At 35.8% G+C, this 60,948-nt stretch overlaps 4 protein-coding genes, 1 long non-coding RNA gene and 1 pseudogene across 9 annotated transcripts; 3 read left to right on the forward strand and 3 right to left on the reverse strand.

Moving 5' to 3' along the window:
- Positions 1 to 9,881: 9,881 nt before the first annotated feature.
- On the reverse strand, positions 9,882 to 16,848 carry LOC147477829 (uncharacterized). The gene is made up of 8 exons (XM_086586096.1): positions 16,695 to 16,848; positions 14,503 to 14,565; positions 14,279 to 14,404; positions 14,061 to 14,207; positions 12,905 to 13,984; positions 12,504 to 12,752; positions 11,423 to 11,719; positions 9,882 to 10,837 (listed from the first exon to the last, which is right to left on the reverse strand). The coding sequence occupies exons 1-8, from the start codon at positions 16,846 to 16,848 to the stop codon at positions 9,882 to 9,884; spliced, it is 3,072 nt and encodes a 1,023-aa protein (XP_086442222.1).
- Positions 16,849 to 25,177: 8,329 nt separating this feature from the next.
- On the reverse strand, positions 25,178 to 25,786 carry LOC147477830 (uncharacterized). The gene is made up of 3 exons (XR_015208449.1): positions 25,693 to 25,786; positions 25,476 to 25,618; positions 25,178 to 25,235 (listed from the first exon to the last, which is right to left on the reverse strand). It is a non-coding gene; the product is annotated as an uncharacterized LOC147477830 (long non-coding RNA).
- A 1,749-nt stretch (positions 25,787 to 27,535) lies between these two features.
- On the forward strand, positions 27,536 to 31,422 carry LOC147477831 (glucose-6-phosphate/phosphate translocator 1, chloroplastic-like). 3 transcript variants are annotated; one of them, XM_086584451.1, is made up of 6 exons: positions 27,549 to 28,474; positions 28,570 to 28,795; positions 29,063 to 29,285; positions 30,138 to 30,351; positions 31,234 to 31,264; positions 31,397 to 31,422. In XM_086584451.1, exons 1-5 carry the CDS (start codon positions 27,962 to 27,964, stop codon positions 31,243 to 31,245), a joined length of 1,188 nt encoding a protein of 395 aa, XP_086440577.1. In that variant the 5' UTR covers positions 27,549 to 27,961; the 3' UTR covers positions 31,246 to 31,264; positions 31,397 to 31,422. The 3 variants fall into 3 exon arrangements, 2 of the variants coding, with proteins under 2 accessions (XP_086440576.1, XP_086440577.1); XM_086584450.1 differs by having other exon boundaries at positions 27,536 to 28,474; positions 31,234 to 31,416; XR_015209067.1 differs by having other exon boundaries at positions 29,909 to 30,351; positions 31,234 to 31,416.
- Positions 31,423 to 32,313: 891 nt separating this feature from the next.
- Positions 32,314 to 35,564, reverse strand: LOC147477832 (tryptophan synthase beta chain 1). Its single transcript, XM_086584447.1, has 5 exons — positions 35,039 to 35,564; positions 34,399 to 34,755; positions 33,852 to 34,294; positions 33,654 to 33,748; positions 32,314 to 32,713 (listed from the first exon to the last, which is right to left on the reverse strand). The coding sequence occupies exons 1-5, from the start codon at positions 35,342 to 35,344 to the stop codon at positions 32,532 to 32,534; spliced, it is 1,383 nt and encodes a 460-aa protein (XP_086440573.1). The 5' UTR covers positions 35,345 to 35,564; the 3' UTR covers positions 32,314 to 32,531.
- Positions 35,565 to 36,833: 1,269 nt separating this feature from the next.
- On the forward strand, positions 36,834 to 45,279 carry DDL (SMAD/FHA domain-containing protein). Of its 3 annotated transcripts, none has more exons than XR_015209066.1 (11): positions 36,834 to 36,956; positions 37,312 to 37,845; positions 38,873 to 38,901; positions 40,226 to 40,289; positions 40,550 to 40,607; positions 40,979 to 41,071; positions 41,636 to 41,750; positions 41,827 to 41,869; positions 41,973 to 42,018; positions 42,136 to 42,206; positions 44,959 to 45,279. XR_015209066.1 is itself a non-coding variant. In XM_086584449.1 (11 exons), the coding sequence occupies exons 2-11, from the start codon at positions 37,312 to 37,314 to the stop codon at positions 44,993 to 44,995; spliced, it is 1,095 nt and encodes a 364-aa protein (XP_086440575.1). In that variant the 5' UTR covers positions 36,834 to 36,956; the 3' UTR covers positions 44,996 to 45,279. The 3 variants fall into 3 exon arrangements, 2 of the variants coding, with proteins under 2 accessions (XP_086440575.1, XP_086440574.1); XM_086584449.1 differs by having other exon boundaries at positions 41,827 to 41,874; XM_086584448.1 differs by lacking the exons at positions 41,973 to 42,018; positions 42,136 to 42,206.
- A 13,350-nt stretch (positions 45,280 to 58,629) lies between these two features.
- Positions 58,630 to 60,593, forward strand: LOC147477834 (D-glycerate 3-kinase, chloroplastic-like; annotated as a pseudogene).
- The last annotated feature ends 355 nt before the right edge of the window (positions 60,594 to 60,948 follow it).

The following is a 60,948-nucleotide window of genomic DNA, read 5'->3' on the forward strand; positions in this document are numbered from 1 at the left end:
GAACCACTCCGTGCATAACTACTTTGAGCGAGATGCCGCACACCAGGTAACCCTCACACGAAAGCCATTATGTAAGTACTGCCATTATTCGGCATAAAATATCGCGCATCTCGTTCGAATTTTGCGAACGGAATAATCAAGCCACCATTCGGCTACGCCAGAAGGGCCATTCAGATTCACTGAAACGCCAGAAGGGCCAATCACATTACTTACGCCCGAAGGGCCATTTAGATTCACTGAAACACCGAAAAGGCCAATCATATCACATGAGTTGTGGTAGCTAGGTTCTAGGATTTTCGTTACTTAATTTATTCAAGTGTCATACATTTATGACTCATAATAATTCCACTATATCACGTGCAAGTCAAATACCTTATTGCACTAAGCCACAATATTTAGAAATATCTCAATTATATCTCATAACTACTTTCATTCTTTCACATGCCAATATATTATTGCAATACGCCACACTCCTGTGGGAAATATTCACAAATACTCTACTACCTCCTAGTAGCATCTCACAGATAAAATAATAGAGCGTTTATACATTTATTTCTCCAAAACTATTGCATTTAATATATATATCCAAACATATTATATAATGTCACAATTGCTTCAAACGTATCGCATACATTTTTATAGCGTTTTAGGAAAATATTATATCTCCTAAAGTTTCTATCTTGTCATGTATCAAAATATACACACTATCAACATCAAATCTTTCCTAGATAATGACAACCAAATTTATACAAGCTCCGACAATATTTTATTACTACATTTGTCCATATTCTTAAATATGTGAAAAACTGGAAAAAGTCAACATTCCATAGTCAACGGTCAAAGGTCAAAGTCAACGGTCAATGGTCAAAGTCAAAGGTCAAAGTCAACGCATCATTGTCCAAGTCAAACTGTCATTTCCATGTTCAACAAGTTTATGGTCATAGCCATGGTTCATGGCTAAGGTCAAAGGTGCATGGCTCATGGGCTCAGGGCTAAGGTCATGGTTCGGACCCAACTAGCCAAGCCTATGACTCAACCAAATATTTAAATAATGTTAGCCTGATCCAACATCAAAGCCAAACCAGAGACCGACCCAACAATAGATTTAGCCCAACTAGAAATGTCTAAAGGGAACAGATCCACTTAAAACTGATAAATCATAAAATGAATAGTTTAACTACGAAATGAACGATTAAACTCAAAACGTAAGTAAACTAAAACTAGATTATGTGCCTATATTTTATCAAAGATTTCTACTCTCAATCCTATGAGATATATTGGAGTAGAGTGATTCGTTCCACTCCTAGTCCTTCCGCATGCTGTGTTCTCTACATATAAGTATTCTTAACTCTAAAGTCTAATAAGAGATTTACGAAGTGGCAACTAGACTACGATGCAACTACCCACAAGATGCAACTAGTCGACTATTAGAACAACTATGGGAATGCTACGTTAATTCTATGATAATGAGTTAGAGGGGGATTGATTCCACCTTAACTCGACTTAATCCTACTATCGATTTAATCGTCAGATCCGAATTGAATCGCTTCTTGATAACAATATGGTTACTCCTAATCCCTAATTACACATGACATTTCTACCAATTCATAACTAGTATGTGAACGATTAAACCCATTCTCATGGTGAACTAATCGCTTCTAGAGTGGAAAGGAAATTACAACGACTCTACGATAATCGGAATCAAGCTTTCATCAAGGCTTCTCAACCCCCTTAATGGAGGTTAGCCGAGAATCATCACGCTATCATTCCCAATGGAATTCAAACAAGGCATGATATAAAGATTGAAACTTTGCTTGTTTAAACCCAATTCAAAACTACTAATGCAATAATTGAATTAAACTAATAATGACAATTAATTGAATCTAAGAATTTAAATTAAACAATTAATGGAAATGAAACTAACTTATGGATAAGACTATTTTATTAATCTAATGAATAATAAAACAATGATTCAATGCTAAATTAATAATCTAACTAATCTAAGTCTAGCTATCTACGTAATAAGGGAATTTAGATCTACACAATTGTAAATGACAAGAATCGAAATTGACAAACTAGCTATTTTATTAATCAAACTAATTAAGAATAATGATTCTAAGAGTTTAATCTAAAACAAGAACTGAATTTAAAACTAAACTTAATTTTATTACATGAAAACTAGATCTATAATTATTTATAGTTTTAGGTCTAACTAGCTACCATTAACTATCTACCATTAACAAAGAGTGAAGCTTTGGTTTTTATACATTCAGATCCAAAAATCGTGTATGGGCTTGGAGCCATGTTTTGGGCCAGAGAATCAGGCCCAAAACCCAATTCTTTCATTCCAAAAAGGCCTCTTCAGCTGCAGTTGGCTTCAACAGACTTTTCATCCACTTCTACTCTTCTGATTGGGTCAAGACTTAGACCATTGGAAAGATCTTTCCGAACTGGTCGTTTTGACATAAGGTAGGCCCAATTCCGAGGTCTGAGTCCAAAGATACAGCCTTTGGAAGTTCTGCTGACTTTGTGTGCTATTTCTGCCCGCGTCGACTTTTCAGCTTTTGACCGGGCTTTAGAAAGGCTTTGTCTTCTTCAATCTTGGCCTATAATCACAGAACTCCTTAACAACCGACCTTTGCTTCTTTATCTCGCTAAAGTGGCACATTTCTACACATAATGGACTTTGAAGCCTGAAATGCATAAAAACATGTAATCAGTGTTAACTCTTAATTATTACTCACATAATTGGTCTAAAAGTATGACTGTTACAGGGTTAAAACTACAGTTTTGGGCTCTTATCAAAAACCAAAACGACCCAGCCCACAAAATAAAAGAAAACCGGCCCATGTATACCAAAAACTAGAACTGGCCCCATCCAAAACAAACTAAGGTCCGGCCCCAACACAACTAATTGGAAAAGGCCCAAACAAAACAAATAAAACTGGCCCATATAACTAAAACTAAAACTGGTCCAAAACTTAATTAAACTGGTCCGGCCCAACAACTAATATCAAAACCGGCCCAAAACTAAAATCAACATGGCCTAAACCAACTAAAATAGAATTCGGCCCAGCAACCATCTAAGGCCCAAGCCCCAAGCCCAAACCGATCATCTCCTTCCTCCAGCAGCCTCCACCACCGGATCGACCACCGTCGACCTCCACTCGACCACCCAATTCAACCAAGCGGTTTCCCTCCTCATGAAAACCCCTTAAACTTTAACAAAAGCAAAAAAACAGAAAATCATTAAATCAAAACTCTTCCTCAATCTAGATCTGAAATTCGCGACCGCCATTAATGCTCCTCTCCGAGCTTTGATAGCCCCCATCAACCCTCCACAACCAATAACCAACCAATAACCAAAATAGTTCAAACAATTCAATAAGATTTCGTTCCCTTTTTTTTTTCTCTCTGGGCGACGCCATTAGCGCCTGTTCAAAGCTTGAACAGAGCTTCCACAGCCCCACCCAAATCCGGCATTCAATCACCCATCACTAATCCAAAACGTAATTCACACATCAAGATTTAAAATATATAAATTACTAATCCTAACTGCGATCTCGCCGCCATTAATAGCTGTTCAAGCTTTTACCAAGCTTCAACAGCCCACCCAACTCTCCAATACACCAACACCTACCAACCAAAATGAATCAAATCACCTGCACCTAAAACAATAAACCTAACAATTTTTTTGTTGTTGTTATGATGGCTCGCGCCGTCATAACAGTCACTTTAGAGAGCTAGCAGTTCTAAAATTTGGAGTTTCAATAATCCATCACTCCACCATTTGTAACTATTCGACCCAGGACGCAGAATAAACTAGACAAATACTGAGCTTAAAAATATTGAACAGTAAAGCTTTTTCTTATACACGCGAAATAGAAAAAAAAATGTAACTACTCACCTGTATTAAAACTCGACAAATCCCTCATCGTCCGAATCGTCGTGCTCCAATGCTCGAGCAAACAAGTCGCTTCCATTTTTATTATTTTATTTTCTAAGAACCCTATTCTCCATAACAATACGAATATATACTTGGGTTTGAAATCTAAGCCCAACACAAACTCGGGCCCAGAAACCAGGCCCACATATCCCAGATCCAATCCAATCAAATTTTTAAATAAATAAATTAATAAATAGATAAATACGTATTTTAAATACGGGCATTACACTTCTTTTGTCTAGATTTTTGTCTGTATAAGCACAGGCTGGTCTTCTTGTTAAGCTTAAAGTCGGTCCTGTTCTTGTTATGTTTTTGGCAAGTCAAATCAAAATTCTATGAAGAATCCATTTTTATTTTTCTGATCCTGCAATGCTTCCTAATCTGCAATCTTGAACTCTCCATCTAGAACTTTTTCATTTGGTGACCAAAAGTGTTTCTAAATTCCATTGTTTGATGTGTCATTTTTATCATATTTGTAACTACCTCTGTTATGTAGGGTAATAACTACTCAACATAAGAATCTGAACCACCAATGAAGCAAGATAAGGTTGTCTCTTAACACTGATGTGAAAAGGCAGGATATAGCCTACACAAAGGTATGTATTCATAGAAAGGTATGTGAGTTGAGACAAACTTTATATTTTTATAGCATTTGTACCTGTGAAAGTCATATTGATGCTTAATATTTATGCAGACATATATCTTTAAGAATGAATTTAAAGTGGGCCAACTTAAAGAAATTGGTTAAAATAAATTACATATTATTAAATCCCAAAAAAATGAAATTTTCTTCAGAGTAGAGTATGTGACTAGAGAAGATTTTGTAAATGAAATTGGTCTTGTGGTGATTAAAGACTGAAAAGTCATACAATATATTAGAATAATTTAAACGAAAATCAAAAGTGGGAACTAAAAAAAAAAGGTGGACATTAAAAAGGGACTACCATAAAAAAGCAAAATGGATAACTTAATCACTTTTCCATAAACTTTGGAAGTGCTTATGTGAAGGTATATGTCATGCTTATGCATCACGTCATGTGGGATTGTCAGTCATTGGAGCATAGTTGACTTCATCAGTCACCAGGTGGAACGCAATCCTATCCGGATGATTGGAATTTAACGCAGTTGAGTTAACAACTACTGAAGTAGCATGAATGTTGTCAGAGAAAACACATAAATTACATCTCACATAAACTACTAAAAATCAAAAGTACAATAACAGGAAAGAATAACTATTAGGTCCACCCTGAACTCCGGAGGCCAAACAGTGAAATTAGTATTACCAACTTACATTCATCTCCTAAACATTGGTTAAATAACACAACCCCACCACCAGCAAAAATAGCCTCATCAAATTCTTAACCAAGCTTCTAGGCCTTGACAACCTTTTGGAATTGCATTTTGCCTAGGATCTCAAGTCATTCCTGGTTCACGCAACAACAGAAATATCAGTTTTCTTGCTAGGGGTGAGCCGAGGCTCTAGGTTTCCTAAGTTGTGTCTTGGGCCGCATTGGCACCGCCTCGTCACACGCTTTTAAAACAGCCTACAACTTTTTTACTAAAAACTGCCATCTCGTTTGCTACCGAGGTGGTCCCCCTTGGTACCGTGTTTGAACAGCCTAGACTATCACTCCCATGATAATTCTACTCAAACTTGAAAATTAGCAATTCTAACTTCAAAATATCTTGAAGAAAGAGCAATCATAATCACTAAATACCTGTCAGATCTCAATCTATATAAGTAACTCCCTCTTCGTTTTAATTTAAAGGTCATCCAATAAGCATTTGCAGTTTGCCAAGTCCACATGAATCTCGCTTCTTCAAATTGGTAAGGTTATGTAATGCTTTATTATGACCCTGCAATGTTGCTATCCGCAAAACAACAAAGGTTAATTTAGAAATGCATTCAAAGAGACGTTGACATATGGTTAATGGATCAAAGCAAGGGAAACATACCCCTCTCCCTCCCTAGCAAGCTGGACCTCGCCCTCTGATGGTGGAGGAATGAGTTTCAATTGGCAGCATTTCTCATTCTTTTAAGCAGCATAAGCCTTCAAAAAGTGGCGTATACCCTAGATTGAGCAAGCATGGATGCATTCTTCTCATTTTCTTGATCCCAAGGTTACTGCAGAAATATTTCTGTAAATCAGATAAGACAACATTTTTTTTTTCTTTCAAGCCTAAAATGTAAAAGGGACAAAACGTAAGATCCATTCACTAATTCAACTTAACCTTCTGCCTCATCTTTTCCAGTTCTTTGGTGGGCATAGAGATAGCCAGTAAAGATTTTTAATACGATTGTCTTCAGTGAGTTTCCTCTAAATATTTGAGTTTTTGAACCATTCCACCGTCAGCCTGACACCAAGGCAGTATAGGCTTTTCGGGACTTCTTCAGCTGCTATCAGCAGTTTGCAAAATCAAGAAAGATACATGAAAGTGATTAATCGGGGAAACGTTGCATCGCCAGATGCAATGTCCATGAAGGAAGTAGGTCTAGCTTGGAGAGGCAGGGGAAGAGGAAATATAGAAGCAATTTACTGTACTCACAACAGGTCTCATAGAGGAATTGGAGCAGCGAATAATATATTGGAAATTGGTAAGTGGGGGAGAGGTAGAGGAAAGACTCTGGAATCACAATGGAACAGAACTCCCGACTTGCGTAGGAAGATTTAGTCTCTACATGGTTCTCCTGCAGCAAGTGGATATGGCAGAGGAAATGGAGCAGCAAACAATATGAGACCTACAACATCATATAGCTCCTCATTTGAAATAGGAAAGTGGGGCAGAGGTGGAGGGATGGATGATATCCAATCATCATGGAATCAAACTTCTGATTCTTGTAGGTGAGTTAACCCGTCTTTGGCACATGCGAAAGATATAGGATCATCATGGAACAGGATTTCTGATTCCAAGCAGATGCATGCCTTATCTGGTTCACTTGTTGCCAGTAGGAACAATGTCCCAGTCAGAGGCAAGGAGCATATAGTGTTATGGAGAGATCAAACTCCTGAGTCTAATATGATAGTACACACACCAAAGGTCACTTCACCATCAGCACGGGGAGGGGCTGGTGCAGGAGTCAATCAAGGCCTTAGAAGAGGTAGGGGTGTTCCTGAAGGAACATGGTTGGCAAAGAATAGTTCCTGGGCGTCAAGAAATGCCACAAAAAATGATATTAATTTTGCCTGGCAGCGTGATTAATTACATCTGGTTCAACAAATGGGCGTATATAGTGTTCCACTTATGGTTTAGCGGAATATATTTGGACTCACCACAGTGGTGACAAGAGGAAGATGCAAGCTACAATCAGACGACTCTGCCCTTTTTGTTGACACGTCAATGGGTTCCTCATTCTTGTGTTGATCCTATTTTTGGTGCAAGCGTCAGGAAAATGCTGCAAGCGTCAAGAAAATGATGCAAGCGTCTTGTACTTGTTATATGGCGACTGTAAATACAATGTGGTAAAACTGTAAAAGCGTATTTCTGGTGTGACAACAAGTACTTGTTATATGAACTGTAAGTAGAAGGGCGATCGTATTTTGGGGTGAGTGTGGTCTGTAAGTTGAATGCAGTAAGCTTCTTGTATGTTCTGGACTTTTGGGTAGTGGATGTAAGTAGGATACGGAGTTTAGCAATTGTCAACATAATGAGGAGAAAATAAAAACAGAAATGATATATATCTTTTCAACCAATAAAACTTAATAAATTGATAATATCCAATTTTTTATAATCTATTGATATGATGCAAACAGTTACATCAATTAGCTAGAAGCTAATAGTCTAAAGACCAAACTCCAGAACACCCCACTCCCATCTAAGAGAACCCCAAACAGAAAATACAGATCAAACCAAGAAACAGATAGCTATGAAGGCAACAAAACCAAAACAGAATAACATATAGCAACACAGAAAGTGCCACTCAGAAAGCACCACCATCTACCACGGCAACATTCTCCAGCATATGATGTTCCTACGGTTAAATGTATATATGGTTCAGTACTCCTATGAAAATACTCCTCCCACCAAAAGAGGTATAATCATAACGCTTTCTTATCTCATCTCATATGATATTTCGAATCGGTTGCTGAAACTGGGAATACTGAATATAGTCTCTAGTTATATCAGAACTCTATAGCTGCTGTTATTTCTGCTACCCATTTTCCCTAGGGGCTTTGTCTTACTCCACTATATCTTCTCCTACTTTCTCCACCACCGCAACTAACAACAGCAGCAATTCCTTCTCCGTCTCCTGCATTGTAAGTAGTGGTTTCTTCTTTTGGAGTTGCTACTTGAGTTTCAGCCTGTGGTAGTTATTGTAGTTGATGTAATGCTTCCACCTTTTTGTTTTACTGTAGAGAGATAGGAAATAAAGTCAAAACAAACACCTAATTGCCTCAAATGAGGTGGCCTAATTTTTACTTGGAAGTGAATATATATATTAGAAGAAAGAATACTGTTCGATAAAGATGAAATAATATTAGTTCACCACCAGAGGTGTAAAAGTATGTTAAAGAAATGTGTTATAGGAGCATTCGAAATGACTCAATACAAAATTTAAAATAAAGCAGATATTTGAAAATGAGACAGGAATAATAAAAAGGACACTATTATAACTATAGACTACTGGCGGTTTGATTAAGGGAATCAGGGAAACCTACCTATCCACATTAATTGAAAATTTGGAGTGTCAGAAACCATAGCTATTGTCGAGAAGTTGAGAGGAGAGGAATTAACGGAGAAAATGTGAACAGCTACAAGTGGTGAAAGGAGTTTCCAAAAAATAATATGCAACAAATGAGAAACAGTAACAACATAATAGAGAAAGGTAAATAAGAAAAAATTTACAATGACAGTGAGGAGTAGAGAATGTCAAGGAAGATTGTTGAAGACTTCTTGGAAGACAATATTTTTGGTATGCTGATACAATTTGTCTTCTCTGTCGTTTAATAAAATCTTCAAGCCAGAGCGTGAAGTCACACGTGACACTGCAACATATAACTGCCCATGTGAGAATACTGAATTTTTGAGATATACTCCAATGCTGCTTAGAGTTTGGCCTTGGCTTTTGTTTATTGTCATACAATAACAAAGCTTTATTGGATACTGCATTCGGCATAAGACAAAAGGCCAATTTTTATTTTCTGACTTCATCACAATCCGAGGAATGGTGTGTTCATCTCCACTTCGTACTCCAGTAATGATTTCTGCTTTTAGGACATAATCTGTTATTTTTGTCACTATCATCCGAGTACCATTGCAAAGTCCCTTACTCTGGTTTATGTTTCTAATAAGCATGATAAGAGCTCCCTCTTTTAGTTGAATTTGATGATTTGCAATCCCCGATATTTGAAGAGTGTTAAGGAACTCGTGGGATACAAAATGTCTTGATCTCGTGATTTTATCGGATCGCGACTTAATGTGTCCAGACTCAAGTATTCATGTATTTCACCGAATTAATGAGAGAACGTATTTGTTTAACTCATCTGCAGAAGAATTCGTAGGTGTCAGAATGCATCGACTTCTCAAGTATTCTACATCTTTGTAGTTCCTTGAAAGTTCTGTATAAACCGTATTTACAATCTCTTCTATCCCATCTCCTTCGGAACAAATAATTAGATATTCAAGTATTTCAATCCATGACAGTTCTTCCCCTTCGCATAATGATTGACTGGGCAGTTTTCCTTCACCAATAGCTAATATCCAATTGTTAAATTCTACATCGGATTGGGTACTTGGTGATGTAGAATCTATTCTACTCAAACGCATGTTTATGGAAAGACGAAAAACCTTGAAGTGACACCATAAGTAGGATCTGTTTATCGAAGTTGACACAATAGCTTCTCTTGAGCCTTTTTCTATAACTAGAAGCGTCTGCCTGAAGTCACCTCCCAAAACAACTGTTTTCCCGCCAAATGGTTTATCTTTCAAGCTTTTATCAATCACAGACATTGTCTCTAAATGTCTTGTCAACAGACCCAAAGTCATTTTTCTTACTCATTGGTGCTTCATCCCATATGACCAAATTTGTTTTCTGAATGAGTTTTGCCAAGTGCATCTTTAGTGTGACATTGCAAGTTGTAGATTCATCTGATCGAATGGGAATTTTGAACCTCGAGTGGGCAGTTCGACCACCTAGTAATAAAAGAGATGCTATGCCTGATGATGCTACAGGTAGAACTATTTTTCTTTCAGAGTGCACCTTTGAAATTATTGTATTCCATAGATAAGTTTTTCCTTTTCCTCCACTTCCATATACAAAGAAGAGACTTCCAGCATTACTTTCAACAGCACTAATAACAGCATCAAAAACAGTTTTTTGTTCGTCATTCAATCCACCATGAAGCTGTAAGTACTGTGAGGAAAGTAAATTGCAATTATAATTTAGTTCCTCTTGTATCATTATCTTCTCAGCTTCATCTGCTTCTGGGATATCAAACTTATAATCTTTTAGACTCCACCCATTCTCGTTCATTAGAATTTCAACTTCAAGAAGTGTTTTCCTTTCTAGTTTCGATTCAGATAAATTTGGATTAGCCCTTAAGATATCATCAGATAGTAACTCCCAATGGCAGTTCCACATATCAATAGCATTGGATAACTCACAAAACACTAAGAGTGTTACAAATAACTGGCGTAATGACGGACTAGAAGACCATTCAGCTACTTCTTTAATGGCAAGATGCCATTCATTGTCATCTTGTAAAAGACCAAGCGCACGGCAAGCTGACTTGTAATCATCATAGAGAGTACCATTAACAGTTTTGATTTCTTCAAAATTTCTAGCTCCCTTTACAATGTTTAGAAGCATACGCATATAGTATCTTTCGCCTTGTGTTGGCTGAGCATAGAATATTCTTCCAATCTTCAATCCTTGGCTTCTTCTTTTCCATTCTTGAAAAAATTAACAAACATGTATGTTATGAATAAATATAAATTTTATATGTAATTTCAAATATAAATTTTTGTTTGGAAATTGTAATGTATTAAGACCTTTGCATTTCTGTCCCACACAAATTGTAAAGGGAAGTCAACATATGTAAGATGTCTTCCACTCGGGTCTTTTTCATTAATACGCATCCACTCAGTGAACATAGTTTTTTTTATTTTTTCACTTGCAACAATTTCAATTAGATCCCCATTTGCACGAAAAACAATATTCTGTTGATTTTCAAGATGGAAACTTATTCTTTCAATAGAAAGATCTCTGTACTGGATGTCAAATTCATAAATCCTCCAACTTGCTTCTGATGCAGATACATATCTGAAGTCTAGATAGTGCTTAATCTCATCAACTTGATGCGCTTCTGGTTATCTTTGTCATAGACATTATTTTCTTCAACAATACCTATAGCTCGATCTTGCCCTTTTGAAATGTACTTGAATAAGTACTTAATCATCCATGAACGGTTACAATGTTCAACATTGATGTGACACTGAAATTCTTTGGTAAGTTCAGGGTTGTAAGGAACAACCCACCGATTGTCAATTCAACCGGATTTTGACGGCCCACCATTGCAGTTCTTTTATTATCTCGCCTTCGATAAACTGCAAAACCTTTCTCATCAAATGTCGTTTCACTACAAAAATCCTTTGGAAATTTCCTTATACATTTGTTCTTCTTAGTGTCCATACATGGAGAACCCTTTTTCTTCTCACCACACGGACCATGAATCATTGTTTGGACTACAATATCATACAGTAGAGGTTCACTGGCTTTGTCTGGCAATTCAGCTGATATCATCTTGTCTATATCTGAAGCACTTTTAGCTTTATCTTTTGGATGTAAAAACAATAAAATGTGAGCATGTGGCAGTCCTCATTTTTGAAATTCAATAATGTACAATACTTCACACAAAAAAGAAAAATTTATTTAGTAGCAGTCTTTAAATAATTATAAAGGTATATGATCTTATCAATAAGTAAGAAATATATCTTCCTATTAAGAAGTGAAATAGATGGATCACTCAAAAAATGAGACAAACCGTAAGCATCAATCTTAACAAACTGAATTTAAAAGGGTACTAAAGTACATTAACAAAGTAAATGACACCTGGACACAACACAAAACTGGGTAGTTTTCTATTAATATTGGGGGTGGGAGAGAAAACTGCTTTGACTTTTTCAATAATTCCACAAAACACCTCCTTTTTTCCTCCCATCTCCTCTTCATTACGTCTCTGGTTTCTAACATCACGGCCCCTGGTTTTCTTCTTCAACTTTGACTATATATTATTTTAGCCACAATGCACTGTTTTCCATCAAAAACACATATCTCAACTGCTTCTAAATAGAGAAAAATTTGAGTGCAAATCTGTTGGACCATATATAGAAGAAAATCTGTAAGTGTTCTCCCCTGTTTAAATATAGGATGTTTAAACACATAAATTTACATTTTATAGTTAATAGCAAACATGAATTCCACATTTATGAATAAATTATTAACTATTGTTTCACATTTTGCAGGTTTTTGCTCTACGTCAATTTATAGTCTTACTGGACATTATCTATTCTATTAAAAAAAAAAAAAAAAAAAAAAAAAAAGGTATGTGATTATAACCTGCAATGACTCTGCCGAAATGATTTCCATAATGCAATCTTTTCATGATGCACTCCAACTTCATTTTGAATACTCGACACACAACATCAGGAACATCATTAGGCAATAGTCCAGGATCTTTTTGTAGAAAACTAAGAATTTCATTCCAATTTGGATTGCAAGTCACAGTAATAAAAAGATCAGGTGGTCCTGCCCATCTACATATGGCAATAGCATCTTGGTAGGTCTGTATCATGTATTTAGGGCCTCCTATAAATGTTGATGGAAGGATCAAGCGTTTACCAATTGATCTTCTTTGTAGTATATCACGTGTTTATTTTAAAACGGGTTATTGATAGATTAAAACAAATCATAAACTAATGGAAATAAAATTTAAAAATTAAATAATATTACTTATATACCTGCGACCACAGCATCCATCACATTGCTGTATAAATCAGCCCTAATTTCTTCTTGGTGTGTCCGATACCAAGACATTCTTTGATCTTCTATACATGTATAACCATCAACAATGACTGTTTGACATAAACGTTCACCTATCCAGAGTAATCGACTTTCTAGTGTCCTTCTTTGTAGTCGTAAAGCCCAATATTGTCTCATACTAACCGTATCTCTTTTATGATCATCTATATTAAAAACTCTTTCATTTTCCTCACTATTAGGAAATTTTCTATAAGGAATCCCAGGTCTATATCCATCTTCACCACGGGGAAACATTAAAGGATATTGCAAAGCTATGAATTTAGGATGCAATTCATTTATTCTCTCCAAACCTCCTCTAGTTTCAACAATTATGTCCCTAAAATCATTAATATTAAATATATCCCCTTCAATTAAAGCTGCAACTTCATTGCCAGTTGGCAGATTATATTGTCTTCCATCACTCTGCCGAGAATTAATAAGTCTTAGGCAGGCATCAATCATTTCATCTTCTTTAAATCTGTCTCTAGCCATCCTAAAAGACTGTACAACTTTATTGTGTTGATCAAACATTTTGATCAATCCATCAACAATTGTAGGATCAAGAAGTTCATTATATTCATTGAATATTTGTATCCTATTCTTCAATTCATTTTGAGTGTCGTATACATATAACTGGCCAAATTGAGGAGGCTTATTTTCGAATGGAAGAAGAGACCCAATTTTATGATGATTTTGCCCACTTATTCTGAAAACGCAAGGACCTCCTCCATCATTGATAGTCTTATCTATCTTCCCTCCTGCAGAAGTAAATTGAAACATGGAGTTGTATGTCCGTATATATTTTCTAAATTTAGTAGATCTTATTCCTCCTTTCAAGTCTAAGAGTTTATTAAGAAACTCAGGGGCAGCCTCAAATAGTGGAAGTTGAACTTTTCCTTCTCCACAACATATAGAGAACATTGGAACAGATGATTTTCCTTTGTTGTTTCTTTCTTCTTCCCAAAGAATTGATCCACAGTACATACACTCTTCAGTTGGTGGTCCAAAGTCATGAACTCCTAAAATATAAAAATTATTAGTGAATTGGGAAAACATTCTAAATAAAATATCAAAATTGAAGAAGAAAACACATACCATCACTGTTAGTATACTTTCTTAGATCAAGATGAATTTTTTTTTGCTTTTGCAAATGTTTATTCCTTTCACTGATATTTGTGATTTGAGATATTAAAGTCATTATACGACGCATAGCATCTGTAAGATTCAAAGTACCTGTTTGGCCTGTGTAATAAAAAATATCAAATTTCAAAAACTTTAATTAATCCTCAACTGAATATAGAATACAATTTTACCTTTATTTGAACGCAAGTTGTGTTCCTTGGATGCTAACAAACGATTGCGTTTCTTTAAAGCCAACAAACGACTTCGATTAAGGCGAGCTATTTTAGCAGTCTGTTCCTTTGTAGATTCAACATTGACTGTTTGATAATTATACCAAAAAAGGTTCAACTTTAGCCATTTCTTGTGTAAAGGATATTAGAATTGTTGTGTCATTATAAAATCAGTAAGTTCATACCAGTACTATTGGTTAAATGATTGCTCTGTTGCTCATTTAATTCCTGTGTGTGTATCAATTTCTCTGTAATAAAGGCATAAAGAAAAATATAGATATCAGTTACTTACATCTATACAATATCTTAAAATCAAATGAGAGTATAAAACGGTATTTTTTTATTTCGCAAGTTACATAACAGTGTGACTTTGACATTCCATTTGTTGTGGATGTTTTCTTCTATGCTCTTTTAGCACTTTTTCTCTATGGATGCTCTTTATGTTTGCAGACATCATAATTCTTCTATGACGCATAAGGTTAGAACCTTCAATATATTCGCATAAGGTTAGACCCTTCAATATATTATTTTGTTAGAATATTTATCAAGTGTGTAAAATAAAAATTAACACTTCGTACCATTATTCTTTTTCGCAAGAAATACATCGCCTATCAGACCGAGCAATTCTGGAGGTATATATTTTTTCGTCATCCATAAGGTAAACCTGAACAACTCTTCCTCTCTTTGCCTAAAGCTTTAACTCCTCTTATAGCTACTGTTATTATTCACTGCAGTTGATAATGATTTAGAAATTGTCTTCTTGAACAGCACTTACTTGATTGTATCAGCAACCTTTGGGGCGTATAGGGATTGCATTTGCAGCGGAGTTGGGAACAATGCAATTTTCAGAGTAGATTGATACATTGAGAGTTCTTGGTACTGACCCAGTGGATTACCTTGTGATGCCGAGAGTGATTGCTTGTTGTGTTGCTTTGCCGATTTTGACGCTGATTTGTTTCACGTTTGGGTTGGCTTCCAGTGCCCTTCTTGCTGATGGTGTTTATGGTGTTAGTATAAATATTATACTAGAAGCCTTAGGATATAATCAGTGCTATGATCAAGTTGCAGGTCAAACTGCCGAATTATTTCTATTGTCAGCTATGCTTGGGGTGTTACAACTCTTGGAAGTGCTAAGGGCGTTGGGGAGTTTACTACTTCGGCAATTTGCTTATCGTAAGATATGTGACACTGAAGAGGATCTTGAGCGACAGAAAAAACAATTTGCTTACAACTTTTGTTGAGAGATTTTGTTTGGATAGAGTTCTAAGACTGTTAATGTCAGAAGACTTCTAAGACTGTTAGTGTTACCTTTAGACTTTTAATTGTATAAGATTTGTAATTGTGTAAAAACTGAGCTAGCTTTAGAGTTTTAATTGTATAAGACGTCTTAAATTTATCCTTGGACATTTGAGTTGAATTTCTATGCAAGTAAGATAACGTTATTTAATTTGTGTGTTTTGTATAGTAAAAAAGGTTATCTAAATAAGATCGTTTCCAATTTAATCTTAACATTTGTACTAATTTATTGGGTTATCTACTTATTTGAATAAAGAGTGGGAAACAAAATCAAATTCCTAGTTTCGTTAAAATAAAACATGAATATTAACATAAATAGATCCTATATATTGATGGTTGCTGGGCTATCTGCTGCATAGCGAGGACAACTGGTGCACTGTGGCTTCCAGATGAAAACTAAGGCTGCCTAGCTGAAGGAATAGCAATTGTATGCGTTTGTGATATTGATTGGTAGTGAATTGAAGCAGTGGTCTAAATTGGAGCTGACCATAAGAAGATGGTGCAAATTATATGAGTCTAATGACAATAAATAAAAGATTATAATTCATCTAACACTCTTTAAGTAAACAACATCTGATACATACACATTAACACAAACTCATACAGTAAATTATTCAAGCATTTGGTATAGACGGACAGATTTCAAAAACATGAAGTACATGGTATGTAATAAATTTCATGAGACGCTGCTGGTCAATCCTTTTGCGTTGCTCGTCATTATTTTGTGATCGACTACTAATGTAGTAGCTTCTAATACATCGACCACCTCTCAAGATGAATCAAACATCACAAAAGTGGTTGCAAGCTTTCCACGTCCCCAACAGCAAGCCATGATTCTTGGTGCAACTTGATCATCTGCCCTTCCGCTTATATCGTGCTACAGAAACGTTTGACAATCAGCAGAATTTTTTTGGATCTAGCAGTCAACACATAACGCACTTCCTTTTCCACTTATCAACTTGTCTAACTCTTATTGTGGTAGTTTGATAGTAACTTTAAGAAGCTTCTCTTCTTCAGCTTTTTGGATTTGAAGCCATTGTGCATCTTTAAATTCTTTTATTGGCTGACGATGAATCAATACCAGAAGATGAAATTTGCCTTTTTAATCTAATTACAGCCGTCTCTGCTCTCGCCCCTTCATTCGCTAACAATTTCTTCTCAAGTTCGCGGTTTCGTGCTTGCAACTCTTCCTTTAAGCCCTTCAGCTCTTGCAAGACTGTTCTTTTGACTCCCATAACTGGTTGCACAAATGAAACATTTATAAGCTATGACTTTGTTAAATTAGATTGCAAACTAACTAAAATCATTAGAAATCGATTGGGAGTTTACCTTCGCAAAGAGAAAATATTGTGCAGATCCTCTCGCCTTCTTGAGCAATTGGTTGATGATAGACGTGATTTTTCTGAACTGACTGGAAGCTCATCCAATTATTATAGTAAAAATGATTTCAATACTGCAAATCGATACTTGAATGGCCTGTTATAAAACCACAACTTTTCAGTCACCAACGAAAGATCACAAGAGGCATGCTCACATCTCAATCAATTTGTCTCAGTTTCAAACTCAAAATAAGAGGCTTTGAAGTATACTTTGTTAATAGTGCCAATGTTTTAATGACCAATGTTACAACCTAAGTTGTAGGTGTTGACTAGCAAAGTCGGTAAAACCTTTGGGTAATGATACCAAAGGTCTATGGCTCCCGCCAGCATCAAAGAATTACTGATCTCATTTAGCTGTAGTTCTTTCTTTGCTAAATACCGACGCAGAGGAGGCACACCATCAGAGTAAATGCTGACTACCTACACTACGAAATGCAAATTTGAAGTTAGATCAAGACTGTGTTAAGAATAGATATGACAAACTAAAGACAGAAGGCTTAGCTCCTTCAAGGCATCAACCTTATATTGATCCATATCTAATTCTCCAGGCTCACCAACATCTTTAACTCCAGAAGAGGCTATCACCCTAGAAGACTCACACTTTGAGACTTGTCCGTACTTTTTGGAAATTTCATCTCTGAAGAATTGTGTTTGCACCTCTCTGTCATTGATTCCATTTCTGGAGTTATTGATGAGAAAGAATACTGCCCTGTCAACCGACGTTGAGAACCTTCAAAAACCTCAATGTCATCTGAAGAAACTGGCTGAGGAGCAAAAGTAGCAGGGCAGTATTCTTTCTCATCATTCATTACCGAAGAAGAAACAAATTATTTAACTCTATTTATCGGATTAAATTGCAATATAAAATAATTTATGATGCATAGAGAAATTCAGAGAGTAATATTACCAAAATGTTATCATTCCCTTTGGCATGACTTTGAAGACCCTTCAACATGCAAACTCTATGCTTATCATTCACAACACCATCACAGCCTCTGGTATAAACATCTTTTGGATATGATGGGCAAATATGCTTACGTGTGCGATCAACAAACTTCAAAAGAAGATCCCATAGCCTACATAAAAAAAAAAGTAGGATCAGTACCATGAGACACAAATAAATATAGAACAATCAGTTGGTTTGTTATGTTAACTTAAAGAAATGATCTAGAGAGAGAGAGATACATTAAGACTATTAGTAAGAATTGGTTAGACTTCATCTAGGCACTTGGCTCGAAACACTTCCACGACCCCCTGTCCTTGGCCTTCGCTTTTCGGTTGAATCATTTTAGGGATAGCTAAGTGCCCCTATTTAGTAAGGCGCGCTTTGTCAGATCTATAGAAGGGAGAAAAGCTTCATCTTTATACTTGGCTTCAAGTCCCATAAGAGAAGGAAGAGCTTAAAAGAGGAAGAAATAGAGTTCGAAGCTCGGCAAGTAGAGTTGTGGCGGACGGGTCGAAGCTCTCTCCAACACGAACAACTAGCCTCCTTCAAGGACTTAAGGACAAATGCCTAGCGAGCCAAACCTTTCATAGTGGAAGAAGAAATAGGATGTATAATAATGATTATACACCTAGCTTGAAGTTACGCACTTTTGTCAGTGGTTCGGAGAAGCGAAGGTGGGCGGAACGATCAGCTGTCGTGCTCAGTCTTTTTCTAAGCTTTTTCGTCATTGCGAAAGGCTGCCTAGCAATTTAATATAAGAAAACTGTTACTATGTCAAAAAGAAACAGATGCACATCTGAAATGTAACCAACAATTTCAAAGAATCCAACCACACAAAAATTGCTTTAGGTTGCACAACTTGTGGTGTAATCTACATGCTTAACTATATATCATAATACAGAGCATACATGAAACAGTTGAGATGAGATTCAAGTAAAACACCTTAAAAACAACAAGTTCAACATCCTCCACTATTACTTTATCAATGTTTGTATTTCTAATCACTCCATAAAACTGGTCCCTAAAGACCGGAGAGCCAGCAGCAAGTATCAACTTGTGGTTTCCTCGCCAACATCGAATGTGATATCAAACGCAATCATCCTTCACAAAATCTGAGGCTTCTAAAGTTGTTCTTTTAAAGAAATGCTTATATCCTCTATATAGAGATGCAAGTCATCAGAAAAACTTTGTAATTATCAAAATCAGAAATCTGGTATTCACGCACTGCTCAAATTAGCAACCAAAAACTATATTCTTGTTAGCATATTCCACATACTCTAGATTCTTATTTCATTTATCATCTAAAATCCGTTCCTCATTTCGAAGCCAATGCAATTTTTAGCATTTTAGTCAAATTGTAAAGCCAATGCAATTGCCTTTATGCAAACCTTTTTTTTTCAACTGTTTCATATACTCGTACTCATTCTCTAAAGGTGACTTCTCACAATGGGCATATGTTGGCATGCTTTCTGCAAAGTAATATGCAGATCACACTAAATATTTTCTTTTGAATTCAGGAACATATTGCTAGAAAAAAAAATACCACTACCTGAGCGCCTGTGGAAAAGGGAGTAGTAGATATCAGCCAATATATCTCCACTTGTAGATACCATTACAGGATCAACCACCAAAGCAGAGTCTGAGCCTTTTGTTGTGCCAGGCTTGCCTGATCGAGTTGAGTTAACTAAAGCTTGTCTACCAACAGGGTTGAGTGATCCCTCGTCGAACTTGCAAGATATCCGCAACCAAATCAGAGAGGCTGATGAAGAAATATCATATGGTGTTGTTGTAAATAGTTTCAACAGTATGGAGCCCAAATATGTTGAGGCCTATCAAAAGATTAAAGGTAATAAAGCTTGGTGCATAGGTCCAGTGTCTTTATGCAATAAGGAAGACATAGATAAGGCTGAGAGAGGTAACAATATGTCAATTGATGACCGTGAACTTTCAAAATGGCTTGATTCAAAGGAGCCAAATTCTATTGTTTATGTTTGCTTAGGCAACCTTTGTCGTCTTAATGAGCCGGTACACTTAGGAGCCAAACTAAAGTGTACTCACACAATTAAATAATGTACCGAAACGCAATTAGAATAGATGGATCAGCCAATATATCTCCACTTGTAGATACCATTACAGGATCAACCACCAAAGCTGCCTTCAAATCACGACCATATCAGAACAGATAAGAACCAATACAACCAACCAACTTGTTAAGAGCACAAACCTTGAACCGCGAACTCTAGTGACATAACAACTTCACCACACCAATAGAAGGAAGCATGCCTGTTTTTACCTAACACATTACGCAAAATGCAGAAGTATGGATTACCATTTCTAGAAAGTATAATGTGTACTACTGCATATCTAAACTTACCACATCAACATGCATATCAGACAACACCGACTTCAATTGCTCGTAAACAAAGTCCTCAGGAACACCATGAACTCCCTATCAACAAACAATATATAATAATAAAACTCAATAAATATTATATTTCTAAGGCATAGTAATAAAATGAACCTGAACTCTAGTCTCTATTCGCAACTTCAGTTGTGATTTTGGTATTCCTTGAATGCTTTTGTGGGAATTTTACTTGGAGGACTTCATTCCTTATTGACTGGGCTTATTTATTGGGTGGGTGGGGGAATCCCATGTGATTGCTTCGAGATAGAAGGAGCTCGATATCCTTTTTTTTTTGCTCGATGCAGTAGTGATTGGTGGGAAAGGGCAGAACCATCAAAATTACATATTCAACAAAGTATTTCATATAAACTGTCCTAACTTCACTTCTGCATTTTTGCAAAAACCTTTTACACCCATCATAGAAGAATATGCGGATAAATATACGTCATTTGGATCTCAGAATATATCTTTGCTTTTTCTGTGTTGTAAATGGAAAATAGAAGGAGTACCTGCAACTTTAGGAAATGAACAGATAACACAATCTCCCCCAGGATGGATGGACTGCCATTCTATACGGTATACGGATAAAGAAACGGAGCTAAAAAACATCCCACGATCATAATTCAATTATTAATCACATTACACACACATTGGATTCAAAACACCAAGCAATTTGAACAAAAGATTCATCCAATTTTGCAAGTTAAAATGGTAAAACCACACGTGAGGTGCAAATTCATCATAAATAACTTACCGGATTTGGGGAGAGAGAATTGGAATCGAATTGAGCTAGAAAGAACAAATTTGGAATTCCACTTTGACCTTCTCCACCACCCCCACAAAAAATTCAAGAATACACAAAAGTACAACATGAAACACTATTCACTTTTACCTCTTTCCTTTAGATTTGGAATCAAAATGATGTTTCTTCAACTTCTTTTTGCGAACTACACCAGTTTTTGAATGGCATCCCCATGAGTGCAAGTAGCTTTTGACCTTCTTTATCAGTTTTCGCTGTGGTGGTTATACAAACATCCATCCCCCTTGGTTTACCAAGGGCATCATAACGGATCTCTGGGAAGACACCTTGCTCTCGTATACCAATGCTATAATTTCCATGCCCATCAAAACTGTTCGGGCTGACACCCTGAAAATCCCTTGTCCTAGGAAGTCATATCATATGTTTTGACCTCGTTTAACTTTGGAAGAAGAGAAGAATAAGAGAGAGGGCTTGAAGAGATGAATTTTTTTTTGGAGAGTTGGGAGTGTTTTGTAGAATTGAAAAAAAAGTATAGAAAGAGCTTTTTATCTATTTTGGGTTACGAACAGTTGAAATCGCCAAAAAAGGGCATAGAATTCTTTTTTTTTTATGTAAAATCTTATGTGTCAGTTTTAGAGAAAAAAAGGGGGCTGACGTGCCCAACAACTACCAATTTATTTTTATTTGAAAAACTGCTCAGTTATCTAGGAGCTGAATAAGCACTGGGTTTTCCATTTAGTTATACCTATGTTTAGTTACTTTATGTATTGAGTAGTACACTATGCTATACACTGATGCAAATTGTTGATATCTCAAGTAAGAGCACAAACAAACTAACCAAAGCCATAAGTAGCATTTGTTATTCAACTTATCTAATTAAGATATCTCACCAAGCATCCGTTATATAAATCATAGTAAGACATTTAAAGTTTGGAATTAAACTAAGACAACATGTTTGTAATAAAATCTATCATCGCCGCAAAAGAGAAAGTGATAAGAGTGCTAACATACCAATTTTTATGTATTAATTTGACTTCGATTATGATTTTTTGGACCGGTCTCTCACAGTTGTGTTTGTACAACTGTATCTATATCAAACCGAACCAAACCATGAACACCTGTAACCGCTCCCAATGTTTGTCATTATTAGTTTGAGTGCTCTAATAATGGCATACCCGAAAAACTAAATAAGAGCATTAGAAAGGGCATAAACTTGAATAGAATCCCCTATACATGCCAACAAAATTGAAGAACTAAAAGAGTGTCAAAACTCAATTACACAGGTGTAATTGCAAAATAAACTGTATATAAATAGAGGTATATAGGCTTTGAATTATATTCTCACCATTTGGGAATGGCTTAGAAGTTTTTGAAGAATAGCTTGAATCGACATCAAATTTGATGGAAGTTGCATCTAAGTGCAGCAACAACTTCAGGTAGTGATTCAGTGCCTGAGAGTTCGAGGTGTGCCATTGTATTCACGTCACACTTAACACACCACTAACACAAAATTTCTAACAATTTAAAGAGGCGACATAGTTAGTTCAGAGTTTTAAGAAATTAGGGAACTTCTTTTTTACCAGTAAAAATATTCAACAATAATAGTTCTAGGCATCAACTTGGCACATAGAGGCATACCTTCAAACACTTGCAGAATTGTCGATATAGGCCATAATCACCACCAATATTAGGACCTGCACAGCCAGTGTGAATTTGATCATCTACCACACTTGACAATATATAAAACAAAGAGCTCCCATTTGTTCTTATTATAATAATATGTAGTAGATTAGAAAATCAGTCAATGTGGAAAAGTAGACCTTCACCCTAATCAATTCCAATGCCAAGCTAAGAAAGATCTTGTAGCACTACATTATCCGATAGTAGATAAATGAGTCCCTGCATATATTTATAATGATCCATCAATAGGCTATTGTGACAGATTACTGGCCTTTTTAAACTTTGTTATAGTTTAGCAATTTCAGCCCATTTATGGCTTTTGGAGGCAGACTCCGTAATCTTTATAACTGGTATATCCTAAAACAGGCATATTGAAGAGCATCTACACATATTACAGCCATTGCTTACACTGGGGAGCAGAAGTAGTGCTCCCCTAACATGTTAGTACTAACTTTAACCTTGAAATGGCCTTCAAATTAAGACACCGTAAGTGTTGATATCTTTAACGATTATCCATTAGATATGTTGTTTGAGCTCGTTTGATTTATAATTGCCAACGTCAGAATCCTGCTTTCTTATAATTCTCTAGTTGTCTTTTCTTTTTCATAATTGAAGCAGATTGTTTCTATTGATACTAATAAAGTTCTAATGCTCGATCAATATCCAATTTTTGAGAAATCTCACTTTTTGAAGCCTTGGAGATGATAGAAGAGGATGTGAAGTATAAAGGACCAAAACCATTATCACAATTCAGACATACTATGATAGGACTTTGAATAGTAGTGCTGATTCATTGCTTACAAATTGTCGCTAGAGAGAGCAAGTCCATATACGAAGATATTGACAATATCCTTCGACTAATTGAGGCTAAAGGTAGAGACAACTAAAAACTAATTAATGATAAAAAGAGATAGCTAAAGGAAGACTAACCAAAAAGAAATAATGCATATATATTATATATCCTATCTCTTACTGGAAGCAAGTGAGATCTGTTTGTAGGCCGCTTCAAACTACCTAGTTTCTTAGCTCTATTTACATGGCCTTTCTCCACACGTGTGGAAGCTACCGCGCTCCTTCTCCATAGCAGCTACTTACCTTCTCATCTTCTTAGCTTCAATGTCCATTGCTTCTAGTATTGTCTCTACCTTCTTGGCCAACATATGTAACACCATGAGTTGCAAGGTATACTTGGGATGTACACTGAAGTTATAACTTAAATGAGTAGGTTGCATGATAATATTGACCTCAATGGCATCAACCTTGTCTTTAAGGCTTAGATCTTTCTTGTGCCCCGATTTTCTCAAAGCTATCACCTCCTTTTGTAGCATGTCATACAACAATCCCGACACATAATCCTTTTGGTCAAAATCAGGCACCTCACTCGGTGTTTAGTCAAGGTTTGCCTTTGACGCCTCACCATCTCCGGTTCTTTCAGAAGATGTGTTGAGTGAACAATTAGGGACTGTACCGATTAAGAGAACTCTACCCCAGTCGAATGACCTTTGAACCTCCATCAAATGACTTTGACGTGTCCTTGCCATACTTCAATAATGTACTACTACCATAAGAAATTGAAGGTCTCGACTGAGAGGATCAATCAACCACTGAACAAACAAAGTAAACAACCATGCATAATTTACACATACATGGAATACGCTACAACCAACAGTTTTGATAGATTCTCAAACCCTTGTACGTTTCATAGTAAATATATAGCCAACCACAGGACACTTGCAATATTGTTATTTCCAAGATTTGGCTGGTACTAAAACGTGTGAAAAAAGTTTCAATATTCTTAGGAAAATATACTATATATATAAATATTTCATTTTCAGACAGTCCTAGCATTGCAATTCAAGGCTTCATATTGATATGTTTGATCTATAAGAAAAGTTAATTATGAGTTCGAGGGAAAAAGTTTAATAAGAAATAAAGCAATTATCACAGTACAACCAATTTCAACAATACCATAGAAGTATGATTAGATTTAAATAAGAAGTGCAGGTTACCGAATAGAAATAAAAAATTGTGCAACAAATAATTCAATTTTGTATATTAGTAGGTATTGTTTTTTCACTAATGAAAAAGACGCAACATTTGTACCAACTAATATTTTTTAAGCAGAATAGTAAATGCACGTTAACCACTTCATTTTTTTATCATTTTTCAAAGTATCTATAAACTATTTCACTTTAATACCAACCCAGTAACATATTTCACAATGGTTTAACCATTTCTTAAATTGACAACCTAGCTTCCTTAGAGCATATACACCAGCGATCACAAACAAATATTCGATAATATACGACCAAACATTATATGTATCTATTTACAGATCATATAGTGAGGATATACAATGGTAGAAAGCCCAACAATATAATTACCTTGAGGGCAGAATGCGGGGTCCTGTACAAACAATCGACACCAAAATGCCACCCGAAATACAACTCATGCTACAAAAGAAAAATGCAAAGACAAAAAAAAAATCAGATCAATTAGACAACAAAAACAACGGAATTATCGATTGACGTTAGAATTAGTGAGTAGCCATGGTGCATAGACAATAAGCTCGAGAGCATGTTTTATGCCATACTTCTCAGACTGAAATCCATTACTTGCACTAATTATACAACAATAAAAACACATTGTAAATCAGAGTTTTCAAACGAATACAATGCATATGTATACCTTACCAGTAGTTAAAGGGAGCTCTAGTGGAGACTCGAGTCTTCCTTATGACGGCATGATAGATCTACACTCTTTGCACCATTTCAACCTTGTGGACCATGATCTAGTCTTTATACTTTTTAGCGGTGACTTTGAGTGATCATGGTATCTGGCCAAACAGCCAATAATAAGAACCCACTCAAAGTAATGCCTCCATCTGTTGATTAAAATAACAACAAATACCTGTTAATTCTCCCTTCATCCCTTTCAAACTTTAGTCTTTCACTCCTTTGTATCCCCTGTCATCTGTTTTTTTACATGGCCAAATATCAGATGGAAGGCAAAGAACAAAATAAGCATAATAAAAATCAAAACTTTGGTTTATTTCTTTGATTTATAGATATGAAAATTAATGGGTTTTGAAGAGGGAGAAAAAAACTTACCAAAACCAATTTGTGAGAGTTTTGTATCGACAGAGAAAATGGTCGATGGGAAACTTCCTTGGTTTGACTCCCCGCCCCAACAATTTGAATTTTTTTAACATTGTTTAAGTTACAAAACACTGAAAACAGATTTAAAAACATTGTTTTTGCTAAGACTGGAAAAGAGTAACGATAGAGCTTTGTGAGAGTTTTGTAACAACAGAGAAAGTAGTGAGAGCTTTCTCTTCTCTTAGCCATGGTTTTTGTTCGGTGAGAGAAAGAGGCGTGAAGGGTTTTTCTTTCCTTTTTGGTTTTTTTTTCTGTAACTTATCGTGGGCGAACAATCGAAAAGAGTAAAAATAAGCGTGTATTTCATTTTTTCCTGCCGAATCATTGTAAAAGCTGAGGTGTCTATTATAGAGAAAAAAGAGGTGTTGACGTGTTTCACTGGGAGCATTCTCAACTACTCAGTATTAATGGTGTTTGATATATAAAGATATATGTAGGGGTGCCAACGGGTCGGTTTTGGGTCGGGTCTTAGAGATTTCGGTTTGGGTTTTATTATTTGCGGTTTTATCGGTTTCGGTTCTCAACGGTTTTAGTATGAGAATTATAGAACCCAACCCAAAACCATAAAAACCCATGGGTTTTTATCAGTTTCGGTTCTAATTCGTGTATTTATTATTTATTATGATTATTAAACAATTTCAATAATTTAAATACTAAAACTTGTATTATTTTTTTTTATTTTTTTATTTTCCTACACGATAATATTTTATATATAATTAGTGATGTATCAACAATCATATTTACATCAATTTATGAATATATATCAATCATACACATTAAAATATTTACTATTCATGTGATAATTTAAACCTTTGATATAGAAATTAAAATAATCAAATATCTAACCTTATAATTTTGATTTTTTTTTTACGAACATACACATATATTTGTTTCATTGTATTAACTCGATCGTGTACACGTGCAATCACATATATTTGTTACATTGATATATTTTACGTGCATACACATATATTTGTACACGTGTATTAACTCGCATTTTAAATCGAACATGCGAGTACATGCATTTTACAATTATATCTCATCACTAATTTTTAACATGAACACTATATATTGGTTTATAATAAGTGCATGTATCACAATATATCAAGCATGTGTATCCTATTTAAATATACACGTACATAAGTTAATAAATATAAAATGTATTAGTTAATTCATAATATACACTTTGACATTATTATTAACAATCTATGATACACTTGTTTAACGTATAACTATAAAATATACATTTAACAACACACATTCACTATTATGCTATATATATTTAATAGACTTTTACACGTAAAAAATATATTTTATATTATGATGTATGAGTTTGATTATCTTAAATGTAATATAATATTAAATTTTATATATCGAAATCATAATAATCGGTTTCGGTTTCGGTTAGGGTACCCACGGGTTTTTTACTATTTGGTTCAATGGTTTTGATTCTTTATCGGTTCGGTTTTTAATGACCCATTTTAAATGGGTCTAACTTTTTAAAACCCAGAACCGGAACATTCCGTTTCGGTTCGGTTTCAGGTAATCGGTACCGATTGGCACCCCTAGATATAGATATATGCAATGTTTATCGAAAAACAAAATGTTACGTAGGAAAAATGATCTCCTACTCTTCTGCGATTCTTTCGGATCTTTCTAATAACTCACTTTCTCTTTCTACAACTTTTTCATAAAAACAACTTAAAGAACTCTACACTTTGTTCTTCTTCAATCTTCATAATGCATTGATCATTTTTTATTCAAACTTCAATTCAAACACTTCATATGTTCATATAACATAAAACCAAGTGTTGGCTGTGTTTCATTTTTATGAAACAAAGCTTTTTTCTTCTAGAAAGTTTGAGTTTATATAGTAAATGAAGAGGATCATGCTTTTTTACATTGAATTTGTCGAATAAATAGGAAACCAAGACTTGGGTCAATCTTGTTTTTAAGGATTAAAACCTTTTGATATAAAAAGTTTATTTTTTTAGCATTTTTTTTTTTGAAGTTTTGAAGCTATGGTTTGTTCTTTAAAGCAATCTTCATTAACTTTAACTCTCTCAAGTCCATTAAAAGAGAAACCACAGGGTTTAAGGCTTCAAAGATCAGTGGTCTCTTTGCCAAGATCACCAATCAAAGGAACTCATTTGATTCTTTGTAGATCTCTTCATTCTTCTGCAAATTCTGTGAAGCCACTTTATGTTAGTGAACTTGTATCGTTATCTATGAAGCTAAGAGCTCAAAAGAATGTGATCCAATGCAAAGCAAAAGAAGATGATGGATTACAATCACTTGAAGAGAAAACAGCTGCAGCTCTAAAGCTTAAGATCAGTATTTACTTTGCCACTTGGTGGGCGTTGAATGTCGTTTTCAATATTTATAACAAGAAAGTTCTCAATGCATTTCCTTATCCATGGCTTACTTCTACACTGTCTCTTGCAACTGGATCACTTATTATGTTGATCTCATGGGCTACAAAAATTGCTGAGACACCTAAAACTGATTTTCAGTTCTGGAAATCGCTCTTTCCGGTATGGAAGTCAAACTTCTTGTGTTTATTTTGGTGTTTTGGATTGTTTTTTTATGGATTTTGTGAAATGCGTTGTGATGGGGTTTTGGGTTTTAGGTTGCTGTTGCTCATACAATTGGACATGTTGCGGCGACAGTGAGTATGTCGAAAGTTGCTGTTTCTTTCACTCATATTATTAAGAGTGGAGAACCTGCTTGTAGTGTATTGGTTTCGAGGTTTCTACTGGGGGAATCCTTCCCTACTGCGGTTTATCTGTCTCTTATTCCAATTATTGGTGGTTGCGCACTTTCTGCGATTACTGAGCTCAATTTCAATATGACTGGTAAGGAAATGGTTCTTTGAATTTGGAATTTATGTCTGCTCAGATTTTGATTCATATGTTGGTGTAGTCACTATAATATCTAGACTGAGTTTCCAAATTGTTAAACATTCTTAGGATCCATTCCATACTGTTATGCCAAGCTCAATCACTTAGTGTGGCATCGCTCATGTTATACCTGGATTTAAACACAATTTTTAGGATTTTGGATTTTCTCTTGTGGAGATTTGTTTCAGAATTTTGGATTTTTTGTGTGTTGTCTCTGTTCAGGTTTTATGGGTGCTATGATATCGAATCTGGCTTTTGTCTTTCGCAATATATTTTCAAAGAAAGGAATGAAAGGCAAGTCAGTTAGCGGGATGAACTACTACGCTTGCCTGTCTATATTGTCCCTTCTGATTCTTACACCCTTTGCCATTGCTGTGGAGGGTCCCCAGATGTGGGCAGCTGGTTGGGAAAACGCAATCTCACAGATTGGACCACATTTCATATGGTAAATAATTAAACACCCTTCACTTACTCTTTGTGTCTATTTGTAATCTAATTCCTCTGTCTAAGCTTCCAACTCCATAGTCATTCCAACTATTAGCTGTTGTTTCTTATTTACCTTGTTCAATTTGTTCTTAATTTTTTTATTGATATTAGTTTGTCCGTAGTGCAAAAATGATACATGAATGATTCCAGAATTTTACAGTTGCCATAAATTTCATCTCAATTACAGTTGCCATAAATTTCATCTCAAGTCGGATACTAATCCTTCATCTTACCAGTCCAAAAAATTAAAAGGTGGGATGGGACGATAAAATGGATGGAAAAATCTTTTGGAACTTGAAAAGTGTCCCACCGGTGGTCCGATTGTACACGCTAGTTTATTTTAGGTGGTTCTTTCTTGTAACAAAATTGGCTGATTTTTAAAGTAACCTGTTGATTCAGAAATATGTTAAAATGGTATTCTGACATTCTGAATAAATGCCTATGCTTGTATAGATTTCTTTTTAACATCTGACACGAGACAATGGGAGATAAAGAATGTACTGGTGTTTCTCTATATTGATGCATGTATTTTTTTTTTTCGATAATCTTTATCTATGTATTTGTTGGACTGAATTCGAGCAGGTCTTCTTATGGAACACTGAACTTTGGTCTAACGATTCAAAGCATAGTCTTACTGTATTGGAATGACCACCTAATATGGTTGAAACAGCTGCTTGAGATCTCTGTGTGCTCTCCTGATGTTTTGCTGTATCTCTGTGTATGGTGTTCCTGATGGTTCAGCAGTTTTGCCTTCTCTATCTGCTAATTGCCTAATTAATATATCTTTTGTGGTTTGAATCAAACAAATTAGGTGGGTGGCTGCCCAGAGTGTGTTTTACCACCTGTACAATCAGGTCTCATACATGTCCCTTGACGAGATCTCCCCGTTGACATTTAGCATTGGAAATACCATGAAGAGGATATCTGTGATTGTCTCCTCTATCATCATTTTCCGTACACCAGTCCAACCCATCAATGCCCTTGGGGCTGCCATTGCAGTCTTTGGAACCTTTCTCTATTCTCAGGTAAATTGAGTAATAATGCTCAGACTTCATCTATTATTACGTGATTGCCAGTTTTACTAGAATATCTCTGGCGTGTGCTTTTTAATTCAAAATTTTGAGCTGTTATATTCAGCAAGATGAATTGGGTTTTACTCTCTTAATATTAATTATATTTTTTTATTATTAGTATTAAAGAAATTTCTTTGTGACGCCCTTTGATCTCTTGGAGAATATTAGTACTCATTTTCTACTCGGAAATGGCATTTTTTAAGTGTTGTAGTTGTACACTTGTACCCTGGTTACCACTGATTCATTTTTTTGCTTGCCTAGTTTGGTGCATCAGAAATACAGGACACATCAAGTATGCTTGCCTCATTTCTATGTGTACTTGTAATTAGTTTCCAAGTGCTGTTATGTACAGTAGTATAATTTCTTGATCTACTCAATGTAAGTCGACTAACAGACTTAGCTTCGACCATTCAATTTAGTCGAATAGAAAATGGTCTTGGGATCAGTCTCTATTCAGTTTTGTCGAATAGGGCCCAAGGTCTTCAGCAGGAAAGGGGAATTTAATGGTTTAGGCAGAAATGCGGAATAAAGTAGTAATGTAACTGAAAAAGAAATGCTGAAGTGGCTTATAAAGTGGAAAATATTCAGCCTGAGATACCTCAATGAATGGATCTCCATGCCACAACAGCCTGATACCTTCAGCAAATATGTCGCCTATTGCATGACTACTATATTGGATTTTTGTTATACTTCTGAGTTCTCGAAGTGTTTAATCGGTGCTCAAGAGTTATGTACATTGACTAACTTTTTTATACTATTTTTTTGTGAAGACCAAATAACTAAAACCGAACTTTCAGTATGTTCTGATGTTCTTTTATTTGTTTTTTTCTGCAGGCAAAACAATGAATATGGTAAAACAGGAAAGGATATATTTTCATGAACGAATTCGGTTAAAGGAAACTGGGTTGTTAAAGAAATAAAGTATTTGAGGGTCTACAGTTTTATTAGAAACCACGAATTTTTATTTTTATTTTGTTTAAAAAAAGTATAATTACAAGAAGTTTGATTTTGTGTTTAGTCGTATTCTCATTTTGGTCTATCCTCCTGGATGGATCTTTCACTTAGCTAGGGCACGTTCTCTCATTTCCTCCTCTCTTTCTTTAGAGGAGACTGTGTATTCACATAGTCACAGAAGAAACACTCACAATCACAACACTATTAAGTGAGTCCTAGAGGGCAAGAGCTCACGTTTTACACATCCAAACATCTAGCTCATCTATATGAATCCCATCCAAACATCAAGTTTTATCTCAATTTTCTCCAATAGCTCAACTATATGAATTAATTATAAAGTATAGATGAAAATTTGAATTGACACGTATAATTTATGTAGCACATACAACCAAATCAGCGGAAATTGTGTGAATTGACATGTATAATTTATGTAGCACAATAACCAACCAATTTATATAATGTAATTTCCATGTATAATTTATGGAACTAATAACCAGTATTTTCCACTAGATGGGAACTACAAACCAACAATTTGTTAGCGCTTTACACACAAAAAAAATTCGGTCAACCCATTTTGACTTTTTTTTTGTGTGTATTTAGGGGGGAGACCCTAATTTCTCATCTAGTGGGGGAGAAATCCTAATTAGCTCATCTAGTGGGGGTAATACTAGTTAACCCTAATAAATGGACGTTTTGTTCAAATTGGGAAGAATCCATCGAAAAATGGTGGTTCAGTTTATCTTTTCCAGCGTCGGGTTATATTCATATGCAATTTACGAGAAGCCGAAGACGCTGCTTCTCGATCATGTTTCTAATCTCATTTAAAATCGGGTTTATCTTGAAACCCTATTAGCAACACTTTTTCTGCCACCATCTATAATAAGAATGGAGTTTACATGGCTAAATTGTGCAGCACAAAGGAAAGACATGGTGACATGTTCACTTGAACAATGCATGAAATGACTGAACAACTATATAAAAGTTTAGAACCAATACTAGCTCCTCACTCCCTCCTATGTTCTTACACATTTGTTCCCAAATGAAAACAGTTGTAAGTTGTAACACTAAACCAAACTTTATTCAGAACAGAACTGTAGTTTAAATGGTTTGTTTCAGAGACAACAGTTCCAACCTTTCCTCAGAAATACAAAGAACATCTCTATATGAATTCAACCTGACTATAAGTCCGCACCCAAATACTTAATGGCAGTTTGAACATCTTTATCTCCTCTGCCACTGCAGTTAAGAACTACCTTGGTTCCATTTGGTAAAGTAGGGCACAGCTTCTCCAAGTAAGCCAGAGCATGGGATGTCTCCAGTGCTGGTATTATACCCTCCAGTTGAGATAATCTCTTGAACGCTGCATATAGACCAGAACAAAACCACTGAGGAACAAATAAATTCAACGTCTCTGACTAGTCCAACTACAAGTCTGTTACTAAGTACTAACAATGAGAAAAAGCATTAGTGGCTAAAGCGAGACAGCCACAATATCCACCATGTTATGCAAAAGTAGGTATTTTCCAAACTACCTTCCCATGGGCCCTTCACTTTAGTTAACAAAACATCTTAACTGTTCTATTATCACCATAAGCATCCAAGGGATTTTAAAAAATCCAGCAAACAAGATTAGAGAAAACATTGTAAATTTTAATAAATAAAGGAAACTACAAAAAGAAAATTTTAGAGACAACATACATATTTTCAACACAACATTACTAATCTAAGATGGGTTAATAAGAATCATTATCCAATAAGTTAGAGAACACAAAGATATTTATTGGGAATCCGTTTTGGAAACAAATATAAATAAAGAAACCAAGTCAATTGGAATTCCATGGATATCTTAATTAAGATAAAGTTGAATTGAAGAATATAGTCTGGAGAACAGACCACAAATGCTAGTTTTGTAAGAAGTTTTTATTTCATATTATCTAATGCCCACTAAATTTTTAAGTAATGTATTCGACAAATATTTTCTCCTAGTTTTGGGTTGAGCTTTTCTATTCACACTCTGACTCTCCAAAGCAGCGTACTTAATCAACCAATTCCAATTATTTTGTGTTTTCAAAGGAGAGCATTTCCAATATTGCATGTATGTATATAAACATGTATAGTGATACAGTCATACATATATTTTGGTCAGAATCCCTTCTTATTCATGGCAGATCAGTAGTAAACAAGGACCTTACAAAGCAAACGATGAACTCATTTGACTTAGAAAGACAACTTAAAAATTATAAAAAATATATATACAAAAAGGAAAAAAAAGTAGATAAAAAAAGGAGCATAAGAGGTACCTTCCAGTGCTTCGTCATCTGTGATGCTATAGTATTCAGCACGTCCTATGTCTTTCAGATAGCTATGCTCGGGTCCAACTCCAGGGTAATCCAAGCTACATGTGATATAAATTGTGATTAAAGTTGGGCAAGTCAAAGAGACAATGACAAAACTAGTAAGAAACCATACTCTGAATTAATAAGAAGGGAGATTCTTACCCAGCACTAATCGAGTGGGGTTCAATTATTTGTCCATCATCGTCCTGCAACAAATAACTCATGGCACCATGTAGAACCCCCACCTCTCCTTTGGTCAAAGTGGCAGCATGCCTGCCACTATCTACGCCATGACCAGCAGCCTCCACCCCGATCAACCTCACATCGCTGTCATCAACAAACTCATGGAATAGACCCATAGCATTAGAACCTCCACCAACACAGGCAACTAGCACATCAGGTTTTCCACCCCATTTCTCAATAGCCTGTTTCCTAGTTTCTTTGCCGATCACTGCATGGAACTCTCTCACCATCATGGGATATGGATGTGGACCTGCAACTGACCCCAGAATATAATGAGTTGACTCTACATTAGTTACCCAATCCCTTATAGCCTCTGATGTTGCATCCTTCAGTGTGGCTGTCCCCGAATGGACTGCTCTAACCTGCTCATGAAAATATCCAGAATATTCACATTTGGCAATAAAACAACTAACTGACAGCACAAGCGAATAATCACCACTAGATATCAAAAGCAATAACAACAAACCTCAGCGCCGAGAAGTCGCATTCTAAAAACATTAAGCGACTGCCTCTCCATATCCTGAGCCCCCATATAGATAATGCACTCCAATCCGAACCTAGCACAAACAGTAGCAGTTGCAACTCCATGTTGACCCGCTCCAGTCTCTGCAATGATTCGTTTCTTCCCCAACCTCTTAGCCAACAATGCTTGAGCAACAGCATTGTTAATCTTATGAGCTCCAGTATGGTTCAAATCTTCTCTTTTCAGATAAATATCCGGGCCCTCACCACTGGGTCCCTTATAATGCTCAGTCAACCGCTCTGCAAAGTATAGCGGAGTCTCTCTACCAACGTAGTCTTTCAATATCCCATCCAATTCTTTCTACATATGCAAACAAATATTCCAATCAATTTTCACAATAGAATACAGATGCCTATTCAGTTAACATATAAAAAAAATTGCATTCAATCACTTCAAAAAAACAACTAAAAGAAGCAAAAAATTTCTCCAATAAAATCCCAAATGCCAACTTGGGTACCTATAAAAACATATTTATTTAATTCCCAAACATCAAAAACACCAAAATCTATCTCCATAATAAACTAATTCATCATCCAAAAAAAAAAAAAAAAAAAACAATACACAACACTTCAATTCCCCAAACCTGGAATGCTTCATCACTAGCGAGCAACCGAAAAGCAGATTCAAGCTCAGTAAGTGCATGCATTAACGTTTCAGGAACATACTTCCCGCCAAATTTACCAAACCTTCCAAAAGAATCAGGCCTTTGCAATATAGTCGAATTGGTGTTCTTTTCATTCACCTCAATTTGTAAAGGTGATGCAACTTTGGTGGTGAGTGTGCAAGGCATTGAAGAAGAAGGTTGTTTAATGGCGGAAGGACTTGAAATTAATTTATGAAAATTTGAGGGAGTTTTAATTGAAGAGATAGAAGTTGTAGAGAAAGCCATTTGAGGGGTCGTCTTAAAAAATATTTGGGACTTGGGAGTAAGTTGTAGGGTTGTGGAGAGGGTTTTATATAAGGAAGCGAAGAAAGGTCGAAATGGAAAGTTGGGATTTTGCACTAATTAATAGGTGAGGAATCTTTGGGGATTTAATTTAATACACATGTAAAAATAGTAGGAATGCCCTAAAAAGGTGAATAAGTTATTGTGGTATTGAAGAAATTACTTGAAAATGGCAGAGGTGATTCCTGTTTGCTTTAGAGATGTATATCAAGACTTGCTAGAGCATTCCCAATGCAAGTGAAAATAATCTCCTCCTTATCACTGCCATCTCAGCATTTATTCACTCTCTTTTCACCGCTTTAGTGAAAAACAAGGTGAAGCTGTGCAATACAAAGGTGAATAAAATATCTCGGACGAGATGTTAGATTCTGTCTGAAGGCTTTTTTATCCAGACGGAATGTAACATTCCATCCGGTATTTTGTTTAAAGTTAAAAAAAACCGAAAAAACACGCGAGATGGAATGAAACATTCCGTCCGAAAAAGAATCGAAAAAAACACACGAAACGGAATCCAACATCTCGTCCGAAGTTAACAAGTCAGCCACTATCTCGGTGAAAGGTTTTACCTTAAAATCAATTGGGGACTAAAATCACCAATTTTTCACCTCTGCATTGCACAGCCATTTTCCAACAAAACTGGTCACTATAGTCACAAACCCCTCTTATTCACCTGCATTGCAAATGCTCTTACAAAGGCTAGTGTGCATCTTTAGGCGTAATATTTAGGTAGATGAGGGGCTACTCTGGGATGACGAATGCCTCAAATGAACACACTAATATACTAGAATAACTGCGATGTAGCGGAGCGTGAGCGGATTTGATAGATCGGTTGAGAAGGATGGTTGTAGGCAAAAGAGAGTAATTAGAGAGAGAGAACAAGTGGAGACGAAAAAAGGAGTATTAAGATTACAGACAGTGACCATGCAAAAACGTTGGCTGCCATACAACAATTTTTTCATTCACACCGTGAATAGATGAGAAAGATCTGGGGTTGAACTCCACCAACACTACTGAATTATTACGTTACTCATCTCACTTAAAACAAGCTTGATCAAATCAAAACAAAAAAATAGACACAGTTGTCCATTTTAAAATCTGAAGACATTGATTGACATATCCATCCCATCCACACTAAAGTATCACGTTTTTTTTTTTTTTTTTTTTTGAAAAAAGACATTTCATTAATAAATAGCAAATAATTGATCCAGTTCGGCTGGACTATTAAGGCACAGTTGCACTGAGCTTGGGACAAGATTATTACACCCCGACAAAAGTCTGTACTTTGGGGAGTAGACAATCTTAAAGAAAACAAAAGATATAAAACAGAGAGATAATCTGTCTATTTGGATTTTGGACTGACCATTACCGACTGGGTAAGGCAGAAACCTTAATTGGATTAAAGGTCCAAGCCCAAATAAAAAGCGAGTAAATATAAAGGCCCAGCCCAAATCCCATTATAGTAACAAGGGTAATCATCACCTCCTTCTCTCTCTCTCTCAGCTCCAAAAGTGAAAACAAGGTGCTTACTCATCTTCTCTACACTTCTCTATAACCAGTAAGTTCTATATCCTTCTCTGTTTTTTTTTATTATTAACATAATAAATAAGTAATCTTGTTCTGTTTTTCAATGCTCCACACATTAAAAATTGAAACTTTGAAGCTAATATTGCAAATATCTACTCTGCATTGCTTGCAAATCAACAACTCATGTTGTTAGTGACACGTGTTTTTACTTAAGAAACATTATAGAAAGTGCCCACTGTGTTGAAATTGTTGCTTTTATATTGGCTTGTTAAGTAAAAAGATAATGAGATTGTGCCCAGTGGTGTCACTCATTAATTCAGAAGTTTTTAAAGTGTTTTTTTTTTGGTGACATTATATTGTCTTGTTAACTGAGAATAGTTGTGCAGATGAGTCCGTCTGTGGGACATAGGTCACCTAAGAGGCGTGATACAAATGATGAAGGACGGAGGTCTCCTCGTCGAAGGAGTCCATCTCGAAGAGAAAGATCCCCAGATCGACATAGGAGTTCCCCGAGAACAAAGTCTCCTGTTAAAGTCAGTTCACATCGGGTGAGGTCACCTACAAGGGAGAAAGAGAGGACTTCGAGTAGGGGTAAGTCTCCGAAACGTCAGAGATTGATATCTCCTGCTCCACATACAAAGCAATCGAAGCATTCACGTGAGGAAGATGATAAAGTTGTTGGTAGAGAACATGGTGGGCATAGAAGTAGAGAACATGATAAGGATAGGCATAAGGAGAGGAGTGGTGATCGGGAAGTTTTGAGTGACAGAAGTGAGAGGAGGTCAGGAAGGGATAAGAAAGATGAGGGTTCTTCAAGGTCAAGACACAAGAGGTCAACATCTCCAGTGGATCATGAACGTAGTATGAGACCCACTTCAGGCTCACCCTCTAGGCCTTCAAGGAGTAGAGCACGTGATGAGGTAATAGGTGATATCTGATATTTAATCATAACTGCTACTTATCACAATTCTTATTTTTCTTTTCTATCTTATGTTTAAGTTTAACATCTCTTTTAGTTGTGTCAAACTGATTGCATTTACTTTTCAACACACTTAATTTTTCAGCACCTAGTGTTTCTATACCTTGTTTTAAAATGCCTGAATTTTAAAGTGAAAATGCTGTAGACAAATGTTGCAGGGAGTAATGCCCTACAAGGTTTCAATTCTGATGCTTAAACTCATCAGATCTATTTGCAATAAATGTCACATTGTTGATGAGAATTGGTGAGATAGGATGATAGGGAGTTCATCTTGGTTTTCATAATTGTAACTATGAATGGTAATGTCTACGTCATCGATATAAACTATTCTGCCTATAGTTGCATGACATTTCTCTGATCTTTTATTTTTTGATGTGTACAACTTAGATAACAATGCCACTGACACCTTCACATATGATTTAAAAATTATGATATCTATACATACTCTGATTAAAAGGATTCAAGGCCTAAGGTTTTTTCCTTTTCGGTAATTTGGGGGTACATAGCATCTTGATAGACTGATAAATAAGCTATCTAAAGAACCAAGTCCCCAAGATGATGCAGAGTGTTAATTGTGTACATATCCCTTTTTTTGTGTTAGTGGTTCCGAACACTTTGTGAAGAGCGTTACTTTTTGGTTTGAGAAACAAATGATATTTCTGACTTGGAAGTCTAAAGTATCATGCATTCAAGATGATAACGATGATGACAAAGCTCAAGAACTGGGTTCTTCTTAGTTGTATTCTTAATGAATTTATTATTTATTTTATATCAGTTAATTTCTATCAAGTGATGTTATTCTACTTGAACCAAGGCATTAATTATTGTATCATGGTTTCTGCAGCATATTTAAATTGTTGGAGTGGTTTGTATTCCCACAATCCCCCGTTTGTGTAGTTGATGCATATCATTATGTTTTTCCCTCTGTTTTGTGACACGAGGTATAACCTCTGCCTTCAATATTTCAGGTGACTAGCCCACGAGGAGATGAAAGTAGGTGCGTGCTTCTTGATTTTTCAACTTGTGCTTACGTTTTGATGTTGATTTCAGTGCTTGCAAAATGTTTAGTTGGCATGAGATATCCGATCTGTCATGAAATTTAGAACACAAAATATATGACTAGCTATATTTGATGCAACTGAATGTTGAGCAGTAATTGGACCTCTTCATTGATTAGGGTAATTTAGGTGAGGTAATTGGAGGTGTGAGAGGGATAAAAAAGGTAAAATACTGGCGAATTGACATTCAAAGGAATGCTAAAATATTCAAGCTTGAGATTTGAGAAAGACTTTGATTGAAACTGTATGTTCGCATACGACAAAACCAGTGCCAAGACTTTCAGGGAGTGGTTTGTTTTAATTTTGAGATAGGTTGATTTAATTGGAAGTGGTCTGGAAGGAAATCTATAAGACTTAGTACAGATACGGGTATGGGTTCGATACAGCGACACAGTTTCGGGGTACGATACAACATTTTTTGAAAATGTAGGATATGGGTACAGATCGAGATACAGGAACATAAATTTATATACACAAATAGAGATGGGACAGAAGAAATAGAGAAAGATGAAGGGGAACTCGTAGTTATGTTGTTGCTTATTAATAATCACACACACCGCCTTCTGCTCGAAATCATATTAATATGCTATTTAAAACATATTTGTGTCCCCACCCCCCCTGTCTTGCGAGTTCCCCTTCATCTTTCTCTATTTCTTCTGTTTCATCTCTATTTGCGTGCCTCCCCGCCCCCTCCTTCCCCTCCCACCCCTCGTATTAGTCATGGGCTCATGGCTATGTGTGGAAATGTGATGATACATTTCAGCAGTATTCCAAGCATTGCCTGTACGAGTTCCGGTATTGTACCCGGTTGACACCGGTGCAATAGGTAAAGTGCAGTATATGTGCATTATAGGGTCCACCAAAGCAGACATGTCAGCATCCACCTGGCTGGAAGGCTATTGTCACCATCCTCCAAGGGTAATCAATCACGGAGCTGTAACCAGCTTTAGAGAAACAGTCCCGAAGGCTATTATCACCGACCCAAATGAGCTTAGATAATTACATGAGTGTAAACTCAGCAACGCTAGCAGGTTTTGAATCCGCAACCTATACCTTGAGGGTGTGCTGCAAAGCATGATAGATTGATGGGTGATAAATTGTCCATATCTTTTTGCTACTGAAATGAGGGTAGCAACTACTCTCTGGTTAGCGTGTCTAGATAACCTTTACTACACAAACTATTGTCCCCCTTTTCCTCTTCACCGAATGTCTGTTTGATAGAATGCTCTTGTTCAGCTCTGATATGATGTTTTATTTGAGTAGGGATGAAAATGATCCGGTTGCAATGATGAAGGCTGCAGAGGAGGCTTTGGATGCGAAGAAAAAGGTAATGGCTCAGCATGTAATGTAGATTTTCGTTGTACATATCATCTGCCCTTTTACATCTTAAGCATGACTTTGATATTATATTGGATGGAAGAGAGTGGAGGTCGATTGTTGGGGGGTTGAATCCAGAAAGTGGGATCAGCTCCCACTTCCCCCACTTCATTACTAGAATGAGCCACTATACCCATCACATGTTTATGTTGTTTCGATTTTGATCTGATGTTCCTTGTTGCCTTAGCAGTTAATTTTTATGAAATGCAGCAAGAACCATCATTTGAGCTGTCTGGGAAACTTGCTGCAGAAACTAATCGAGTAAAAGGTACGAGCTTCTAATGACATACTCTTGGATTCCGGTCTCTGAATAATTTACTCATTTGGGTGCAAACAAAATGCCAAGTCTGTAAAATCTATGACCCATTGCTTAAAAATGGTTATGTAGTGTTCATTAATCAAGACCTTACTTGGCTTCCCTGTCATATGACTTGTTTGAATCTAAAATCCAATTTAGGTATTGCGATTCAGGAGATGAATTTACTTTATCTCCGTGAAGAGGCAACTACTGAGAAAATTTCATTATAATCCAGTATTAGAATGGTATATGTAGTAGCCTGCTTGTGGGATATTCTCTAGTCACATGGTGGGCTGATTGGTTATTTGGTTGATGCTAATTGGATATTTAATTTTTATCAGGTGTGACATTGCTATTTAATGAACCGTCAGATGCTCGGAAACCAGATATAAGATGGCGATTATATGTTTTCAAGGCTGGTGAAGTGCTCAATGGTAATAGTAATGAAAACAGAAGCACAACTTGTGACTACTAGTTTCCTTTTCGATACAGTTTTGTTTTAGTGAAATTATCATCCAGAAAATATTCCTGTAATTGTTATCACAAGTCAGAGACTATCGAGTATGTACGTCCTTAATTTGTTTATAATGTTCCGTGCTTCCTAAGTTTTACATAATTTGTTAACTAGAGAGGCTTGTAGCATTAGTACATAATGCGGTTGACTTGAAAAATTGGATAGTAGGAATTGCTTCATGCCTTTACATGTTCTTAGCTTCTTAAATAGAATAACATTAAAAAGGAATGAAAATGTAAACTAATGAATAGTTTTTTCAGTCAGATGTGTATCACTGTATTATTGTTAGTTGGTTTGCTTGAATTCATTACTATTCTGGATACTGTGAGGTATTTGGTAATATTCAGATTGAAAAAAACAGTCTGGATTTGAACCGTAGTTGTTTTTATGCACTTGTATGTTTGTACTGCTATCTGCTGTAATTATAGTTATCTAATCTTACTTCTTTAATGGTTACATTTCTTACTAACGGTCTGTTTAACAGAGCCCCTCTACATACATCGACAGACCTGTTATCTCTTTGGAAGAGAAAGGAGGGTGGCTGATGTCCCTACGGATCACCCGTCCTGTAGCAAGCAACATGCTGTCATTCAATTCCGGTAGATTTATTTGTTGCAGTCTTATTTTATTTTCCGTGCTCTATGAATGTATTATGACTTACTTCTTACTTTTTAGGCAAGTTGAGAAAGAGCAACCTGATGGCATGTTAAAAAAGCAAGTAAGGTATGTTTTAGCTAAGTTTTTCTATGTTAGTGATCATCGACTTAGTTTTAGAGTGCAGATCTGAGGACTAAATTACTGTTCTCTGTCCAATTTTCCAGGCCTTACTTAATGGACCTTGGAAGCACAAATGGAACTTTCCTTAATGTAAGCTTTTCATAATGTCCCTTGATGTGCTTTTGGGTCTCTTGCACAACTTCTATATTTTAGACAATATTTTTCAGTTCCACCAATATTCTATCTAACACTCTTTCTTGGTTGCAGGAAAACCGCATTGAACCTGAACGATATTATGAACTATTTGAAAGGGATACTATAAAGTTTGGTAATAGTAGGTAGGCTATCAAAATTATCAAGTCTCTAAAAAATCATTATAGTATACATGCCTTGTCCTTTTACCCCTTTTTCATTATGGTTTGCATTAAATTTTGAATTGGTGTACAAATACATCTGATTATATGAATTAAGTATATGCTTGCATTTGCATCTTAGTATGTCTATACTCTATATGTATTCTGTTTGTTTTCTATGTTCCCTAGTCACCCATTTCTTACTTTATGTTGTGAATTTCCTTTGCAGTCTTTAATTTACTCATTGATTATTTTCCCGCCTTAGCTTTTAAAATGACCTTTTGATGCAACATAACAGTGTTCTAAAAAACGCTAGGCGGTAGTCGGGCGGTGAGAGAGTGCCTAGCGCCTAGGCCTTCTAGACGGACTAGGCGCTAGGTGGGTTTTTTTTTTCCTAATATATCTTATAATATATATAGTAATACACACCTATACTATAAAAAATGAAAAAAGTCATTTATCATAACTCAAAAAATAAACACAAACAAAAATACTTATTACAAAAATGCGTAATAGTTGAAGAATATTGACTTCATATAAAAACATATCATTTCTTATAGTGATATATAATTTACATTAGACTTTAGTCTTTTAAACTCATTCAAATCTTAAGCCTACATGGGTCTTTAATTTTCGATATTTAATTATTCAAAAAAAAAAAAAAAAAAAAAATTTGACTGGACTGCCTAGAGTAGGGGTGCAAGTGGATATCCAAATATTCGAATCCGATTCAAAAAAAAAAAAAAAATTTCGGATTCGGATTCGATTAGGATATTTTTTTATGTTAAGGTTTTGGATAATGGATCGGATCTTCGCCATATCCGCGATCCGATAATATCCGATCTCGATTTAAAAAAATTAATAGTTATTATATATAATTAATTTATTCATTTTTATTGTATAAAATATTATATAAAATCATAAACTAATAATATAAAACTATAATAACAAAATAATAATAATAAATGACAAATATATATATTTATACTAGTTTTTATAATGGTAAAATGAATTATTTAAAGCAAATAAAATTTTAATTAATTTTAATTTTCGGATCGGATATTATCCGATATCCGTTTGATATCCAAATCGGATTCGGATAAATTTTTAATATCCGCCGGAAATTCAAAATCGGTATAAACGGATTGGATTAGGATGGACATATCCGCATCGAAAATCCGTTTGCACCCCTAGCCTAGAGGCCGCCTAGACCCATACAATGGGTTTAATCTCTCTGGTACTTAAATGGTTGCACAAAAACTCCTTGTAAGCGAACAAATGCATAAAACCTCCCTATTATTTAAAACATAACATCAAAGTCAAAACAGACCAAAATACCCCTGTGAAAACCGGGATGACGTCATCAATCTTTACTTATAATTTTGGCTTAAAGACAAACCGGGCTGACGTTATCCTATGTAAATTTGTATTTACATATGACAATATAAAATTACAATCTTTTTAACCTATTTAAATTTAAATTTTTATATGAAATTTTTTTTCATAGGAAAATTTAAATTTATATTCTGTGTGGTGTAGTCGGAAAATTTTCAATCCCAAAAATTACTATGTAAATTTAAGTTTTCATAGCTCCAATGACTATATAAATATAGTTTTACATATATATAACTATGTAAAAATACATTTATATATAATATTCTGTTAGGTGTCGGAAATTTTCAATACCAAAAGTTACTATGTAAATTTAAGTTTTTATAGCTCCAATGACTATGCAAATATAGTTTTACATATATATATGACTATGTAAAAATACATTTACATATAGTCAGGAAATTTTCAATTCCAAAAAGGTAAAAAAGAAAAAAGATAAAATGGGAAATAAAAACAGACCAGATTTTATCTCTTTTTTGAAAAACAGGGAGATTATTTAATGAGACCTAAATAATAGTGAGGTTATGTGATATGGGTCGATGGGAGGGAGTTTATCCTCAACTGAGTTAGAACCAAGGGGCTGAGCCTCATTTGTTGGCCTAGACCCGCCTAATCGGTCAACCGATTTCTTAAATGACTTGGATCTAGGCGAGTCGGTTGGGCACCGCCTAACGCCTAGAGACTGCCTAGGCGGCCACCTAGACCGATTTTTAGAACAGTGCAACATAATATGAAATTATGAATGTCTTCTGTATTTGCAAGTTTTTCGACTTTTCCCCTTTTCTTCATTTTGGGAATTGAATTTGTTCTCTTGGTAAGAGAGCATAGATAATCCTGAAAAGTATATTATTCATGTCATCTCATAGCATTTTACTTTGTGGAATGTGGGGTGCTCTGTTTCCTTAGTACATCCCACATCAGTAAAGCAACACAAGTATGCTACCGATCACGAAAAGGGAAATCAACAGGAAAACCAAAAAGTTGTGTTAAGACTGCTACAATTCTAGGTTGCAATCCTACAAAACAGAGAAAAAATATCCAGTTGTTTGTGAAATTCCCTTGGAATGCTGAAGATCTTGGTTCTATTTGAAGTTATTAATTATTGTGATTACCAGCAACTGATTCAAGAATTTCATATGCCACAACTGATTCAAAAAGTTGTGTTAAAACTGCTACAATTCTAGGTTGCAATCCTACAAAACAGAGAGAAAAAATATCCAATTGTTTGTGAAATTCCCTTGGAATGCTGAAGATCTTGGTTCTATTTGAAGTTATTAATTATTGTGATTACCAGCAACTGATTCAAGAATTTCATATGCCACTTCAACTTGTTTGTCTTTTGCAGTCGAGAGTATGTGATCTTGCACGAGAACTCAGCTTAGTGCAGACGGTCAATTCGGTCAGCGCACCTTGTAGGCTGCTCCATCATAGTTCCGTCTTTTGGCAAGTGCAATATTCACCAGTGCATTGTTTATTCAAAGCAAGACACTGCCTGGTGATAGTCATGGATCAAATTTTCCTGCTTAGAGCTTCTGTAGCTTGTCTTGTAAAATTAGTTGATGTCAACATGGGCATTTTGATCCATTTGCTCATAGCGGTAGTTGTTGGCACTCTAAGAATTATACTTACATATTTAAATATTTATTGAATGTTGATTTTTGTTGAAGGTTATTCTCTGTACTTTAGTCATTTCAAAGCAAGAGAACAGATTGACCAGGTGATTGTTAGTGAATCCATCGGAAAACTGTTGACTGTAATGCCTTTATTTCACTCATTTAGTATCTTATTGGTTGTGCTTAGAAATTTAGAAGAGTTGCATGCTCTACATGCCATTTACCCGGGAACCTACATGCCATTTACCCGGGAACAATTAATACCGAATTTAATGGCTAGGAAACCAGACGTATTTCTCTTATTATGCGCCACTTTCTCTCTCTCAAGTCTCCCTCATTCGCTTTCTCCTAAAAGTAAAAAAAACCCGAGATCCCCTAATGCCGATTATTATTAGAAGTAAAGAAAAAAAAAATCTCTATTTTAAAAAGTAAGATATTTCCTCCAGTCTTTTCCTCTTATCAAATCTATATAAGAACTGATGAAATTGTTTTATAGATTTGATTGAGTTGTTTTATGATTTTGGAGTGGGTGGGTTTTTTTTATAATGAAGATTTTGTTGGATTTTCAGGGGATGCACGTGTGAAGAATAAAGTTTATTGGTTTGATCTTGTGAAAATAATTAGGCTTTCTCTTAAACGGACATGTTCGTAGTACAATTTATATAGTGTCTTCAACAGTTTATATAGTGTCTTGAACAACTATTTAATTTACGCTTATTAACTTGTCCGTAGGGCAGCTTATATAGTGTCTTGAACAACTATTTAATTTACACTTATTAACTTGTTCGTGGGCAGCTTATATGTGATTATATGACACTAATAAGCTGTACAATGCACTATATAAACTGCTCAAGACACTATATAACATGGTCCGTAAATGGACAGTCCATTTAAGAGAAAACTGTGAAAATAATGTATCTGAAAATAGCATGGCTTGAACTATACCTGGAATATCGCAAATTGGGCTAAAAATTGAGGGCATCATAGACTGAGATATTAGGGAAGACTTGATCATGAGGATAATTCCTGTCTATTTGTACAAAACCAGGACAAAGAAGATTGTAGCAGCCACCTCTGTTTTGGTGTTCTGAAATCGTCTATTTTGTATATGGAATGAAACGTATGAAAAAAGTAATGTAAGTACCAACAAAAAATTGTACAAATAAAGACTTACTGTTTCTTTGTTAGAGAGCAGTGTTTATGTATATCGTGAGGAGGCCTGGAGAAAGATCATGGTATATATATTCCCGGATTATGGTAACTATATTCTACTTTACGGGGAAAAAGAAGATGACAAACTTACACCCCAAAACGTGACGAAACGAGTTTTGTAATCATGATTTAGTCCCGGTAATACCTGTGATTACAGCGTACTTTATGTTAGATCAATGGGTAATCCATTGTATGTACCTAGGTATACCAAGATATTGGGCTAGAACTTTTGAGATTAATTGTCTTTTATACGGAACTTTTACTTGTTAAGAGAAGTTATACCGTCCATCCTGGTGGGACATAACCAGGTTCTCCTGTAGCAAGTTCACCATTCTCATATATACCAGATTAGAGACCAACTTGATTGACCGGGTTTTACTATTGGACTAGGTGTGTTCATGCTTGCTTGTGCTCCATTTATTCTCGCTGCTCTGGATTCTAAAATTGCAAGCTGTGAAACAAACAATGCTATGAATAGATTTGAATTGAAGATGCTATAAGTACATTCAATTTCTAAGCAAGGGATGTTGTATCTAAATCTTGTTACTTACATGTTGACCATGATAAGGTGTAATTAAGTGGATGAGTACTAGTAGAATGTTCTTCCATGAAAACTTTAGCTCATCATTTTTTTGTGTTCTTCGAAATTGGTACTGTTCCTTTGGGGCATTCTACACGTTTTAGGGCCACTCTTGATTATACACTTGATGATTTTCCAGAGTGAACCGTCAGGGAAGTTGGTTTCATCTGTTTTGGACCAAAATGTAAAAGAAAGTTCGAAATCTAAGTAGGAAATCTGGACTTGAAATAATGCATGAAAGAAAGGCTTAAAATAGTGAACGAAGTTGCATTGCCAGCTATTCGTGTGGGTGGATAAATATATGATGCATTAAGGCATCCATGCATCCCGTACACACAAACAATATTACAAAGAAAGAATGACAAGATATACCTGAATCTTGTGATTCTTGAGCAAAAGGTGGTCAAAAGCCGGTTGTTTGTCACTTTGAACGCAGTCAAACATATCACCTTCTTCATCCTAGAGAGTAAAACAACTACTAATGAATACAGTACTTTCTCTTATACAGGGACGAGCAATGACCTTTCTTTGACTGTGTCAGGGCATCACCGATCGACCTTAATATGCCCTCTATCTTCAAATTTAAGATAACAATACATAAATGGGCTTCCAATGCAGCCTCTATTTGGCCCTATAGTTACTATTTTTTAAAACTGTCTCTATTTCTATCATATTTATTGAGGGCCAGTCTGTTTCGCCAGATAAGGGCATCACATAATAGAGTGCCTAATGCATGCCCAACATAATAGAGTGCCACATCAGTATTTTGAAAACATGTATAGAGGAGAGGAGAGAAGAGACATAGAGGACCTTTATATTTTGTGTCATACAATACTAACCTTTAAAATTAATTTTAAATATTGTATTAATTGTAGGTTTTGGGTTTGAGTGATAAAAACAGACAACTTGTTCAGGTGGGGTTTCAAACACAGGATATTTCCAAAGTCATGAGCAACTTTGACCAACTTCGCTAGTACCACTCAACTAAAATTATTATGACCTATTTTGGTGTTATCTCACAAAACGGACCAGGCCCTCTATAAATGTGATAGAAATAGAGACAATTTTAAATGATGGTAACTATAGAGGTCAATATAAAGGCTGCATTAGCCTATTTATGTATTGTTCTTTTAAATTTGAAGATAGAAGGTCATATCAAGGTCCCATTGGTAAATGGTGATGTCCTAACATCGAAATGGGTCATAATAATTTCAGTTGAGTGGTACTAGCGAAGTTGGTCAAAATTGCTCATATATTGGGAAATATCCCGGGTTTGAAAGTTAATACAAGATTTAAAGTTAATTTTAAAGGTCAACATTGTAAGACACAAAATATAAGGATCATCTATGTCCCTTCTCTCCTCTATAATGTCTTCAAAACGCTGATGTGGCCCACTATTAAGAGGGCCTGATCACTCACCATTTGGATTTTGGAGTGGAGGCGGTCAAAATCAACTCATACTTCAAGCTGAAGTTTGAAAAACTTTTGTTCCATTATTTACCATCGAGAATGAAACATTTTTTTTTTGTTTAATATTTTTGAGACAAGAAGTCGTGTATCCTTCTTAAATTAGGAATTTTTCTTAGTACAATATGATCATCATACATGAATAGACTTTATTGATTGTTTGTTGAGAATTTTGAGTTGCTCTACAAACTCTGAATCTTCTTCGCTAGTGGACAACACTACTACTAACAATGTCACAAAGATCAAAGCCATGTATTTTATTTTTCAATTTCTTGCAAAATGAGAAGGGACTAATCCATATTTATAAGGAGGAGATTTTTTTAGCTCACAAGCCCCTCGATTACAAAAGTCAAAGGCATTCCATGTGAGAAATCAAATATGAATGAGAGAGCAAAATATTTTCCAACTAAAACTGAATATTCTTATAGATGTATACCAAGAATATACAGCTGAAGCTAGGTACATATCATCATAATACAGTCATGTACTACCTCATTTGGAACAAAAACATCTAGCATTTCATATAAAATGTTGTTTTCCTAAATTTTAAACACCTTGTTGATAATCTTATGAACACGTTTTACTCCTACTTAACTAAATTTTGCTAGGAAGAAATAAAACGATAATTTACTCGTTTTTGTATCAAAATTTCTATTCTCAATTATCATGCAATAAAACTAGAGTAAGAATTCGTTCTACTCATAATTGCTTAGAAAATAACTAATTCAATTCGTGATTAACAATTAAACAATACGAGAGTAATTATTCTAAATATAACTAATATGGTAAAAATTATGATTTAATATATGCTAAATTGAACTATAACAATTAAATAATAAGATGTGAATATGAAAAAGGAATTAGGGAGATTTGATATCCACCTTGATTAATCCCTAGCATGCTAGTATAGATGTTTTTGCAACTTTAATCTTTATGTTTTTACACAAGGTTCAACATAAAAGTTAGGTATTTTTATCCCTAATTATTCATGACATCTTTAACCAACTAATAATTAGCATGAGAGGAAGTTGAAACCCATTCTCATAGTGAATGAACTATCCTCTAGACATGAAATTTTTAAATACAACTATTTTATACTAACACATCAAATCTTCATTAAAGCTTCAATCAAACCTCTCTAATGGAGGTTTAACTATGGATCATGTTTCGGCAATAAACTGCTTTAACACAACGAGAGCAATGGTAAAGAACGCACTAAGAAACAGAGGAATTTGATGTTGGGGGAGATGAAACTAAACCAAGATAATGGCTACCTACGTACCCAAGATCTATTCTCTAGGGATCAAGTTTCCACGTAGTTCCTTATGAAAAATAGTTTGGTATTTATATAGGTAGAGTAGAGAATCTTTGTAACTCAAGTAATCTTGTTGTTTGAGTAATTGTGATAGAATATAACTGTCAACTGATAATTATCTTTTTAATAAAAATGAATCTGGACATAAATCAATGTACATTAGTGGCAAGCCATGTGGCTAAGGTTGACCTTAGATTGAGTTAACGGGACATTGATCCATGGTATTACAAGTGGGTTTTAATGTCGATTAAATGAATAAAATAGAAACCCCACTAATGGGCCGTTTGCGTAGGTGGGTTTTGAAACATGACCAAAAAATGCAAAATAAAATGGGAAGACTACCCTTGATAGCATGACTGATATTGATCCATCTGTTTATGCAAGCTACTACTGGGTTTCATCTCAATACCATAAATGTCGTCGAGAATTTTCTAAATTCTATAGGAGTGCACTTCTTTATTTGGCACATAGGTGGGGGTGAAAACGCCTCTTTTTGTCATGCTTAAACATGGCAAAGAAAAGAAGAAAAATTAAGGAAAACTTGGAATAAAAAAAGAGTAAGCGTAGTGTATAACGAAGTATCATGTGAAAGGAAATGATAGAAAAATGGAATGCCGAGAAAAATGCCTGAAATATTGTGTGTTAAATAATTTTAAACTAATTTATATGAGGCTGCAATGTAATTAATTGATAGAGAGTGAAGCGAGAATTAAAATAGGTAACAAAAAATTGATAAAGAAAACCAATTTTTAATCAGGATATATCAACCTTAGCATTAATAGAAATATGCAAAAAGATAAAATCTATTCAAAATAGTGATGGGGCTATACTGGCAGACCCATTAGTTGGTGAGCGGAGTAAAAGAGGGTCGAGTCTCTAGTTTTCAAAGATTGTCAAAATTGGGTAACTAGGTCGGTCCAGTATGGGGAAACCGGGGTCACATTAGATTCACACGAGTGACAAAAATAGTTGGGGTCACATTATGACAAAAAGAGATAATGATGGTTGGGTTTGCATTAGATTCATAATTTGACAAAAAGAGATTATATTCACATGGCATGAGGACCGATTGGATCCACATAAAGACAAATTCCTTGTCAAACAAAACTGTGCACACTGTGCACGTGATACGTGACAGAATTGAACACCAAAGATTTGAAAAGGAGACAGAGATAATATATTAAGAGCTAGAAACGTGTGATGGGAACTAATAACAAAATAAACTCAATCGAAAAACAGTAAGAGAGAAGTCCAGGCCTAGCACAAATCTTAGAGAAGAAACGAGAAAAAAGAAGTCACGATCTAGTACTGATAAACACGAAAACAAAAGTCCGTAATTTCCTTCATTGGTTTCAACGAAGCGGGTAGATGAAGCATTATCGTGTTTGCTGTTAAACCGATTCATGGCATTATCGTGTTCTCTTTTCCTTGTCAGATGAAGCAGAGTGTGGTTTTACAATGAAGTCTCTTGGAATTTCTCTTTATTACGAGATGTTGGTAATTTCAAATTGGATATGCAACTAAAGATTGACCTACATAATCTAGGTCAAGATTGATCAGTTTTAAATTGGATTTGTTAGGATATTAAGTTCAAATTGTTGGGTTTAGATCAAAATTGATTTTTGAAGAAAGACGGAGAATGTCGAAAGACGGAGAAAAGTCCGGAGAATATGAAAAAAGCGGTGTCAAAGAGTTGTGACAGCATAAAACATGTATGTTAGTCGTTCGCAGGTAGAAATGGCGGAATTACGAGCAAAAGATATGGACGAAAAATATCGAAGCGGAAAGATTTCAATGCCTTAGAAAAAAATAAAGAAGCTGAAGAAAGGTTTTGCTCAGGGTGACCGCACCGCAATGCCGTAGAAGAAAATAAAAATAATAATAATAATAAAGAAGCTGAATAAAGTTTTCGCTTAGAAAGTTAACGTAATGCGAATTTTTGCCGCACGGAGAAACAACGGTTGTACGAGCCTTGGAAAGTTTCGCTCAGAAAGTTCGGCTTAATACCTTAGAAAAAAAAAAAAAATAAAAATGACTCTGACGAAAATTTTCGTTCGAAAAATTTATCGTAGAAAGATCTGCAGAATGTCTTAGAAAAATAACGATCGACGAAAAATTTTCTCGAGAAAATTTTTCGTAGAAAGATCGGCACAATGCCTTAGAAAAAATAATGAAGTTGACGAAAATTTTCGCTTGGAAAATTTTTCGTAGAAAGATTGGCACAATGCCTTAGAAAAAATAATGAAGTTGACGAAAATTTTCGCTCGGAAATTTTTTTGTAGAAAGATCGACACAATGCCTTAGAAAAAATAATGACTGCGGAAAATAGTTAACCAAAAGCGCTAAGTGAAGCGAACGCAGATTTCGAAGAAGAAAACGAAGATTTAATCGAGCAACCGTAAGACAATTGACAGAGACGTTACCAGACACGGGAGATCAACTAGAATGTGAAAAGATGAATTACAAAGATTTGTATAAGTTGTATAAGCGGAAAATTGGTAAGGAACCATTGGATTTTCCCAAACCAATTATTATGTGATTGTGTGAATGTAATACCATAAAGCTAAAAATTCTTTTGATGAAAATAAAAATAAAGTATGTGTTGGTAATTGAATATCGTTGTGATGTCATATAACAAACCTGCGGAAAATTGACAATATTGTTGATTTATGTAGTTGAAATGAAATAGAACGATACACCCCCATGTAAAGCAAAACGCCCCCAATGCTGACTTAACTTGGCAAAAGTAGACTAAGCGAGCGTAAAAACGTTCAAACTTAGACTGACGAAAAGAAGCGCGGTGACTTAGTAGGATATTGTTGTAGTGATAGTAACGGATTAAGCGAGCGTAAAAGAGTTCAAACTTAGACTGACGAAGCTAAATGTGGTAACTTCGTCAGATTTTTTCGTAATGTTAGTAATGAACTAAGCGAGCGTAAAAACGTTCAAACTTAGACTGATAAAATTAAACGTAGTAACTTCGTCAGATTTTGTCGTAGCGATAGTAATGACTAAGCGAGCGTAAAAAACGTTCAAACTTAGACTGACAAAGCTAAATGTGGTAACTTCGTCAGATTTTTTCGTAATGATAGTAATGAACTAAGCGAGCGTAAAAAGCGTTCAAACTTAAACTGACGAAGCTAAATGTGGTAACTTCGTCAGATTTTTTTATTGAGAGTAACGAACTAAGCGAGCGTAAAACGTTCAAACTTAGACTGACGAAAAGTTGACTACAAAAGTGATGTGTCTTGACCCTTCGCTTCTAACGGCGGCGGAGAGATAAGCCAATGAATCTGCATGACGTAAGTCATTTCGGGGTCTTTGAGTGATAGAGATGCTATCAAATTGTCGAGCAAGACTATGTATCAAACTAAGATAAGCCGTCATACGCTCATCTCTTGCTTCAAAAGACCCACCAAATTGATTTGCAACAAGGCGAGAATCCGTGTATAACTGGAGTTTTCGCGCCCCCAGTGTCAAAGCTGTTCTCAAGGCACAAATGGCAGCCTCATACTCGGCTTCGTTATTTGAAGCGGCGAAGCCAAGTCGCACAGATTTCCCAATCTTTTCTCCGCCGGGTTTAACAAAAACACATCCAATTCCAGACCTAGATTTACTATGGGAGCCATCTGAGTAAACAATCCATATGTCAATGGGATTAGGAATTGCATTTTCATGTTGGTCTTCGTCGCCCCCAATTAGCGGCGGTAGAATGTCTTCTATAGATTTTTCCATCAATGTAGCTGCCAGCTATATGCCACTAGGTTGACCCGTTGAAGGACTTGTTAATATAGGAGGGTGACCAAGTATTTCTTCGGTTGTTGCAATGCCATCTCACAATCAATGTTCCAAGTTGCCACCCTCTTTTAAAGTCCGGAAGAAGGAATGACAACGATCGAATATTTAGAAATAAATCTATGAAGAGTGGCAAGCTGACCAGTAAGTCGTTGAATTTCCCTCTTATTTTTGGGTGATGGCATATCAATAACGGCACGTATCTGATCAGGATTAGCCTCAATACCTCTACGAGTCATGAGGTATCCCAGAAATTTTCCAGAAGAGAGGCCCAAAAGAACATTTGGCAGGATTAAGTCTCATGTTATACTTGTTAAGCCTATAAAAAACAAGTTAAAGATCGGAAAGATGATCACCCGTATTGTTTGATTTAACGACTATATCATCGATATAAGCCTCCATTATTTTTCCCAGCAGATCGGAAAAAATTGTATTGAAGAGTGAAATCCATTTCACCTAGAAGATTTAAATAAACAGACGCCCCCGGTCGAGCCTATGTGGAAGATGACACCTGCCATTACCTCTTACAAGAGTTAGAGATTTTAGGCGATACACACTTTTGGGTCCGACTGGAGATTGTCTTTTTCTTTATGTGTAACCAACCTATCTAGGTCGGTAGTTTGTGCGGGATTGTGGTCTTCCTTCTAGTTATACGTGACACCTTCCATCCTGCCGGTCGGACATGCGGGATGGCGGTTTTCTCAAATCTGCGAGGTCGGCCTTCCTGTCGGTCGGTCCGGTCCTAGGATGAAGGTTTTCCTTATACTTTCTTCCGTGGACGCTTTTTTCCCCGTCAATGCGGGCGGACTTGTCTAAGATGACAATTTTCATAAAATCTGCGAGGTCGGCCTTCCCTGTCGGGTCCGGTCCACGGGATGAAGTTTTTCCTTATACTTTCTTCCGTGACGCCTTTTTTCCCTGTCTGGACGGACCTGTCTAGGATGGCGATTTTCCGCAAATCTGCGAGGTCGGCCTTCCCTGTCAGGTCGGTCCAATCTGGGATGAAGTTTTTCCTTATACTTTCTTCCGCGACGCCTTCTTTCGGAGGCGTTTGTACCGCCGTTTGCGGTAGCGGCGGCGGCGGTGCTGCTGCTTTCCGGAACCTAGTAACAAAAGTACGTAACTTTTCGTCACGTTGTTGCTTGATGTTCAAAAGTGAGTCGACATCCTTTGGCATCTTGCAATTGTGGCGGAAACGATTAACAAACTGATTTTCTAGTTCATTGTATTGGTGAATTGATCTTGAATGCAACTCACTAAACCAGCGTAATGCAACTCTCTTTAGAGTTGATGGAAAGAGCTTACACATGAGCGGATCATCTCCACCCCATAACACCAACTTATTTTTGAACGATAGAACATGCAAGCTAGGATCTCCTTCCGACTCATCATAAAGTTCAAAATCGGGTTGTTTGAAGTCGGGATGGTGGTAAGCTTCCTGAATGTCGGAATTTGAAATTAAAACTTATCAAGTACACCATCATCGGGATCGTTCCAAGTTTTTCATTCTTACATCCCTCGACTCTCTATCGTTAAGTTCTTTTGCAATCAACTCTTTCAACTGTTGTTCTGTTAGAGTTAAAGTATTGGCTCGAACAACTGGACGCCCCCGGTCATACCCATGTGGAGAAGGATACCTTCCATTATCTCTTATTGGAGTTAGAAATCTTTTGATGGTTGTAAAATATAACAATCGTAAACTCGGAGCCGATGATTGTCTTTGTCTTTGTCTATCCCTGTAAGCAGCCTATCTAGGCCGGTAGTCACCCTTGGCCGGGTGGTCGGTATAATTATACCACTTCTCCATGTTTTGTTGCTCTTGTCTGGGATGCCCGCCTTCCTAGTCATGTCGGACATATCTCGGATGGCGATCTTCCCTGAAATTGCTTCTTAGAGGCAAATCTTCCATTTGAGATCGGACATGTCTAGGGTAGTAGTTATCCCTGCCAATCCGATTCTCCCCATAAGTACGGGTAATAGGGTCATTACTCTTAGAGTGTGCACTGGTTGATTGTGTTTGAGAAATAACACGTTGTTGACGACGATGAAGTGGATCTTCAAGACGGTCCCATACACTGGAATGGCCTGCGTCCCTTCGTGGTCGCCCGATGTTGTTGAATTTCTAGCCTCGTCCACCGGCCTTTGCCTCTTTGCCAGCTTCCTTCTAAAGTTCCTATTTTAAATTCTTGACTCGTCGTAACTCATGCTCAACCATATTAGGAGTGGCGGTAGCGGAGGCGGTGGTTGTGGCGGTGGCGCTGCTACGGTTGGATGTTGAGAATTGATCTTACCACTAGGAGCAACTTGATTGTTCAACGGTTCTTGCATTGGCCAATTTGAATTTCGAGGGTTGCAATTCCTATTAGCAGGAGGAATATGTTGACTATTTGGTCTGCTTCTTGTGCTTACCATCTTGATTATTTCACGTGATAATGAATTCTAAATTCCCCACAGACGGCGCCAATTATGTTTCGGCAGTAAACTGCTTCAACACAACGAGAGCAATGGTAAAGAACACACTAAGAAACGGAGGAATTTGATGTTGGGGGAGATGAAACTGAACCAAGATAATGGCTGCCTACGTACCCAAGATCTATTCTCTAGGGATCAAGTTTCCACGTAGTTCCTTATGAAAAATAGTTTGGTATTTATATAGGTAGAGTAGAGAATCCTTGTAACTCAAGTAATCTTGTTGCTTGAGTAATTGTGATAGAATATAACTGTCAACTGATAATTATCTTTTTGATAAGAAATGAATCTGGACATAAATCAATGCACATTAGTGGCAAGCCATGTGGCTAAGGTTCAGCCTTAGACACATGAGTTAATGGGCCTGTACATTGATCCATGATATTGCAAATTGGGCTTTAGCCCTGTTGATTAAATGAATAAAATAGAGACCCTTACTAATGGACGTTTGCCACGTAGGTGGGGGTCGAAACAGATCATTAGACTATCATTGAATAAATAATAATAATAAGAAGACATAATGAAAGAACTACTTGATAAAAAATAACTTGAATCGTATTAATGATGGTTAGGCTAATAAAATATAAACTAGGTTTAGACTAAAGAAAAAAGGTAAAAGTTAAGAGATAGGAGATGAGAGAGTTAGAGTTTTGCCTTAGCCTTCTTTATATAGGAGAGGGCTAGATTTACAATTTAGTGCATGGGCTTTGGAGCTATGTTTTGGGCCACTAAATCAAACCCAAAACCTAATTACTTAAGTCCAAAAAGGGTTTCTCTGCTAGATATTACTATAATAGCTTTTTCATCCACTTTTATTTCTCTGATTGGATCACGGCTTAGACCATTAGAAAGCTCTTTCTGAGCCGATAGTTTTGACATATAATAGGCCCAATTCCGAAGTCTGAGTCCAAAGATAAGGCTTGTAGAAGTTCTGTTGACTTTTATGTTCTATTTCTGCTCACGTTGATTTTGACTTTTCAATTTTGACTGAGATTTAAAAACGCTTTTTCTTCTTAAAACTTGGGCTTTAACCATAGACACTAGTAGAAAAAAGGTTTTTTTCTACTATTTTAAAATGTTATTTGTGACTGCTATGTTTGAAACGGTCACAAATGAAAAAGGGTTTTCTATTTGCATTTTTAAAAAGTTTTTAGTTAGATTTTATTACTATTTGCAATTAGTGTTACCCCACTAAATCAAACCCAAAACCTAATTGCTTAAGTCCAAAAAGGGTTTCTCTGCTAGATATTACTATAATAGCTTTTTCATCAAATGATTGGATCACGGCTTAGACCATTAGAAAGCTCTTTCTGAGCCGATAGTTTTGACATATAATAGGCCCAATTCCGAAGTCTGAGTCCAAAGATAAGGCTTGTAGAAGTTCTGTTGACTTTTATGTTCTATTTCTGCTCACGTTGATTTTGACTTTTCAGTTTTGACTGAGATTTAAAAACGCTTTTTCTTCTTAAAACTTGGGCTTTAACCATAGACACTAGTAGAAAAAAGGTTTTTTTCTACTATTTTAAAATGTTATTTGTGACTGCTATGTTTGAAACGGTCACAAATGGCAGAAAAGGGTTTTTGTGACTGTTTTAAAAAAGTTTGGGTTTGTTAGATTTACACCCCCCCCTATTACTATTTGCAATTAGTGTTACCCCGTTTTCAAAAATATTAGTGATACCTCCCCAATTGCAAGATCCAACGGTTACGAGATGAATTTTTTTTTCAGATGAAGAAATCTAACCGTTGGATCACTCAAATGGGGTATCACTAATATTTTTGAAAACGGGGGTGTAACACTAATTGCAACTAGTAATGGGGGGTAAGTCTAACTAACCCAAAAAGTTTTTCGTGACATGTATTTTCAAAACGGTCACCAATATGGTATTTTTCTAAAGACGGGAGTATATGCGTGGAGAAATATTTGTTTTGAACTATTAAAAGGGGAGTTGTAGACATTTTTATTTTTATTTAATTTGTATTTTATTTATTTTTTTTTGTGGGCTTTTAATTGAGTTTGAAACAACAATCACATAATTGGTATATATTAATTGTCACTGTTAAAAACTGCTGAGGTAAGAAATTAGAAACAAGAGCCCACGATTCACGACTTGAAAAAATTCTAGACTTGCCCACACACTAACTCCCCACCTCTTTTAAAAAAAAAAAAAAAAAAACTCCCGACTTTACACCATTACGGTATCAAAATTCCACCCCTCTTATCAAAAAACAAACAAAAAAACTTTCATTTTTTTCAACGAAGAAATAGGATTGCGACCGGTGTTCTGATCTTGGTTACAAAAAGGATTGCTTTGCAACGATCAATTGAACCATATTAGTTATTCTTATCTTTATCTTCTCCTATTTTCCTTGTTATGGTTTCTTTCTATTAAATTAGAGCATTTGATTCTGGATTTCATCTCCAGCACTTCATTCATTGGCAATCAACACTTACTCCCACTCTCTTCATTTCTTCTTCAAATTCGAAGGTATGGTTGGTGAGATTTATGGTAGTCTAAAAGCTTAAGTACGATACTGCAGATTGTGTAGAACCCTAGCCAGAGCATGAGGCTTCAAGGTTCTTGCTTTGGGTGGGTTTGTGATTCCTTTTCATTTTCACTTATTCCCCGTTTTTCTTTTCATTCACAATATCGCTGCTTATCGTTTTAACTATGTGATGTACCTTTAATTAGGTTGCTATAATGGTAATTCTTGGAAGTTTGAAAGCTAAATTGAAAAACTGAATTTGGTTGTTTTTTAATTTTTTTAAGTTCTTTTCTTGGTTAAATTGGTTTTAATTGTATAACAGGAAGTCTGCCACAGTTTCGATCGATGATTTTTATTTAAATGCAAAGGATCAGGTAAAGATACTTGCAGTTCTTATATACATTCTTTTCTCTGTCTCTGTTTTCTAAATGCAATCCGTATACATTGCAGGCTAAGATGAGGGAGCAAAATCCAGGAAATACTCACTTGGAGGTATCTATATGAACACTCCCAATCCTTGTATACGTGTAACTATGATGATTTTTTTGTTTTATATGTGAATTTGCATTCTCAGTTATGAGGAAATGCTGGAAGCCATGATCTACCATTATCAGTTGAAACACTTCAGGGTCTAACTAAAATGACTAAAAGGGTAATGCTCCCTACATGCTTGTTAATTATGTACTTCGTGATTAGTTCCGATCTACTAATTCAATTACAAAAGTTCAAATTGGTATCTTCTATAGACACAGATCTTTCAAGTATTAACTCTATGCTATGCTTATGATATTTAGGTATGAAGATGAAGCTATCACGATATAATAAAGTAAGTACTAACAAACAACACTATTGTTGTTTGCTTTATTGATACATCATTTCAACATTACTTATTCATGAATTCTTCTCAGTAGTGCATATGGTGGGAAGGGAGACATAGCCGATCCTTCAACATGGCCGAGGTTAAAGGGCCACTAATGGTAAGAATAGCAACATGCAAGACTTTTATGTAAATTTGAATTTCATCATGCCTGTTATGCTCACATCTTTTTGCTCTTTGGGTGTCAATACAGGTTGTATTGTTCGAAGGTTGGATGCTTGGTTTTAAACCCATTCCAATTGAAGTTGTTAAAAGCTGTCGATCCAGGTAAGGAGTCTTTGAGATTAGGTTGACATTAAAAGTAACTTCATTGTGTTAGTGCATATAGGAGCGAGAACACTTTCAACATGTTAATGCAAATGGATTTTGATTAGAATTATGCTTCACTTTCCGGTGGAGGTTGTAAACAGAAACCTTGAAGCTTATTATGATGCATGGGACAAGTTCATTAATGCTTGGATAGTTATCAAGAATAAGGAGCCAAGCTGCGTCTACCAATGGGGATTACAGGTATGGTTAAATCCTTCGAAAACTTATTTAAACCTTTGGGCATTAGAACATTATTTTCAGCATTGTGAACATAAGTTCGTGGTTACTTTGCGGTGCGAGATTGCTATGAGAGAGGAAGGCAAACCCGAGAATGTCCGATGAGGACGCGATCATTCGCAACTGCTTTTATTTAAGTCCTGGCTTGATTGAATTATGAATGCCCGAACGTTATTGTCTCAAAGCTGCAATGATCACCTGATTGAAAACTTTCTTGCTCTGGATTTTTGTCGTCCTAGATTTTGGAAGTGTTAATTTGTGCCGGGTTTAAGACACTTTTTTTCTGCAAATTTTGTAGGTTAGGGACTTTGTTTCACGCTACTTTCCAGCATACAAGGCTTATCTTCCCGCACTGTACTCCGAAGGACTGCTTGGTTTTGATCCAGAGCATCTCTTAGTTGTTGATATTGACGACAAAAGAAATCCCATCCTAGGAAACTAGCTGACAGCAACTACTTAGAAGACTAAAGTCAGAATTGGAGACTATTTTTTATTTTTTATAATGCGTATGAGCATTATTTTAACATCCATTTTAGAATTTGTTAAATGTAAAGGTTAAATGTGCAAAAAGAAAGTTTATATCATACATTGAATGTTTAGTCATTAAAATTAGCGCTGCCATTCCCATTCACATTAATGTTTGCTTAAATTTTTTAAGATAAATAATTGCCCAAACGTAGTAAGTGATTTTGCCTTGTTCATTACTTTGGAAATGTACTTTTCATTTGTTTCACATGGTGATTCTTGATCTTGGCTAGGTTAAATACGAAAAAATTTCACTTTAGGATACAATAGTATTGACGTACACTCGCTAACTGTTTTGCATGCAGGATGAATATGAGAATCAAGTTGTGGAGGGAGCTATACTGAGGGTAACATAGTCCTCATCTTGTTGGGTACTATGAAATACTATAGTTATGCTAGAGGTGTAGGCTATTAGCAAGGATGCGAGTTTGTTGGCTTCATCCAAGAAT

The sequence above is a fragment of the Coptis chinensis genome, chromosome 9 (genome assembly GCF_015680905.1).
Source record: "Coptis chinensis isolate HL-2020 chromosome 9, ASM1568090v1, whole genome shotgun sequence".
Classification (NCBI taxonomy): domain Eukaryota; kingdom Viridiplantae; phylum Streptophyta; class Magnoliopsida; order Ranunculales; family Ranunculaceae; genus Coptis; species Coptis chinensis.

What these genes read in the sequence shown, in the direction of transcription:
- LOC147477832 (XM_086584447.1), bottom strand. Translation starts at nt 35,344, where the DNA reads ATGGCTTTCTCTACAACTTCTATCTCTTCAATTAAAACTCCCTCAAAT. An exon ending in CTAGTGATGAAGCATTCCAG is followed by an intron (nt 34,756 to 35,038) that starts GTTTGGGGAATT and finishes TTGCATATGTAG; the next exon opens with AAAGAATTGGATGGGATATT. An exon ending in CCCCACTCGATTAGTGCTGG is followed by an intron (nt 33,749 to 33,851) that starts GTAAGAATCTCC and finishes TATCACATGTAG; the next exon opens with CTTGGATTACCCTGGAGTTG.
- LOC147477831 (XM_086584450.1), top strand. Translation starts at nt 27,962, where the DNA reads ATGGTTTGTTCTTTAAAGCAATCTTCATTAACTTTAACTCTCTCAAGT. An exon ending in TCTGGAAATCGCTCTTTCCG is followed by an intron (nt 28,475 to 28,569) that starts GTATGGAAGTCA and finishes TTTGGGTTTTAG; the next exon opens with GTTGCTGTTGCTCATACAAT. An exon ending in ATTGGACCACATTTCATATG is followed by an intron (nt 29,286 to 30,137) that starts GTAAATAATTAA and finishes CAAACAAATTAG; the next exon opens with GTGGGTGGCTGCCCAGAGTG.
- LOC147477829 (XM_086586096.1), bottom strand. Translation starts at nt 16,848, where the DNA reads ATGGGAGTCAAAAGAACAGTCTTGCAAGAGCTGAAGGGCTTAAAGGAA. An exon ending in AAGGCAAATTTCATCTTCTG is followed by an intron (nt 14,566 to 16,694) that starts GTATTGATTCAT and finishes CCTTTATTACAG; the next exon opens with AGAAATTGATACACACACAG. An exon ending in AAAGTATACTAACAGTGATG is followed by an intron (nt 13,985 to 14,060) that starts GTATGTGTTTTC and finishes TTTATATTTTAG; the next exon opens with GAGTTCATGACTTTGGACCA.
- DDL (XM_086584448.1), top strand. Translation starts at nt 37,312, where the DNA reads ATGAGTCCGTCTGTGGGACATAGGTCACCTAAGAGGCGTGATACAAAT. An exon ending in AGAAACTAATCGAGTAAAAG is followed by an intron (nt 40,608 to 40,978) that starts GTACGAGCTTCT and finishes AATTTTTATCAG; the next exon opens with GTGTGACATTGCTATTTAAT. An exon ending in ATGGCATGTTAAAAAAGCAA is followed by an intron (nt 41,870 to 44,958) that starts GTAAGGTATGTT and finishes TGTCTTTTGCAG; the next exon opens with TCGAGAGTATGTGATCTTGC.